This window comes from Tachypleus tridentatus, chromosome 13 (genome assembly GCF_004210375.1).
Source record: "Tachypleus tridentatus isolate NWPU-2018 chromosome 13, ASM421037v1, whole genome shotgun sequence".
NCBI classification, from domain to species: domain Eukaryota; kingdom Metazoa; phylum Arthropoda; class Merostomata; order Xiphosura; family Limulidae; genus Tachypleus; species Tachypleus tridentatus.
In genome coordinates this window covers 11,959,882-12,031,970 of record NC_134837.1, presented here as the reverse complement: position 1 = coordinate 12,031,970, position 72,089 = coordinate 11,959,882, and the positions used below count along the sequence as shown (strand labels likewise).

Genomic DNA, 72,089 nt, shown 5'->3' with positions numbered 1-72,089 from the left:
TTTTCACACTGACTGTAGCTGATCAATAATACTCTTACTGTCTCTCGACGCGTTGATTAATATAGTTTAGGACGAATTTCTAGGACGTTCAACAATGTCCAAACACGCTAGCGTTTTAGTAACAAAGTATTGTTCATTCTTACTCTCAAGAATCTTCACCAAATTTAAAGAACAGGCGGGAGGACATGCGCAGTACACATCCAATAATATACATCACATACATAAAAACAAACTATAGTGAAACAAACGTAAATATTAAAATGAACATATAGTGGTAAATCCGTTATAATAGTGACTATTATTTTACTAGTGAGAACGCACTAAAATCGATAAACATTCACAGACAAAAGCATTTAGTCAGTAAAAAAACAAAAAATATTTTTGTTTGTTTGAAATTAATCACAACGTGACACATTGGACTCTCTGCCCGTCACGAGTATCGAAACTGTTATTTTTAAAAGTATGCATTAAGGGAAGCATTATAAAACAGCCAATTATTAAATGGAAAATAATATATACAAAAATTAATTTCATAATTATTATGGCAATCCTTAATATTTCATATGAAACCCAATAATTATGATAATTGAAAAACCGGCATCTGACGACAGCTGTAGAAAATAAGTATCATAATGATCAAATGTTGAAACATCAACTGGAATTATGTCCTCCATGAAATCAATAAATATATTAAAACACGAGAGTATACAGAAACGATAGAAAATATCATTGTGAGAAATCTTATTGGCTAAGATTAGAGAACTAGAACCACTGTCGTAGCTCCAGATGTGGGAAACCAAATAAGGTTTCTCTAGAATATGGAGAAAGAATTTCTCCAGAAGCTCAGTAAAATTCACGTATTAATGAAAACTGGGATATGGTGCTAAGTAAATTCACGAGCAAATAATTGAACAATATCTTAATAAGATGGAAGTCCGTGGATGAAAAACAAGTTTCGAACCTTTCTGAAAATCAACTCACAAGCGGAAGCGACTGGATCTTTAAATTAAATACTTGGAATACTGATTTCGCTTCTTTCCACTAATAAAGTAATAATATGTTCAGCATACCAATATTCAATATAATGAAGATTCTGTGATGTGTTAACTTGTTTTTCTTCCACGGGCACAGTTTTTTATCATAAGCAGATCAATAAGTGTTGAAAGAAACGTGTGCGTGTCTGTTTTCTTATAGCAAAGCCACATTGAGCTATCTGCTGAGTCCACCGAAAGGAATCGAAACTCTGATTTTAGCGTTGTAAATCTGGGAAAAAATAAAAAGCAAAAAGGTTTCCACTCTCGTTTGTCATCTAGGGGGCGCACTAGACAGAAATATTATGTGAATTTTGTAAAGGAATTTCTATATGTAAATAAAAAGATAACATTTATGTATCGGCCATCTTTGTCATCGGAGGTGAAACCAGTGGAGATGTTTTGGATTAATTTGAAGGTAAACCAAAGTCGATTGTAAAACACAGTTCTATTAGGCAAACCTATCTCCAAAACAATGCCATGAACCATCTTGAAAATGAAAAAAAAAAAAAACAGACTATAGGAAATAAACAGTTCAAACACAAAGCACTAAAATAAGGCATAATTTTCTGAACGTTATCTTCCACTATGTGCGTGTTATGTAACTGTATCAACAGGTTAGAACTCTATACTAATGGGTATTTCTCGATAAAACTATTAAAGTGATAGAAATTATTATTTTGTGACTTTTTAAAAAAATTATCCAAGTACTTTTAAATATGCGTATAAATACCCTCGTCCTCGGTATCACAGCGGTACGTCTCTTGGCTCACACTGCAGAAACCTGTGTTCCGATATCCGTGGTACGCGTAGTACGTATAGCCAATCGTGTAGCTTTGTGTTTAACTACAAAAACATTCATGTGGAAGTAGCCTGGATTATATCGTTACCCTTATTTTCCTGAAAAATATATAAATTGAGGCGTATTTTTGGAGAGCTGTGATATTTCCAGTCGAGTGAATTTGTAGAATGTTGTGATATTTTTGGAGTGATGTTTTAGAGTGTATCTTTATACTGTTAGTGAAAGATGTTTTCCAATCTTATATTGGAGAAAGTATTCAAAAAGAAGTAAACACAGTACGTTTCAAAGTGCTGTACTGAGTATGTGTTCAGTGTTATATTAAGGTATATTGTTTTTAGAGCGATATAACAAAGCATTGGATACAGAGTGATATATAGAAATCTTATTTTCAGGGTGTTATACTGGAATACCTATCGTTCAGAATGATATACTGGAGTTATGTTTTGAGAGTGATATAATGGGGCTTATGGTCCATAGTTTTGTATTTGGGTATTGCGCTTAGCATGATATATTGGAGTACGGTGTTCAAAGTGTTATATTTAGGTAAGAGGTAGAGATGGTTATATGATATTTGGGCTTCAGAATATTATATTAGAAATATGAGGTACAGAGAGTCATATTGGACTACGGAATTCAAAATGTTATACTGTGGCATAGGATTCAGTGTTATATTGGAGGTGTAGGGATGAGAGTGTTATTTAAAGCTATCGGTTACAGATTGTTATATTGAACTGCGGAATTCAAAATGTTATATTGTGGCATAGGATTCAGTGTTATATTGGGGGTATAGGGATGAGAGTGTTATTTAGAGATACCGGGTACAGATTGTTATATTGAACTACGGAATTCAAAATGTTATATTGTGGCATAGGATTCAGTGTTATATTGGAGGTGTAGGGATGATAGTGTTATTTAGAGATACCGGGTACAGATTGTTATATTGAACTACGGAATTCAAAATGTTAAATTGTGGCATAGGATTCAGTGTTATATTGGAGGTGTAGGGATGAGAGTGTTATTTAGAGATACCGGGTACAGATTGTTATATTGAACTACGGAATTCAAAATGTTATATTGTGGCATAGGATTCAGTGTTATATTGGAGGTGTAGGGATGAGAGTGTTATTTAGAGATACCAGGTACAGATTGTTATATTGAACTACGGAGTTCAAAATGTTATACTGTGGCATAGGATTCAGTGTTATATTGGAGGTGTAGGGATGAGAGTGTTATTTAGAGATACCGGGTACAGATTGTTATATTGAACTACGGAGTTCAAAATGTTATATTGTGGCACAGGATTCAGTGTTATATTGGAGGTGTAGGGATGAGAGTGTTATTTAAAGATATCGGGTACAGATTGTTATACTAAAAGGCGATTTTTATATTGAGAAAATACAAAAGTTTAATGTCCTTAACTCGATCACTGGTGCAGTGTCGTAAGGTAAACTGAACAGTAAGTTTATTTCAAGTAACTGGGGTACATTTATTAACAAATCCTTGATATTAAACAGTCGCATCACATTATTAAACATCAATTAAACTATTGGCTGTTTAATTTTAGTCATGTTAGTGAATCTCTGTCAGTGCTCAGTCTGTGTTGTATTGAAATTAACATGTTAGTTTCATAGTCCAGAGTATGTAAGTTTCTGGCCTCAGCTGAGCACCTTGAGCTGAGCCACACTCCAGAGAAATATGTTCCAACAGATTGTTATTGGAACAGCACGTGTATTGTTAAATTTCGTAATCAGGAAGTTTTTGTAAGATACTATGGAAGTAATTATCTATCTTATGGTGGCAGTAAGATTACTAAAAGTCACTATATTTGGAAAAGTACAAAGGTTTTATGTGTGTGTGGGCGTGTTTTGTTTTGTTTTTCTCTCTATGACAGGAAAAATTAAACAATGTTTCAGTACATTAGGAGTAGCAATAATTTTTAATTTTGAAACCTGAATTATTTCACGAATTTGAATTGGAGCTAAAGTAACGTTTCTAAACAAGATAAATACAGTGTGATACAGCCATATCACACAAGTGATACAGCCATGTCACACAAGTGATACAGCCATATCACACAAGTGATACAGCCATGTCACACAAGTGATACAGCCATGTCGCACAAGTGATACAGCCATATCACACAAGTGATACAGCCATGTCACACAGTGTGATACAGCCATATCACACCATTGGAGGCCTTCAGTTTAACTTCGCCTTCAAAAAACACCCTCGTATTACAAATATTTCGGCACGATAGAACCTGAAGCTATAAACCTGCCACTGGTGAATTGTTCTCTTAAAAGCAACACCTGAAATGTCTGTTTAAGAACACTAACACCACGCTGGTAAAATAAGCGGAACAGCTTTAGTTTGTTTGTTCTTAAGCCTAAATCTGCACAACTGACAATTTAACCTGTACAAACTAATGGATTTGAATCCTTAATTTTAGCATTATTAGCCTTCAAGCTGACCTCTGACATATCTAAGAACCAACATTTTAAAAATGTACAGTATCATATAAGCAATAACTTATTAATATAGCACGTATATACGTATATACATACATACACATTCACATATAAATACATAAACATATATAACCTTACTGCCTTCAGTTTTAATGCAACATTTATTACCATTGGGGATGATATCAAAATTATTATAATATTAATTAATTACTAATTATTGTTAATTAATCACACTCAATTATAAAAATTAAAACGTTTAAATTAACATACAACTCTTAGCAATAACCATGTCTGATTATTAAACTAATTTAATGCTTTTAAAATCAAAGATTCTATTTAATGGGATTATAAAACACAATAATGTAGTGCTTATCATGTGAACAGTTATGGTAATAAATATTCACTTATTAATTAATAAAGTTAATTTTGATGAACCCCAAAATTTACTCTGATGTGTAATTAAAATAATCAATCTTTATGAGTGACAATGGTATCATATCAGTAAGGGCGCATTAATCAAAGATTTATGGAACCTCCGGACTAAGATAAAGATGATACATGCACTGAATTAACTTAAATGTGTTAAGTGAATAGGACTAAGGAGCTCCAAAAAACAGGATGAACACATAGTTGTGGATGCCTTTTCTAGAACCCAGATTCACATCACAGGTAGGACTTTCAGCCGGGTTAGTCTGGAATGATATGTCCTAGAGTTAGTTGTAGTTTCTACGGAAATTAGGCCCACGCCCTCTTAGACATGGCTTAACTCCCACCAGCTTCAAAACTTCCACATTCGTTAATCTTGTCTTTGTTTCTCTGGCGGTGCTCAACTCACCGGTATCTGACCTGGCCTGACCTAATCTATCAATTTGAAGAGATTTAGTTCATATTTGTAGATTAAAATCAAATCATGCTGTTTCTTTTATATGAACATATCCCGAGAAACACGTTGACTCTCCCATATCGTCATAAGATATCTTACGTCTCTCTCTCTCTCTTTTTAATGTCAACTTAATTAGACAACAGTAAATTAGGCAGAAATAGACTGCATATGAACTAAACTAGAAAGCTCTCACTTTGGCTAAACCAGTTTACGCCAACTTAATACAACTAAATAATTTGTTTAAACGCAGTGTATTCATGCTTACGAAACGAAATATTAAAAGATAACACCATGCATTTATACAAGTTGTTTTAGTAGCTAAATGTTTATTTGTCCTAAATTGGTAATAAAAGGGTGGAAGTTATGTTGTGGAAAACTGAAAATCAAATGTCATAAGTTTTGGGTTTCAAAAATTAATAACTAGGTGACGCTATTACCTAATAGTGTGTTTTATTTATTTATTTATTATTAGTTAAATTTTTTTAGTGTGTCTATAATGCCAAGAGTCTTTCTATTACTTTTGTTCCTCGGTATGTTGGTTGTAAGTTTACGTTAAAATTCTGGGTACCATTATCCGCAATGAACAGAGCATTTATAACTTTTGCGAAGTCTCACGCTAAATAGAAAAAAATATATATTTTTATAAGAAACACGACTTAACATAAATGGTTCCAGTAAATACAAGCGAAACACGACTTAACATAAATAGTTCCAGTAAATACAAGTAAAACATGACTTAACATAAATAGTTCCAGTAAATGCAAACCAAACACGACTTAACATTAATAGTTCCAGTAAATACAAGCGAAACACGACTTAACATAAATAGTTCCAGTAAATACAAGCGAAACACGACTTAACATAAAAAGTTCCAGTAAATACAAGCGAAACACGACTTAACATAAATAGTTCCAGTAAATACAAGCGAAACACGACTTAACAAATCACAAAGATATGACAAACTATAAAAATCCTTGTTTTCAAACTATTTTGAATGTCTTATAATGTTTCTAACATCTACAACAAGGAAGGGTATTTCATAATACTTTAAACATACACAAAAAGTTAAGGTATTTCATGATACTTTAAACATACACAACAAGTTAAGGTATTTCATAATACTTTAAACATACACAACAAGTTAAGGTATTTCATAATACTTTAAACATCCACAACAAGTCGAGGTATTGAATGATATTTTAAACATCCACAACAAGTTAAGGTATTTCATAATACTTTAAACATCCACAACAAGTCGAGGTATTGAATGATATTTTAAACATCCACAACAAGTTGAGGTATTTCGTGATACTTTAAACATCCACAACAAGTTGAGGTATTTAATGATACTTTAAACATACACAACAAGTTAAGGTATTTCATAATACTTTAAACATCCACAACAAGTCGAGGTATTTAATGATATTTTAAACATCCACAACAAGTTGAGGTATTTCGTGATACTTTAAACATCCACAACAAGTTGAGGTATTTAATGATACTTTAAACATTCACAACAAGTTGGGGTAATTAATGATACTTTAAACATTCACAAAAAGTTGAGGTATTTAATGATACTTTAAACATTCACAACAAGTTGAGGTATTTAATGATACTTTAAACATCCACAACAAGTTGAGGTATTTAATGATACTTTAAACATTCACAACAAGTTGAGGTATTTAATGATACTTTAAACATCCACAACAAGTTGAGGTATTTCTTGATACTTTAAACATCCACAACAAGTTGAGGTATTTAATGATACTTTAAACATTCACAACAAGTTGAGGTATTTAATGATACTTTAAACATTCACAACAAGTTGAGGTATTTAATGATACTTTAAACATCCACAACAAGTTGAGGTATTTAATGATACTTTAAACATTCACAACAAGTTGAGGTATTTAATGATACTTTAAACATCCACAACAAGTTGAGGTATTTCTTGATACTTTAAACATCCACAACAAGTTGAGGTATTTAATGATACTTTAAACATTCACAACAAGTTGAGGTATTTCATGATACTTTTAACATCCACAACAAGTTGAGGTATTTATTGATACTTTAAACATCCACCACAAGTTGAGGTATTTATTGATACTTTAAACATCCACAACAAGTTGAGGTATTTATTGATACTTTAAACATCCACAACAAGTTGAGGTATTTCATGATACTTTAAACATCCACAACAAGTTGAGGTATTTAATGATACTTTAAACATTCACAACAAGTCGAGGTATTTCATGATACTTTAAACATCCACAACAAGTTGAGGTATTTAATGATAATTTAAACATCCACAACAAGTTGAGGTATTTCTTGATACTTTAAACATTCACAACATGTCGAGGTATTTAATGATATTTTAAACATCCACAACAAGTCGAGGTATTTAATGATACTTTAAACATCCACAACATGTCGAGGTATTTAATGATATTTTAAACATCCACAACAAGCTGAGGTATTTCATGATACTTTAAACATCCACAACAAGTTGAGGTATTTAATGATACTTTAAACATCCACAACATGTCGAGGTATTTAATGATAATTTAAACATCCACAACAAGTTGAGGTATTTCATGATACTTTAAACATCCACAACAAGTTGAGGTATTTAATGATACTTTTAACATCCTCACTTCCCCGAACCTACGATTCTTCATATATTTCATTTAAATATATAATATTTTATGTTTCTTATGTTTTATTTACTCTTGATACATTGGCATTGTAGGCCTAATGAAATGCAAGACTTTGAGATTTGTTTTGTTTAGTAAATTCTATTATAAATTCAATAAATAGCAGGGAGCTAGTTTGTTCAGTAGGTGGAACTATAAAAATCTGCTAAGAAACTTGTTTGTTCAATAGATAGTGTCACAAAAATCTGCGAGAAAACAGGTGAAGGAGGATTGCTTTGTCGTTGACCACCCTCGGGGGTTAATTAACAATTGACCTTATACCAAAACAGCTACCATATTTAAAGGTTAAAATTTGTTTTGTAGATGGTGTCGTAAAAACTTTCAGAGGAAGGTATTTAGTTTGATAGATATCACTATAAAAACCTGCGAGGAAACTAGTTTGTTCAATAGATGATGTTATAAAAATTATGTTATATGGTATCATGATTTCTTTTTTCTATTGACTGGACTAATGTTTTAAACAACGGAATTAGCTTAATTTAAAAAATAATTATTAAGGACAAACCAATACTGAACTTCTAATATAGTTACTCTTCGTAAAATTTGAGTGAATTATTCAAGCCTACCAACGAGTTCTCAAATAACTCCTTCTAAAGTCATACATGACTCTCAAGTAACTCCTATCAATGTCATATGTGACTCTCATGTAACTCCTACCAAAGTCATAAGTGACTCTCACATTGGTTCAAACAAAGTCTATTTTTAACATAGAAAAACATGGTAAAAACTTTGAAAAGCCACACAATGAACAATGCTATGTGTGTCGCGTGGCTCAACCTGCTGGATTTAGTGTTATATGCACCTTCCCTAAGTTTATCGCTGAGCCACCAGGTACACATTTGTGGTAGAAGTAAAAATGTCGTTTCTTTATTCGTAACATCGATTTCACATTTTGAGAAACGTACAGACAGTTATTTACAGTTGTTGTTTTTTTTTCCAAGTACTTCCTTCCATTCAGGCATACGTTCCTTTTTACAAAACCCATATTGAAACAGCCTGACAAAAATGTCTTTTCGTAGGATTTTTAAGCAAGACATCACAGAGTTTGTGTAAATCCACTTTTATTATTGCAAAAGAAACATGAGTAACTATATTGGTTCACATCTGAGTATCAACTATAAGGACAGGTGGTTGGTTATCCGTGTGATGTGAACTCAATAAAAGATTCGTTTCGATCGTTGAAGCTAAATACATGAAAACCTGAAATATTCGTACATTAAAAAAAACATGCTCACAAACTAGGCGCATGCGAAATGAGCACTCATACGTAAAGGATTTCTTTGTTGGTTTCTTTAATTTCATCCAAAGTTATACATTATCCATCCCTAATCTTAAAGTGATGGACGACGGGGATGGCAACTAGTCATCAACAACCACCAGTGGCTCTCGGTCTACTCTAACCGAATAGTAAGTTTAACCTCTACTCCTATAACGCACTCATGGCCTCATATTATTACATATTTTGCTAGTTAAGGAGTGCAAATCTTGGAATCTCAGTTCCACCTTCCGGATCGTTATCCGTTATGTCACGCTCGGTCTTGTGTAAAGCCATAATCTTACATTCTACTGTCTAGTAAATTATGAACTGATGATTTGTCACAACCTTACATCTGATTGCCTAATAAATTGTGGGCTGGTGATTTGTCACAACCTTATATCTGATTGCCTAGTAGATTATGGACTGGTGAGTTGTCACCACGTTACATTTGACTGGCTAATACATTTGTAGACTGGTGATTTGTCACACACAGCACCAGTGTGTGAGAGAATCTGAAAAACGTCATCTATGAAATTCCGTGTTCCTGCAATGATACATACATTGGAGAAACGGGAAGAAAACTCATGACAAAAATAAAAGAACATAAAGATGGTACAAGACTTATGAAAACACAAAATTCAGCCATTGCAGAGCACGTGACGTCAACTGGACACAGAATGAACTGGGAGAAAACTAGAATCATCAACACAGACAAATTCTGGAAGACAAGAAAACTCAAAGAATCATTGTATATTAACACTGTTAAACCTCCACTAAAAAGAGATTACGGATTACAGGTAAGTAACCTGTGGCTGCCATGGGTTGAATCTACAGGAAATCTCTCCTTCAATCAGAAACAGTGATAATCTAGCCAGTTATAACACGCTCTGCACAGTTCACCAGGACACCATTAAAATATTGACAACACACTGGCCTGAAGACAAAAGGCGGAAGACTTTCGAAACGTCGCCCTCTACACTTGTGTCTCCACAACAGGAAGTTACCATCCATTCTACAATGTTTCATCATGAATACTCTGCCTAAATAATCTATCAAAGAAAACCTTATATTTGATTGACTAATAAATTATGGCTTAGTGATTTGTCACAACCTTACATTTGATTCGCTAATAAGTTAAGAAACGGTGATTTGTCATCACGTTACATGTGATTGGCAAATAGATTATTGATTGGTCAGTTAAGTGAAACAGAACTTGAGAAAAAACATTTCCGTGTTGCATCTATTTCCTCTCAACAATAGTTAGTTTTATTAAAGTTGTATTAAAAGAAAGTAAACATAACGTGCGAGGGAAACACAGGTAAACCGAGTGTTCGTTCAGGAGCAACCCATTAGAATTTGTTTTAATTTCTGAACGTGGGTATTTTGTGTAGGTGTTACTTTATGTGTTTTTCCAGGAAGGATAAAGGATAATTTGTAAACTATTTATGAGTTAATTGAGTTTTAACATCGAGAAATAAGGAGAACGACCTCACTGTTTGAGTCTCGAGTAATAAATATGTATTACTCTTCTGTCATTATTCTAAGGTATAAACTGTTGCCCAGTGATCTTATCGTTCAAGTTACCTTCACAATAAACTCATGTGAAGTTGTATTTGATAAATCTTATTTATTTCCGGGTTCTTTTAATCGAATATTCATGGAATCAAAATTCTGCATGGTGAAATGTTAAGACGAGTTTCTGTTTTAAGTCTCGAAAAACAAAACCAAAAAGACGAATGAGACTTTTAACTAAAGTAGATTAAAGTATTCCCCAATAAAGTGTTATGTTCGCTTCTTTGTCCTCGAATTAATCCACGCTTGAGTCGAGTTTCTTTCCGAACTGTAATAACAAGTCTCAAGCGTTCAGGGTGACTATAATTAATTCCATTCGATGAAACATCGAATGTCCAGTCTGAGTTCTTTTACCTCCACGAATCACTAGGTTTTTTGGTTTTTTGGCAATTTTAGAGACATAAGTAAACGAGACGACTCCACAGTCTGTAATAATTCAAGTTCGGAAACTACGTGATTAACGTGTATTTTGAAAATACAGTATATACATAATTTATTTTAAAATGTTTAAGTACAAGAATTTACAAAATAAATTGTTTTTGTGGCAAAATAACAAAAGATAAGAAACTAAAATCCTATCCTTTGTTGTGAGTGAACACCTGGTATACTCTAACTCTAGTAACCTCATTTTGTAAGCACATCGTTGTCAAGACAACTTTGTGTCGGAAATAAAAAACAAATATAATTTTATTAACTGCCAGAAAATCTATTCTTATTTTAATAGTGCACAAACTGAAGCTTGAAGTGATAAACATGTAACTTCTGTCGAATTACAGGTATCACTCTGCTTAAAACAGGCCCGGCTATGGCCAGGTGGGTTAAGGAGTTCCACTCGTAATATAAGGGTCACGGGTTCGAATCCCCGTCGCACCAAACATGCTCGCTCTTTCAGCTGTTGGGGCATTATAATGTTACGGTCAATCCCACTATTCGTTGGTAAAAGAGTAGCCCAAGAGTTGGCGGTGGGTGGTGATGACTAGCTGCCTTCCCTCTAGCCTTACACTGCTAAATTGGGGACGGCTAGCGCAGATAGCCCTTGAATAGCTTTGTACGAAATTAAAAAACAAACAAACTTAAAACAGCCAACGTTCCTTTGGGATACAAATAATATGATTTAGTGCGATAGGCATGCCATCTGAAGTTTGCTGTTTTTAGTTTACCTTTTATAATTACGAGATATCTACAAAATATATTCGAATAACATGCAGAAGATGTTCCAACAATGTGTTTAAGATAAGTCCATCTGTGAAACAAGATACGCGAACAATGCGCACGAGATATTTTCATCGGTTTGTTGGAATGATATGGTGTACCTTAAAATAAAACAATAGCTTATATCTCTCTCAGTTCTAATTTTACCCTCCGGTTCAGACCATTTTACTGTGACAGTAAACTTTGAGACGTGGGTTTTAATTAACTTTGCGAGCCGAACCATTGTCAGAGAAAGACGGTATATGTATGTATCATGAATAATAGCACTAGCATTTAGTAAAACAAAACTGTATGGTTGTTTGTCTATATATATATACACACACACACACACACGAAAGCTCCACCTGCGATACACGACAGGAAACTGCACGTGTTCCAATTAAATTTACAAGAAATACGTGAATATATAATGATACGAGAAACAATAATAATACAGTAAAACTGTTAGGAAAAAGACATAATACCGGGATGGTACGAAGCTTATCTCATAGTAAAAACAAAACTGTAGCTAGGTAACAGGAATGACGTTGAACATATATCGGAATTCTTTCAAATAGTGGAACTTCTGAGATGATTGTTCAGGATATTATTCGATAAAAGTAGAAACGATACAGAGTTCTTTACGCGGTGAAAATGATACCTAGATTCGTTTGATTTTCTGACTGTTTGTAACAAGTCTTACTTAATCTTTCAACATATGTAAAACCTCAAGTACAAAATATATTAAGTCTCTCCCAACAGATTCCCGAGAAGACATTTTTAGACTTTACAAAGGTCTCGTCATATATATAGAAATGTTCTGTTTAAATGGTATTTAAGACACCTGCTTGAAGTGTCTATTGTGGCCAGTATGTTGGCGTTTCTGAAGGCTTTCTGTAAGGGTTAGGTTAAAGCATGCGACAGCAAATTGTTGTGTCCATATGGATATTCAGATGCTACTAAACGCCAGTACACTTGGTACTTATCTATGTAGGGGCGTTATTATAGAATGATTAATCCCACTATGCGTTGGTAAAAGAGTAGCCAAAAGTTGACGGTGGGTTTCTTGACTAGCTGCCTTTCTTCTAGCCTATCAGCTGTAAATTAGGGATGGCTACCTCAGATTGTCGTCCAGTGTAAAAGTTCTCAAACATACAAATAAACAGGGATCCTCAACGGAAATATATTGACCAAAGTGTGTGAAACCTTGACATGTGTTTTAAAAAAATCAAAACAAAAGTGAATCCTGTTTCTACTTCTTGTAAAATCGTACGGGTAGTAATAAATACTCTGTTTCTATTATATATGTCCTTGTTTTTATTATACCTGTAAAGATAAATACTGTGTTTCTATCATTTATGTCGTTTTTATCACACTGGTTATAATAATTACTGTGTTTCTATCATATATGTTATAGTTTTTATCATATTGGTAATGATAATTACTGTGTTTCTATCATTTATGTTGTTGTTTCTATCATACTCGTAATAAGACTAAGGGTGTCTCTATCACATGTGTTATAGTTTTATCATACTGGTAAAATTAAATGTTGTGTTTCTATCATATATGTTGTTGTTTTTATCATGCTGATAATAATACTAAGGTTCATTTTTCATATATGTGTTGTTTTATCATATTCCTAACAATACTTACTGTGTTTCTATCATATATGTTGTTTTATCATGCTGGTAACAATAATTACTGTATTTCTATCATTAATGTTCTTGTTTTATCATATTAGTAATAACAATTACTGTGTTTCTAACATTTATTTTCTCATGTTAACACACTGGTAATGATAAATACTCTTTTTTTAACATATGTGTTGTTGTTTTATCATATTGGTAGTGATAAATACTGTGTTTCTAATATATATGTTGTTCTTTTATGATACCGGTAACAGTAAATACTGTATTTCTATGATATATGTTGTTGTTTTATCATACTGGTAATAACAATTGCTGTGTTTATGCTTTATATGTTGTTGTTTTTATCATACTGATAATAATACTAAGGGCGTTTCTATTATACACTTACGACAGAAAGTGTTCGTACCCCTGCGTAGTGAGTAGTATTTTCCTCGTAACTTAAGAAGTATCATGATCAGGATAATAAAAGTATAATATATTATAAATATTATACTAACACACATCTACAGACATTTTTATGTAAATGGAATAAAAATAAACTGTTTATAAACAAATAACCAAACATAGGAGAGGCAAAAAGTGTTCGTGCATCTAGTTTAATGTTCAGTTGTGTGGCCTTTCAGGTGAATTACTTGGTGCAATCTCTACTCATAACCCTCCATGATCGTTTGACAGTACTCAATTGGTATTTTCTTCCATTCTTCTTTACGGAAGTCCTTCAATTCTTGCAAGTTTTTCGGATGACGCTGATGAATCCTGGTCTTCAACCCATGCCAAACGTTTTCAATTGGGTTGAGATTGGGTGACTGCGATGGCCACTCCAGAACGCTCATATGGTTCCTCTGCAGTCAGGATTGCACTATTTCGATGTGTGCTTAGGGTTATTGTCGTGCTGGAAGATCCAACGACACCCAAGTTACAAGTTCCAAGCATCATTCTTGATATAAGTGTCTAATATATCGACGTACTCTTCTTTTTTCATGATTCCATTGATGCGGTGAAGGCTGCCTACACCAGAAGAGCTGAAGGAACCCCATAGCATGATTGAGCCTCCTCCGTGTTTAACAGTAGGGACGGTGTTCTTTGGAGTATTTTGTTCCCCCTTCTTACAGAAAATATTGCGAACATCATTGTGGCCAAAAAGCTCGATTTTAGTCTCGTCTGACCAGAGAATACTCTTCCAATATGTAAAGGGTTTATCTACATGCTTTCTTGCATACATCGATCGTGCTTCTAAATGAACAGGCTTTAAATATGGAGTTCTACGAGGACGGCATGCTTTGAACCCAGAAGAGCGTAACATGTTCTTAACTGTAGAGGTGCTTACTTCAACCCCACTTTCCCTTACCAGTTTCTGTATATCATTACGTGTTAAACGAGGATTTCTACTCACTTCTCTGAGAACCTTTCTCTTGGTTCTCTCTCGAATTTTGGTGGGGCTTCTGGAACGAGGGAGGTTAGCAGTTGATCCTGTAAGTTTAAACTTGGCAATTATGATTTGAACAGTAGATTTTGGCACATTAAGTTGTGTAGCAATACCGGAAAGAGACACACGAGACTTGTATTTTACAATAATTTGGTATTTTTAAATCACTGGACAGTTGTTTCCTGTTCGCCATGATGACCAACCAGATAATGACGGAGACAGCGCTAAATTGCCGGAAGTAAATTTTTTGCTGGCTAAATTCCAATAATTATGAACCCAGTGTCTAGTTCTGGAATGGTATAATGTAGTTTATTCACTAAACTAAACAAAATGTTTACGGGAATATCAGTTTTTTTTCATACGTTCTGAACTGTACGAACACTTTCTGCTCCTCCTATTTTTGGTTATTTGTTTATAAACAGTTTATTTGTTGTTTTATTTACATAAAACTTTATGTAGATGTGTGTTAATATAATATTTATAATACATTATATGTCTATTAGCCTAATCATGATACTTTTTAAGTTATGAGCAAAAAAACTACTCGGGACGCAGGAGTACGAACACTTTCTGTCATAAGTATTTATGTTATTGTTTTTATCATACTGGCAATAATACTAAAGGTGTTCTATCATACATGTTCTTGTTATATAATACTTGTAACAGTAAATACTGTATTTCTATCATATATCTTGTTGTTTTATCATACTTGTAATAACAATTACTGTGTTTTTATTTTACATGTTTTTTATCATACTGTTAATAACAATTACTGTTTTTCTATTACATATGTTATTGTTTCTATCATACTGGTACTAATACTGAGGGTGTTTCTATCATACATGTTGTTGTTTCTATCATACTGGTACTAATACTGAGGGTGTTTCTATCATACATGTTGTTGTTTCTATCATACTGGTACTAATACTGAGGGTGTTTCTATCATACATGTTGTTGTTTCTATCATACTGGTACTAATACTCAGGGTGTTTCTATCATACATGTTGTTGTTTTTATCATACTGGTCACAATATTTACTGTGTTTCTATCATACATGTTGTTGTTTTTATCATACTGGTCACAATATTTACTGTGTTTCTATCATACATGTTGTTGTTTTTATCATACTGGTCACAATATTTACTGTGTTTCTATCCTACATGTTGTTGTTTTTATCATACTGGTCACAATATTTACTGTGTTTCTATTATTTATGTTGTTGTTTTTATCATACTGGTCACAATATTTACTGTGTTTCTATTATTTATGTTATTGTTTTTATCATACTGGTCACAATATTTACTGTGTTTCTATTATTTATGTTATTACTTCCATCCTGGAAGTCAGGCTTGATTTTTTTATGCTGCTCTAAAGCTCAACTCGTCTTTAGGAACATGAGATTTAGTGGACAGTAAAGTAACATGAGATTTAGTGGATAGTAAAGTAACATGAGATTTAGTGGATAGTAAAGTAACATGAGATTTAGTGGATAGTAAAGTAACATGAGATTTAGTGGATAGTAAAGTAACATGAGATTTAGTGGATAGTAAAGTAACATGAGATTTAGTGGATAGTAAAGTAACATGAGATTTAGTGGATAGTAAAGTAACAATGCGAAAACAATTGTGAAAGTAGTAAATGTGTTTCGATCTGTGTATTTTGGGAGTGAGTGAAGAGACTGAAACAGTGTATCAGAGTAACATTTCATCTTTCATGTGAACTTCAAGCATGACATGTTCTTCTATCTTTTTGTTATTGTTTCATGTTGTTGATGTGTTATACGTATGACATGTACTTCTATCTTTTTGTTATTGTTTCATTGTTGATGTGTTATACGTGTGACATGTTCTTCTATCTTTTTGTTATTGTTTCATTGTTGATGTGTGAAACGTATGACATGGACTTCTATCTTTTTGTTATTGTTTCATGTTGTTGATGTGTTATACGTATGACATGTTCTTCTATCTTTTTGCTATTGTTTCATGTTGTTGATGTGTTATATGTATTATACAAGAAAATCACTCTGTTTTAAGCGTATATTTCCTTCCTATCTCAACGTCCAACATTAGATTTATTTTTCTTTGTTAATTAAGCAAACTATAAGCCTATCGGATTGAAATACCTGGGCCCTGATAAATATGCTGCAAAAACGTGCTCCCTACTTTGAACCATGGATGCAGGTGTATTATAAAAGCGACAGTTTGCTCCTACTGTTCTCTCAGATAAGAGTAGCTTTAAGGTTGGCGGTAGTCACTGTTAACCAACTTTTCTCTATTAGCTATGTAAATCTATACGCAGGTCTGTAACGAAAATTACGAGAATAATTTTTTTTTATGATTGGACGAAAGAACAATTGTCCGTTCTGCACTTAAGATCATAAAAGAACAAGAAATCAAACATTTCACGTTTCGTTAGCGCCATTTCGTGTTCGTATTACTTAGTCCACATTGAAACACCGAATTTACGTGTTCATTGATTGAGCGTAAAGATGTGCTTTTTTTCATTGTTGAGCTCAAAGTTAAATGCACACAAGTATCGAATTTCGCCTTTTTGCTGCATGAGATAACCGTTGAGTCTTCGACCGAGTGAGAAGCTAGCAAAGAACTATAAAAATAGCCATCGGGGCTACGTCTAGTGCATGGATTGTACCCTCAATTCTAGCGTTATAAATCCTAAGGTGTATTGTTCAGCCACTTGGAGACATATGAAGAATTGTCTAAGATCTTTTTTGTATTCTTTTCGTTTGCACGAGCCAGTTATTACCTTGCCGTTTTATTACAGTAAAAGTTTCTAAGAGCCACTTGGAAATTGCAACATGGGTAAGAATTACCTATTTTATAACATACGATCCGAAAGTTATCGCTGGCATAATTTGTTTTCATTATCTCTTAACGTTTAGAGTACAAGTGAAATATTTCCACTTCTACTAGAACCTGTGTTTTAAAACTTTGTTAGATCTTTATTACTTCGTTAAATAAATATATCCACTTCTACTAGAACATGTGTTTTAGAACTTTGTTAGGTCTTTATTAGTTCGTTACATAAATATTTCCACTTCTATTAGAACCTGTGTTTTAGAACTCTGTTAGATCTTTATTACTTCATTAAATAAATATTTCTACTTCTATTAGAACCTGTGTTTTAGAACTCTGTTAGAACTTTATTACTTCGTTAAATAAATATTTCCACTTCTATTAGAACCTGTGTTTTAGAACTCTATTAGATCTTTATTACTTCATTAAATAAATATTTCTACTTCTATTAGAACCTGTGTTTTAGAACTCTGTTAGATCTTTATTACTTCATTAAATAAATATTTCCACTTCTATTAGAACCTGTGTTTTAGAACTCTGTTAGATCTTTATTACTTCATTAAATAAATATTTCCACTTCTATTAGAACCTGTGTTTTAGAACTCTGTTAGATCTTTATTACTTCATTAAATAAATATTTCCACTTGTATTAGAACCTGTGTTTTAGAACTTTGTTAGATCTTTATTACTTCGTTGAATAAATATTTCCATCTTTCTTAACACACTTTCCAATTTTTGGAAAGTGTCTCACAGAATTATATAACAAAAAACATCTCTTGAATCAAAGTTTTGTCTGGGGTCGGAACCGGGCGTATCGTTGTTCACAGATTGAGAATACAAAGTTTCGTTGTTCGTAGCTTGTTGTCGCGAAAACGCCAACTGTGGTATTGGACTATCGCTAAACTGTAAGAGTGACGACCAAATCCTACTTTTCGGTCGTCTATAGCTAAACTGTAAGAGTGACAACTAAATTCCTCTCTTCGGTCGTCTATAGCTAAACTGTAAGAGTGACGACCAAATCCCACTCTTCGGTCGTCTATAGCTAAACTGTTAGAGTGACGATCAAATCCCACTCTTCGGTCGTCTACAGCTAAACTGTAAGAGTGACCACCAAATCCCACTCTTCGGTCGTCTGTAGCTAAACTGTAAGAGTGACGACCAAATCCCACTCTTCGGTCGTCTATAGCTAAACTGTAAGAGTGACGACCAAATCCCACTCTTCGGTCGTCTATAGCTAAACTGTAAGAGTGACGACCAAATCCCACTCTTCGGTCGTCTATAGCTAAACTGTAAGAGTGACGACCAAATCCCACTCTTCGGTCGTCTGTAGCTAAACTGTAAGAGTGACAACTAAATTCCTCTCTTCGGTCGTCTATAGCTAAACTGTAAGAGTGACCACCAAATCCCACTCTTCGGTCGTCTGTAGCTAAACTGTAAGAGTGACGACCAAATCCCACTCTTCGGTCATCTATAGCTAAACTGTAAGAGTGACGACCAAATCCCACTCTTCGGTCGTCTATAGCTAAACTGTAAGAGTGACGACCAAATCCCACTCTTCGGTCGTCTATAGCTAAACTGTAAGAGTGACGACCAAATCCCACTCTTCTGTCTCTATAGCTAAACTGTAAGAGTGACGACCTAATCCCACTCTTCGGTCGTCTATAGCTAAACTGTAAGAGTGACGACCAAATCCGACTCTTCGATCGTCTATAGCTAAACTGTAAGAGTGACGACCAAATCCCACTCTTCGGTCGTTTATAGCTAAACTGTAAGAGTGACGACCAAATCCCACTCTTCGGTCGTCTATAGCTAAGCTAAGTGTGACGACTAAATCCCACTCTTCGATCGTCTATAGCTAAACTGTTAGAGTGACGATCAAATCCCACTCTTCGGTCGTCTATAGCTAAACTGTAAGAGTGACGACCAAATCCCACTCTTCGGTCGTCTATAGCTAAACTGTAAGAGTGACGACCAAATCCCACTCTTCGGTCGTCTATAGCTAAACTGTAAGAGTGACGACCAAATCCCACTTTTCGGTCGCCTATAGCTAAACTGTAAGAGTGACGACCAAATCCCACTCTTCGGTCGTCTATAGCTAAACTGTAAGAGTGACGACCAAATCCCACTCTTCGGTCGTTTATACCTAAACTGTAAGAGTGACGACCAAATCCCACTCTTCGGTCGTCTATAGCTAAACTGTAAGAGTGACGACCAAATCCCACTCTTCGGTCGTCTATAGCTGAGCTGTAAGAGTGACAACCGAATCCAACTGTCCGATCTGATAACAGTAGTACGATTGGTTGGCTAATTGTTGTTTATTTTTCTTTTTACCACCAATTGAAAACGAGGACGGATGTGGGCGGAGAGTGTAACCATCGTAGCTTTGTGTGAATATCCTAACATCCAGTTACTGATTGTGTGAATATCCTAACATCGAGTTGCTGAGTGTGTGAATATCCTAACATCCAGTTACTGATTGTGTGAATATCCTAACATCGAGTTGCTGAGTGTGTGAATATCCTAACATCCAGTTACTGATTGTGTGAATATCCTAACATCGAGTTGCTGAGTGTGTGAATATCCTAACATCCAGTTGTTGAGCCAAGTTAGATAACATTTTATAGCATGCGACCTTATTCATTTCTCCACCCACCCGTCTCCAGAAAAGAAAGTCTGTCAGCTGTTTTAGTTTTTGTCATTACGTGAAATTGACAAGTACATAAGTAGACTTGCATGACGAATAAAACATCCAGACGTCATTCTGTGATGGGCAGAGCACGGATAGCCCATTGTGTAGCTTTGTGCTTAACTTCAATAAATCAATCAAGAAATTAATTCCGCGCTGGTAGCGAGTATATTAACTAATAATAAATACAGTTCACGGAAAATATTATTCTAATTAAACTCTGCGTTAACTTCTTACACCCGTTTTCCAGTTTATTAAGTTTAAACGGAAAGACTAAATAAAAACCAGTATTTTCGGCAATTAAATTTAACCTCGGTCAACTAACTGATCGTGTAGAAATTTTATTAGTAGCAAAAAACAACAACAAAATCAACTTGAAGTAGCAGTAGAGGTAATAAACGTGTGGTTGTATTACTGCTCATTATAATTTACTGGTAGTTTTGGAGCTATTAACAAATGGACGGTCTACTTTCTTGGCTTTCGTAGATTTTCTCGAAGCCAAATAGAAAAAAACGACATCTCTCTTTACGTTTCATGAATATTAAACGAATCCAAGCCCAACAACAAAAGATTAAATCAGCTTTTTTATGGTGGTTTTTCACTTATAATGTCTTAAACAAGAAAAATAAAGTTCCGATATGAATCATGCATGTGAGAGCGAAGTAATATTTATTATTCTTGAACATAAACGACATTCACGAGTTGTATAAGAACTTAAAAGTTCACATTTTCCTGGTGTTGAGCAGAGAATAAAATAAATTTTGCTTCAAACTTTGGGTGGTCATATGTTTTGCTAACAAAAAAAATAAATTAATGTTTCACTAGAGGAAAGTAACCATCTAATAATTAACTTCCTTCGTGTTTTCTAGCATTTCATTGAAAACACAGTAAACCTGTCTGTGCATTTTGTTGGTGAAGTTCCTTCAATAAAAAACTGTAACAGCCACAAAAAAACTATTAGACATTCAGGTTGATATCATATGATACAAATATTTTGCGTGTAATATTTTGAATGTCCCGCTGCGAAAATTCGCGAATGTTTTGCGTGTGGGTTGGGAGGAAGATTCACACGAGAAAAGAAAAGTTTCAGGCTTAAAACGAACTGTTGGTTTCTTTTTTAATATCGCGTAACTCCACACGAGGGCTATCTTCATTAGCTCTCCCTACTTTAGCAGTGTAAGACCAGAAGGAAGGCAGCTAGTCATAACCACTCACCATTAAATTTTGAGCTACTCTTTTACCAACGAATAGTTTGATTAATCGTCATATTATAATGCCCCAAGGGTAAAAGGGCGAGCATGTTTGGTGTGACTGGAATTCGAGCACGCGACCCTGAGATTACATACAAGTCAATCGAGCGCCCTAACCACCTGGCCATGCTGGGCCTAAAAGGAACGTGCTGGTAGTTCTATAGCGTGAACAAATAATCAAATATGAATGCGTACAATTTCGAGTCGAACGCTTTAACGCACCTGCCAGGTCTAATATTAGGTGACGTCTCTTCTAAAAAGTATTTACGTTTTATTCAACTAGTGTATTACAACAACGCTTGAGTCTAGACTAATCTAGTCATGCTGCTTCCCCGGTTAATCTATTTATCACGGTAAAAGTCTTCGATTAATTCCACTTGTATGTCTTTCTGGTGCCATAATGCTTCAGAGTATCTATCAAATTTGTACACCTAGGATTAGCTGGATTCCATCAGACGGTCGGTAGCCATTGAAACCTTACAAGAGAGCAGTAGCAAAATTTGTGAATCCGACTTCGACTTAACGAATGTTTTGCAACGGATACACCGTAAAGTTAACTAGACCTGCCACTAAGACGATCAACGCTCACACTCCCAATAATTGCAATATTTTGTTTCTATTTTTACCGACTGATTCTTCAGGACTAACGCAAAACTATATAAACACATTGGCGAAACATTGGTTAAAATAAGTGTTCTTACATTTCTATGAAATGTTTTCACTTTATTATGAAACAGTGCAAAATAATGAAAGACGGTTATACCTACCCACAAAACAAAATGTTGCCATGAACCATGTTTGTTGTATCATGATACTACTACTTATTATTAGTAAGAACTTGTGAGTAATAATATGTAAAACACACCATATCTAGTATATACAGTGCCGAAGAGGTCTCTCGGTTAATACTACTACACCGCCTGAGATACAACATAATCGTTCTGATTGGTTAGCTCATCTCATAATTGAATGCATAATTTGTTATAGATCACTGGTTTATGTTTACTCTAAGGCTCTAATAACAAAACCAATAATTAAATATGTATAGCAACCAATCCGAGGATTCTTCAAATCTCCTAGTTTATCTTTTACGTTGATTAATAGTTTAATTCGTCGTGTCTGTTACAATAAATATACTTATGGACATCAGCTTCTAAACGTCTGATGAACCTATTATTTTTTCATCTAAAAATAGCAAATAAATAAACACACCCCTGCTTGCTAATTGAAATCTGTACATTTGGGAGAGGTATATTGTTTGTTAAAATAACCACCGCCCCTAGTAGGTCCACAAAAATACAAATAACAATTCAAGTTTTGACTTCCACTGATAGACAGATAGTTCTGTAACTAGTACTCCAACAAACACTTTATTAATAACTATATGTATAATTTTACGTAGAAACCGTTTTTTATAAAAAAAATGTTGGTGATATAAAAATACTTCACTAAGCCATTAAAGGCAATGTTTATATAAAAAGGTACAACAGTGTTTTACTACCACTGTCTATTATTGCTACATATCATCGTGCTTTTACTAGCACTGTCTGTCATTGTTCTATAACAAACATATCACAGTGTTTTACTACCACTGTCCATTTTTGTTATATTTAAAACATATCAGCGTGTTTTTACTACCACTGCTATTCTTGTTGTATAACACACATATCAACGTGTTTTTACCGCCACTGTCTGTTATTGTTGTATAACAAACACATCACAGTGTTTTCATTACCAGTGTCTGTTATTGTTGTATAACAAACCTATCACCGTGTTTTTACTAACACTGTCAGTCATTGTTATACAACAAACACATCACTGTGTTTTTCTTCCACTGTCTGTTATTATTACTTAACAAATATATGACCGTGTTTCTACTGCAACTATCAGTTGTTTTCTGTATAACAAACATATCATCGTATTTTTAGTAAACCTGTCTGTTATTGTTATATAACAAACATATCACTGTGTTTTTGTTCCCAGTGTCTGTCATTGTTATATAACAAACATATCACTGTGTTTTTGTTCCCAGTGTCTGTCATTGTTATATAACAAACATATCACTGTGTTTTTGTTCCCAGTGTCTGTCATTGTTGTATTACAAATATATCACCGTGTTTTTACTACTAGTGTCTATTATTGTTCTATAACAAACATATCACACTGTTTTACTACCACTGTCTATTATCGTTGTATAACAAACATATCACACTGTTTTACTACCACTGTCTATTATCGTTGTATAACAAACATATCACACTGTTTTACTACCACTGTCTATTATTGTTGTATAACAAACATATCACACTGTTTTACTACCACTGTCTATTATTGTTGCATAACAAACATATCACACTGTTTTACTACCACTGTCTGTTATTGTTGTATAACAAACATATCATCGTATTTTTAGTAAACCTGTCTGTTATTGTTATATAACAAACATATCACTGTGTTTTTGTTCCCAGTGTCTGTCATTGTTATATAACAAACATATCACTGTGTTTTTGTTCCCAGTGTCTGTCATTGTTGTATTACAAATATATCACCGTGTTTTTACTACTACTGTCTATTATTGTTCTATAACAAACATATCACACTGTTTTCCACTACCACTGTCTATTATCGTTGTATATAACAAACATATCACACTGTTTTACTACCACTGTCTATTATCGTTGTATAACAAACATATCACACTGTTTTACTACCACTGTCTATTATTGTTGTATAACAAACATATCACACTGTTTTACTACCACTGTCTATTATTGTTGTATAACAAACATATCACACTGTTTTACTACCACTGTCTATTATTGTTGTTGTAACAAACATATCACACTGTTTTACTACCACTGTCTATTATTATTGTTGTATAACAAACATATCACACTGTTTTACTACCACTGTCTATTATTGTTGTATAACAAACATATCACACTGTTTTATTGTTACCACTGTCTGTTATTGTTTATTGTTGTAACAAACATATCACACTGTTTTACTACCACTGTCTGTTATTGTTGTATAACAAACATATCACACTGTTTTACTACCACTGTCTATTATTGTTGTATAACAAACATATCACACTGTTTTACTACCACTGTCTATTATTGTTGTATAACAAACATATCACACTGTTTTACTACCACTGTCTATTATTGTTTTACTACCACTGTATAACAAACATATCACACTGTTTTACTACCACTGTCTATTATTGTTGTATAACAAACATATCACACTGTTTTACTACCACTGTCTATTATTGTTGTATAACAAACATATCACACTGTTTTACTACCACTGTCTATTATTGTTGTATAACAAACAATCACATGTTTTATCACAAACATATCACACTGTTTTACTACCACTGTCTATTATTGTTGTTTTACTGTTTTACTACTGTCTATTATTGTTTACATATCACATATCCACTGTCTGTTTTGTTGTACTACCACTGTTTTACTACCACTCTATTATTGTTGTATAACAAACATATCACACTGTTTTACTACCACTGTCTATTATTGTTGTATAACAAACATATCACACTGTTTTACTGTTTTACTACCACTGTCTATTATTGTTGTATAACAAACATATCACACTGTTTTACTACCACTGTCTATTATTGTTGTATAACAAACATATCACACTGTTTTACTACCACTGTCTGTTATTGTTGTATAACAAACATATCACACTGTTTTACTACCACTGTCTATTATTGTTGTATAACAAACATATCACACTGTTTTACTACCACTGTCTATTATTGTTGTATAACAAACATATCACACTGTTTTACTACCACTGTCTATTATTGTTGTATAACAAACATATCACACTGTTTTACTACCACTGTCTATTATTGTTGTATAACAAACATATCACACTGTTTTACTACCACTGTTTGTTTTACTACCACTGTCTATTATTGTTGTATAACAAACATATCACACTGTTTTACTACCACTGTCTATTGTTGTATAACAAACATATCACACTGTTTTACTACCACTGTCTATTATTGTTGTATAACAAACATATCACACTGTTTTACTACCACTGTCTATTATTGTTGTATAACAAACATATCACACTGTTTTACTACCACTGTCTATTATTGTTGTATTACAAACATATCACACTGTTTTACTACCACTGTCTATTATTGTTGTATAACAAACATATCACACTGTTTTACTACCACTGTCTATTATTGTTGTATAACAAACATATCACACTGTTTTACTACCACTGTCTGTTATTGTTGTATAACAAACATATCACACTGTTTTACTACCACTGTCTATTATTGTTGTATAACAACAAACATATCACACTGTTTTACTACCACTGTCTATTATCGTTGTATAACAAACATATCACACTGTTTTACTACCACTGTCTATTATTGTTGCATAACAAACATATCACACTGTTTTACTACCACTGTCTATTATTGTTGTATAACAAACATATCACACTGTTTTACTACCACTGTCTATTATTGTTGTATAACAAACATATCACACTGTTTACTACCACTGTCTATTATTGTTGCATAACAAACATATCACACTGTCTATTATTGTTGCATAACAAACATATCACACTGTTTTACTACCACTGTCTATTATTGTTTTACTACCACTGTCTATTATTGTTGTATAACAAACATATCACACTGTTTTACTACCACTGTCTATTATTGTTGTATAACAAACATATCACACTGTTTTACTACCACTGTCTATTATTGTTGTATAACAAACATATCACACTGTTTTACTACCACTGTCTGTTATTGTTGTATAACAAACATATCACACTGTTTTACTACCACTGTCTATTATTGTTGTATAACAAACATATCACACTGTTTTACTACCACTGTCTATTATTGTTGTATAACAAACATATCACACTGTTTTACTACCACTGTCTATTATTGTTGTATAACAAACATATCACACTGTTTTACTACCACTGTCTATTATTGTTGTATAACAAACATATCACACTGTTTTACTACCACTGTGTCTATTATTGTTGTATAACAAACATATCACACTGTTTTACTACCACTGTCTATTATTGTTGTATAACAAACATATCACACTGTTTTACTACCACTGTCTATTATTGTTGCATAACAAACATATCACACTGTTTTACTACCACTGTCTATTATTGTTGTATAACAAACATATCACACTGTTTTACTACCACTGTCTATTATTGTTGTATAACTACTGTTTTTACTACCAGTGGTTTCACGACACTGGAAATCTGTGTTACAAATATATTAAAGAAATGTCTGTAGATGTAGTTGTATAAAATATCTTCAGATGGCTTGGTATATATATTGGTATATTGGTATATATATTGGTATATTGGTATATATATTGGTTCATATATTGGTTGTGAGTGTATAAGGTGTTTTTCTACAGAAACGGTTTTTGCATCTGTTTTAGGAAATACTGCTTTGTATAACAGAAGTATTTTCGTCAAGATTTTGTTCAGTAGGCAAAACATAAATTATCGTTTATTCAAAAGCATAACGTTGTAGAACGTATTGTGGTATTTTTAGCTACTCAAAAGTAGTATTCTGAAGATTCAAATACATTCGCTGTATCTTTCACAGTAATTTACGTTTTCCGAGAAATGAACGGATTATAATTAGTTCATATCAAAATTAACGTTTATTAGTTTCACACCATAAGAGTATTGGTGCAGACAATGAATTAAACCTCGTTTTTCTGACTCGTTTCAGTCCTTTCTCTGCTATAACTCCCTTTTCCAAACTGCCTGAGAAACATTGCTGCTGGTCGCCACCTACAGTGGCGTTAAGAAACTAAATCTAAAAAAAACAGTAAAATTACCGTTTATCATAAATTTATACTGATTATCATAAATATAGCCTTACTGTTCTTATCCCCCAAATAGTTGTTTCAAAACTTTATATTGTTCGTAAATTAAACTGTTACCTCCTAAAAACCCGCGGGTTCGATTCCCCGTCACCCCACACGTGCTCGCCCCTTCAGCCGTGGTGACGTTATAATGGTACGTTCAATCCCACTATTCATTGGTAAAAGATTAGCCTAAGTTGGCGGTGGAAGGTGATGACAGGATGCCTTCCCTCCAGTCTCACACTGAGAAATTATGAACGACTCGCGCAGATAGCTCTCGTGTAGCCTTATGCGAAATTCAAACAAACCAATAAACGAAACGCTGAAGTAACGACATTAAATTATCTGGTTTGTACACGAAGTGTTAAATAACAGTCATAGTATCATAATAACTACAAATAGAAGTTCCAACGAGGATCCTGTTAATAGATGGAATATCTTGCAGTTTTATTTAAGCCTGAAATATTTCCTACAAATCATGTTTTAAAAGCTTTTGTAATCTTCAAAACTTATTACAATAAGAAATATAACAAGAAAATGATGGATTTTTTTGTAAATATTTATTTTTTCCTTATATCTTATGACGTCTGAAAGAGGTTTAGTGTGTTCTTCGATGGAAGCATGTTTAAATATGACGTGTGATTGATGCCAAAATATGTCGAGTCTAGAATGTTTGTTTGTTTTTTGGGAATTTCGCACAAAGCTACTCGAGGGCTATCTGTGCTAGCCGTCCCTAATTTAGCAGTATAAGACTAGAGGGAAGGCAGCTAGTCATCACCACCCACCGCCAACTCTTGGGCTACTCTTTTACCAACGAATAGTGGGATTGACCGTCACATTATACACCCCCACGGCTGGGAGGGCGAGCATGTTTAGCGCGACGCGGGCGCGAACCCGCGACCCTCGGATTACGAGTCGCACGCCTTACGCGCTAGGCCATGCCAGGCCCCGAGTCTAGAATAACTCACCTCTTTAGTGTAAACTAATCAAGTCATCTAGCGTTTCGCTTCATAAGGTAACTTATTTTATTTTTGTGTATAACAGATAAGACCTGCTTGGGTTGAATCTAAAACCTTCTGCTTTGTTTAGTATTAAACTAATCGTATATCAGAATATGAGTTAACGGAAGTCTATGATTTCTGAAAGGGTTAGTATGAGACGAAATTTTAAGATTTTGTAGATTAATAATAATAAAACATCAATTCAATTATATAGGATTTATAGAGTAAAAAAACTAAAAATCATGAACAAAAACTAAAAAAATAACAAATCATGAACGAGAACAATACCAAATCTAACCAATCATAATCAAAGGCCATGAGAAACTAACCAATCATGAATGAAAGTTATAAAAAAAACCTAATTAGCCACAAACAGAAGCTATAAAAATTAACCAATTACGAAATAAAGCTACAAAAAACGTGCCTCCTGTTTAGACTACGTATAAGCAACATGGTTGATTTATTACAGAATAAAATTTATAAAACAATCAACTCTCGGGTCATGATACATTATTCACAACAATGTACTCCACTTTAAAACTGTTTTGTGTTTTAAAACTGAATTTCATCGCCCGTTTGTAAAACACTTTTACTTCAGTTCCTTTCTTTCCATCGTATGGAAAGCGGGATAAGAGAAGTAGTTTCGTTATATTACATTCATTAATCTTATCGGCAAATATTTCTGTCACTTTTAATGACGGTGCTGAGATTTTCCGTACATTCTAACTTTTCTCGGGTCCTCTCAAACTGGTTGAAGATTAGTTGAGTCCAAATCGTTATTCTTACGGCTACCTATAAAACAAAACTTTACATAAATAACGCGAGACAAACATCCTAGACTCGTTCTCTTTATTCAAGATATAACTAGAAGATAATGACTTTTGTTTTTTGTTCAGATCGTGACCAAGACGCATACATATAGGCCATGAATGTGTTCCATGAACCACATGTTTCAGATGTGGAAGAGTTAGAGGACATAATTATGTGGACAACATGCTTAAGGTCCAGGAGGATTTAGGATTTCATTCGATTGTTTCCAAAGTTAAACAAAAAGTTCGCCACCTGACGGATTAGAGAAAAAGACAGTAAACCCTTGACAGCTCTTGGGTAACTCTAACCGAACACTACACATGATTTGATTATCACTCCTATAACGCATTTACGGTGCCAAAGTACAGAACGTGATTTTGCGGTAAGAGAACTCGAGCCGCTGACCTTTAGATTCTCAAAAGCAACATTGCATCATACTGCTTTAATGGTGTACTATTATGCTAATAAACAAAACACTCACGTGTTTTCGCAGCGTATTTTAAAACTGTTCTTATTATGTGGATGTTAGCCGTATCCTCCGTTACTATCCTACTTCTCTCTTTATTTTAGTGCAAAAATTTCTCAGTGGGCTCTAGAACAATTACCCCTCTTGTCCTTCGCTTTTGTTACTTAGCTTGTACCTTTTGTTACTTAGCTTGTACCTTTTGTTACTTAGCTTGTACCTTTTGTTACTTAGCTTGTACCTTTTGCTACTTAGCTTGTACCTTTCGCTACGTAGCTTGTACATTTTGCTACTTAGCTTGTACCTTTTGCTACTTAGCTTGTACCTTTCGCTACTTAGCTTGTACCTTTCGCTACTTAGCTTGTACCTTTCGCTACGTAGTTTGTACATTTTTGCTACTTAGCTTGTACCTTTTGCTACTTAGCTTGTACCTTTCGCTACTTAGCTTGTACCTTTCGCTACTTAGCTTGTACCTTTTCTCAGTTCATTATTTCAATATTCTTTGCAGAAAACCATACGAATTTAAAATATTTAGGGTTCTGTTCCATAGACGCGGGAATTCTCGGCGTTTTATGTTAAACATGTTTTTTTTTTTTTAGTTAGATCGTTCGAGATACCGACTAGAAATACAGAGCAATGTCAGATAGAAGTGGACAGGTGTCCGGGGAGCTGGTGCCTAGCGTCGCCCCTACAAATAAACTATTATTGTTAGAAACGTGATATGTAAATAACGGCAATAAATTTATATCGTTTCAGAATCGGAAACAAAGGTAACAAAGGTTTACGTTACTTGGGATCTGAGAAACATTTAGGTAAATGTGGCATAAAAATAAAGTGTTTCAGTTGAAAGAAATACGGGATTATTTCGTATACGCGGACATACTTGCCTGTTAACTCCGTGCGCTAGAACCGCGAATTGATACCAGTAAAGTCCATGCTACGAGGTATGCTTGTTAACGAGCTCAAAGATGCACAGTAGGCTATATGTGCTATGCCCACCACGGGTATCGAAACCAGGATTCTAGCATTGTAAGTCCGCAGTCATATCGTTATGCCTTACGCTAAAAGGTAAACAGATAACAAATGAAATAAAGTACGTCAATATAAATAGAATATTAAAGTATAGATAACATTTGAAGGGGATTTTATAAGATGAGGTTTATAGTGATTTTTGTTGATTCAATAAACAAACCAGGTAGTTATCAAGCTATAAAATGACGTCAGAAGAATGCTGAACTGGATCAGACTTCAAAGATATGCTTTAGAGAAAAACCAGGCTCTGTCCAAGGGAGGTAATCCCATTCCAGAGTTTTGCGTTGTGAGTCTGGAAATGAGAACTATCACTTGTTGTATAAACGTGTCAGCTTGTTGGTCTTAGAAAGAGATAATCCATTTTAACCTATTTTAATTTTGCTCTACAAATCAACCTATGTTACAGACGTATTAAGAGATAATATAAACCTTAAGTAAGGCTATTAATATCTAAGTTACTTACAACCAGGACAACTGTGTTACTGACAAACGAAGTACTGCTAGTGAAACACACAACGACAAAAAATATATATTGTCCCTAATTTTGTAAGTAAAAAAACTTGAGGAAAGGCAGTTAGTTCGGGTTTCGATTACTCTTTTCAGACCATATAGTGGGATTTAACTGTTATTCTTATAACGTATCTACGGCCTTTTGTTTAAGACTTGTGTTGATGAAGCTTACAGTAAGCAATAACCATTTCCATCATATCAGTTTTATGCTAATTCAATTGACAATATTTGTGACATATTAGCTAAAGGTTTATGTCAGTAATATTTTTCCATGCCCACTATTGCCAAGGATAGTGAGTGACCAATTAACTATTGGAACAATAAACACGATTAGAATATACTATATGGAAATATGTCACCGTCTGCACATTTGTTTTACGCTCGTAATTGACATAACTCCCGTGTTCGTATCTATTTCTCGTAAGATAATTCCGTTCGATTTAAAATGGTTTCTGGAATTACGGCCGAAAAACTAGCTAACAGCGATGGTGCCTGCCCGACTGTTAAATCAGTTTATTTTAATCTATAAAAGTATTATATAGAATACTTCATTAACGTTTAATATTCATCCACTTAAATCTTATTTCTTCATCAAGTCAAATCAATAATGTGTAAAAGAACTCTGGAGAAGGAATTAGTGAACTTCTTGTCTTCCAAAACAACACCACGATCTGTTAAAACAAATCATTTACCGATGCGAGGATATTGAAAAGACCCTTACTAGTGTTGTTGTTTTCCTGATTACTGATGGCTGAAAGAACTGAAGTTGTCGTGTTCTTCCTCCGATTCCTCTTTAAGCACATGACTGACAGATAGAAATAGAATTAATTAAACTTGAAATATGATAAAAAACATTTGGTGTTTTTCTTTGACTTTAATATGTGGCACACGATGTGGTGTCATCTTTGAAATACTGATAACTTATCACTGACACCGATAGCAGAATTCCTGATCTCTTGCCTTGTGCTTAATTTGAATCTGTGATTAGTGTGTCAAAGCTGTCACATGGTATATTACTACAGTTAAATCTCCAGTCACACACGTCAGTCTTCGGATTTAATACCATATTGATGATATTTTCTAACACCTAGAAGTATAAACTACGGGACAGGAAGACATGAAAAATAGTTACACGTTTTATCTTTAATTTCGCTGATTTATACGAACGTGTATCTGATTTGTTTCCTAACGGACATGGGCCGAGTGTGGCCACTGGTTAGCGACATGAAGCTACACGTGTTACAGGTTTGACCTGACCAGTAGTAGGTTAAACAAAACAAAGCTCAAGTCCTTTGATACCATTAAGAAGGTAGGAAATGAACACTGAGAAATTACCTACGTAGTAACGACCTATTCAAAGTCGTAATTAGTAGTGGTGACTTAGTAGTAACGATCTGTTCAAAGTCATAATTAGTAGTGGTGACTTAGTAGTAACGACCTGTTCAAAGTCGTAATTAGTAGTGGTGACTTAGTAGTAACGACCTGTTCAAAGTCATAATTAGTAGTGGTGACTTAGTAGTAACGACCTGTTCAAAGTCGTAATTAGTAGTGGTGACTTAGTAGTAACGACCTGTTCAAAGTAGTAATTAGTAGTGGTGACTTAGTAGTAACGACCTGTTCAAAGTAGTAATTAGTAGTGGTGACTTAGTAGTAACGACCTGTTTAAAGTCGTAATTAGTAGTGGTGACTTAGTAGTAACGACCTGTTCAAAGTCGTAATTAGTAGTGGTGACTTAGTAGTAACGACCTGTTCAAAGTAGTAATTAGTAGTGGTGACTTAGTAGTAACCACATAGTCAAATTCGTAATTAGTAGTGGTGACTCAGTAGTAACCACCTATTCAAAGTCGTAATTAGTAGTGGCGACTCAGTAGTAACGACCTCTTTAAAGTCGTAATTAGTAGTGGTGACTCAGTATTAACAAAACGACTAACACCTCCATAAAAACAATAGTTCATACAATAAACGAAACGACTAACACCCCCATGAAAACAATAGTTTATACAATAAACAAAACGACTAACACCCTCATGAAAACAATAGTTCATACAATAAACAAAACGACTAACACCTCCATAAAAACAATAGTTCATACAATAAACGAAACGACTAACACCCCCATGAAAACAATAGTTTATACAATAAACAAAACGACTAACACCCCATGAAAACAATAGTTCATACAATAAACGAAACGACTAACACCCCATGAAAACAATAGTTTATACAATAAACAAAACGACTAACACCCTCATGAAAACAATAGTTTATACAATAAACAAAACGACTAACACCCCCATGAAAACAATAGTTCATACAATAAACAAAACGACTAACACCCCCATGAAAACAATAGTTTATACAATAAACAAAACGACTAACACCCTCATGAAAACAATAGTTCATACAATAAACAAAACGACTAACACCCTCATGAAAACAATAGTTCATACAATAAACAAAACGACTAACACCCCATGAAAACAATAGTTCATACAATAAACAAAACGACTAACACCCTCATGAAAACAATAGTTCATACAATAAACAAAATGATCTAACATCCCCATGAAAACAATAGTTTATACAATAAACAAAACGACTAACACCCTCATGAAAACAATAGTTCATACAATAAACAAAACGACTAACACCCCATGAAAACAATAGTTCATACAATAAACAAAACGTCTAACACCCCCATGAAAACAATAGTTCATACAATAAACAAAATGATCTAACACCCCCATGAAAACAATAGTTTATACAATAAACAAAACGACTAACACCCTCATGAAAACAATAGTTCATACAATAAACAAAACGACTAACACCCTCATGAAAACAATAGTTCATACAATAAACAAAACGACTAACACCCTCATGAAAACAATAGTTCATACAATAAACGAAACGACTAACACCCCCATGAAAACAATAGTTCATACAATAAACAAAACGACTAACACCCCCATGAAAACAATAGTTCATACAATAACCGAAACGACTAACACCCCCATGAAAACAATAGTTCATACAATAAACAAAACGACTAACACCCCCATGAAAACAATAGTTTATACAATAAACAAAACGACTAACACCCCCATGAAAACAATAGTTCATACAATAAACAAAACGACTAACACCCTCATGAAAACAATAGTTTATACAATAAACAAAATGATCTAACATAATTTAGAAGTGTTGTTGCTCCTGCCAGTTTTGTAATATCCAAGTATTTTATCTTATCAATATCTGATTAAGTAAGAGAGCAGTAGCACAACGACGTTCTGCGCAAATATCGGCGTCTGTGTGATTACACTATAGAAGGTCAGTATGTCTTTCATAATCCACATGTGACAGAGAAATGAAATCCTGTTACACATCACTTCAAATAGAAACGAGTCAAGAGTTGCACACACTGATAACAAGTTAACAGGGCATACAGTTACACATACACGCTTAACACATTGATCGGAACCACAGTTACGCACACACTATTAACTTATTGTTACAGCTCACTCACACAAACACTACATGTTAATTGTACCACTATCACACATAGTGTTAACTTGTTACTAGGGCCCACTATTACACAAACATTGTTCATATGTTGCTGAAACCCAGTGTTAACATGTCACAGGGACACTGTAAATTTAAGACATCTGTTTACATCAAGTTAATTCCGTAACAAATAAAAGTGATGTAGAAAAAAAATTCTTTAACAAAAAGAGAATTCTGAATAGAGAAGCCAACGAATTTGTCTCTTTAAGACATTGTCTGTATTTGTAAGAATAGAGCACAGATAATGTTTGATACCTTCCATTGAAAAAATCGTAATAATAAAACATATAATAACAATTTCTCATTCGGGTTTATCTCGTTCAAATATTATCTTTGTTATCTACGTAAATATAAATTTCTCGTGTTATGGAGGTTGAATTAACAATAAAAACTTATTATTTATATCACTCTGTCGAAAACCCTTTCACTCTCCTTTTTCTCGGTAATGATCATCAACATGCATCACCGCTTATCAATAAAACTGTCGTCTGCTTCTTCTCAAGCTAAATATGGTGTTTATGTTGTATGCTCAATATTCATTTTGATTTGTTAGAAACGTTTATTTTTTCCTTTGTTTTCTAATAAATTCGATAGCATAATAGCAAGATAGTTTAATTCAGAACTTTTATGACACTGAGTGGTTGCCAAAACAAAATATAATTAACTAAATAGTATGTCAGCTAAGCCTTTATGTATTACGTATTAGGCCTAAAGCTTTGTTTGTTTGTTTTTGGAATTTCGCACAAAGCTACTCGAGGGCTATCTGTGCTTGCCGTCCCTAATTTAGCAGTGTAAGACTAAAAGGAAGGAAGCTAGTCGTCACCACCCACCGCCAACTGTTGGGCTACTCTTTTACCAACAAATAGTGAGATTGACCGTCACATTATAAGGCCCCCACGACTGAAAAGGCGAGCATGTTTGAGATGAAATAAGTGAAGAGTAGAAATATTTTGAAAGTTCAGGCAGATTAGTTTTAATTTAATTCTATAGTTTTTATTAATCATTTAACAATTGCTTCATGTCATTTTCGAAACACATATATTATTTCTCTTTCTTGCATATCTAGGGTGTTGGTGATCATTTCTTCTACTGGCTCTGTGTCTTATCATTTCTTTAGCGGTAGTTCCTAGTGGCAACTATTCTTAGCAGAGTTTTCTTTGTCTTTCTGGACTTTTATTTTCTGGTTTTTTCCTGTCATATGATGTTTTTAATCTCTTCTTTTCTCACAACGTATTCTATAAAAGTCCGTTGTCCCTTCGTTAAATTTTTCCCACAACATTCGTTTTATCTTTGGAACGACTTCATTACTTGTCCATGTGTGTTTAAACATTCGTTTTAGGAACCAAATTTATATTGTAACGATGTGTTTCTTCACTGTTTGTAATATTGTCCAACATCCAGAGCCACGAAGAGTTTAAATGTAGATATTTCAGTCGAATTTCACTTGTTAACTTGTTATTGGTAAATGTGGTCTTCACCTTCAGAAACACTTGTTTCGTCATTCTTATCAAGAGTTAAACTTACTGACTTATTTCAGGCCTAGTGGTCAATCATCAATCTTCTTGTCTAAAGTCATCAAAATGGTATTTTAAATATCTCAACAAGATGTCATCATAACTTTACATAACTATAAAGTGTTTCTTGTATAACAATATCTGTGTAATGACAGAGTCACAAGTTCTGTAAATATAATAACAAAAAGTTTGAATTTGTTCTTGTTTTTAATTACATGCTAAATAAAAAACCTAACCAATGGTGTTAACTAATTTCATTGAGGTGACATAGTTTAATACGAACTATTCGTTTTTATAATTCCAGTGTAAACGGTGTATTGTTACCCTTTGGAGATAGCTTTCTTACAGACATCTGATGTTCCGTTAAAAGGCTTAAGTACAGGGTGAAACTTGAACTACCAGTCAGTAGCAGATAAACAATAAACATAAAAGTTGAAGCCTAATTGTACTTAGAACTTGGTTATAAATACAACCTTCTTGTGTCTATTGAAACATTGCACTTAGAGAACAAGCTAACAAGTAAAGAAAATACTTTACCTTAAAGGAAGTAAATAAATGACAATACATCCAATCACAGTTGAGTTTCATTTATCCTATTCTTGTCAGTTGACATTCAACCCTGCTATCATATTTCACTGTTTTTAAAGGAATGGTATTAGTTATCCTACTTTTACTTCCTATCGTTATCTTTAAATGTATCATAATAGAGCTAGGCCTTTCAAACACTAAATAATAGCTAATATATAAATTAATATAAAGGCTCAATTGAACCGTTTTAGCTTTTAATATCAATTAATTTTTGGCCTTTTTGTTTTTAATTTGACTATAATTTTTGTTTCCTGTTTTTGGTTCAAAAACTGCTGAAAACTCTTAAACAAGTGTTAGCAGTAACAAAGTAAGGTATACAAGAACCCGAGACTTTATGATTCATTATAAACGTTTTCTCACAACTAATATTAATTTAAACTACGTGGGTAATAAATAATTAACGTCTAACTCGTATTTTATATATTTGCATGCATTAGATAAAATAACAAACCGAAATGAAATTTTTTCACTTTTGTTACATAATTTATTTGTTTGTTTTAGAGTGTAATATTTCGAGTCCAAAAGCATCCAGATTATCCCGACTTTGAACAGTGTGTGAGCTTTGGGTTTTTTACTAACCTTAACCAAGATCGGGCTTACAACATCTTCTGTCTTCTTGCCCTCTACATGGTTCCACTGGCCATCATCATCTACTGCTACTCTCGAATACTGTGGGTGATTTCCAGGAGGTCACACGATAACGAAGGTAAATCTGAACTGTTGGTTCTCTTTAGGACAGAGAACTGTTAAACTTTAATCTGTTCAAACCACTTACTTAAAGAATAAGAAAAACAGTTAATCTGTTCAAAACCTCTTACTTAAAGAAAAAAAAACAGTTAATCTGTTCAAACCCTTTTACTTAAAGAAAAAAAAAACAGTTAATCTGTTCAAACCCTGTTACTTAAAGAACAAAAAAAGTTAATCTGTTCAAAACCTCTTACTTAAAGAACAAAAAAATAGTTAATCTGTTCAAAACCTCTTACTTAAAGAACAAAAAAAAGTTAATCTGTTCAAAACCTCTTACTTAAAGAAGAAAGAACAGTTAATCTGTTGAAAACCTCTTACTTAAATAAAGAACAAAAAAATAGTTAATCTGTTCAAAACCTCTTACTTAAAAAACAAAAAACAGTTAATCTGTTCAAAACCTCTTACCTGAAGAACAACAAAAACAGTTAATCTGTTCAAAACCTCTTACCTAAAGAACAACAAAAACAGTTAATCTGTTCAAAACCTCTTACCTGAAGAACAACAAAAACAGTTAATCTGTTCAAAACCTCTTACTTAAACAACAAAAAAGCAGTTAATCTGTTAAAACCTCTAACCTAAAGAACAACAAAAACAGTTAATCTGTTCAAAACCTCTTACTTAAAGAACAAAAAAATAGTTAATCTGTTTAAAACCTCTTACTTAAAGAACAAAAAATAGTTAATCTGTTCAAAACCTCTTACTTAAAGAACAAAAAAAAAGTTAATCTGTTCAAAACCTCTTACTTAAAGAACAAAAAACAGTTAATCTGTTCAAACCCTGTTACTTAAAGAACAAAAAAAGTTAATCTGTTCAAAACCTCTTACTTAAAGAACAAAAAACAGTTAATCTGTTTAAAACCTCTTACTTAAAGAACAAAAAATAGTTAATCTGTTCAAAACCTCTTACTTAAAGAACAAAAAAAAAGTTAATCTGTTCAAAACCTCTTACTTAAAGAACAAAAAACAGTTAATCTGTTTAAAACCTCTTACTTAAATAAAGAACAAAAAAATAGTTAATCTGTTCAAAACCTCTTACTTAAAGAACAAAAAACAGTTAATCTGTTCAAAACCTCTTACCTGAAGAACAACAAAAACAATTAATCTGTTCAAAACCTCTTACCTGAAGAATAACAAAAACAGTTAATCTGTTCAAACCTCTTACCTAAAGAAGAACAAAAACAGTTAATCTGTTCAAAACCTCTTACTTAAAGAACAAAAAACAGTTAATCTGTTCAAAACCTCTTACTTAAACAACAAAAAACAGTTAATCTGTTCAAAACCTCTTACCTGAAGAACAACAAAAACAGTTAATCTGTTCAAAACCTCTTACTTAAACAACAAAAAAACAGTTAATCTGTTCAAACCTCTTACCTGAAGAACAACAAAAACAGTTAGTCTTTTCAAACCCTCACCTGAAGAACAACAAAAACAGTTAATCTATTCAAACCTCTTACCTGAAGAACAACAAAAAAAGTTAATCTGTTCAAAACCTCTCACTTAAAGAACAAAAAAACAGTTAACCTGTTTAAACCACTTACTTAAAGAACAACAAAAATATTTAATCTGTTTGAAGACCTTACTTAAAGAACAACAAAAACAGTTAATCTGTTTAAAGAGCTTACTTAAAGAACAACAAAAACATTTAATCTGTTTGAAGAGCTTACTTAAAGAACAACAAAAACAGTTAATCTGTTTAAAGAGCTTACTTAAAGAACAACAAAAACAGTTAATCTGTTTAAAGAGCTTACTTAAAGAACAACAAAAACATTTAATCTGTTTGAAGAGCTTACTTAAAGAACAACAAAAACAGTTAATCTGTTTAAAGAGCTTACTTAAAGAACAACAAAAATAGTTAATCTGTTTAAAGAGCTTACTTAAAGAACAACAAAAACAGTTAATCTGTTTAAAGAGCTTACTTAAAGAACAACAAAAACAGTTAATCTGTTTAAACCACTTACTTAAAGAACAACAACTTGTACATTGTGAACTCATGCAACTTGTACATTGTGAACTTATGCAACTTGTGCATTGTGAACACATGCAACTTGCACATTGTGAACACATGCAACTTGCACATTGTGAACACATACAACTTGTGCATTGTGAACACATGCAACTTGTACATTGTGAACACATGCAACTCGTGCATTGTGAACTCATGCAACTTGTGCATTGTGAACTCATGCAACTTGTACATTGTGAACTCATGCAACTTGTACATTGTGAACTCATGCAACTTGCACATTGTGAACTCATGCAACTTGTACATTGTGAACTCATGCAACTTGTACATTGTGAACTCATGCAACTTGTACATTGTGAACTCATGCAACTTGTACATTGTGAACTCATGCAACTTGTACATTGTGAACTCATGCAACTTGCACATTGTGAACTCATGCAACTTGCACATTGTGAACTCATGCAACTTGTACATTGTGAACACATGCAACTTGTGCATTGTGAATTCATGCAACATGTACATTGTGAACACATGCAACTTGTGCATTGTGAATTCATGCAACATGTACATTGTTAACACATGCAACTTGTACATTGTGAACTCATGCAACTTGTACATTGTTAACTCATGTAACTTGTACATTGTTAACTGATGCAACTTGTACATTGTGAACACATGCAACTTGTACATTGTTAACTCATGCAACTTGTACATTGTGAACACATGCAACTTGTACATTGTGAACTCATGCAACATGTACATTGTTAACACATGCAACTTGTACATTGTGAACACATGCAACTTGTACATTGTTAACTCATGCATCTTGTACATTGTTAACTGATGCAACTTGTACATTGTGAACACATGCAACTTGTACATTGTGAACGAATGCAACATGTACATTGTTAACACATGCAACTTGTACATTGTGAACTGATGCAACTTGTACATTGTGAACACATGCAACTTGTACATTGTGAACTCATGCAACATGTACATTGTTAACACATGCAACTTGTACATTGTGAACTGATGCAACTTGTACATTGTGAACACATGCAACTTGTACATTGTGAACTCATGCAACTTGCACATTGTGAACTCATGCAACTTGTACATTGTGAATACATGCAACTTGTACATTGTGAACTCATGCAACATGTACATTGTTAACACATGCAACTTGTACATTGTGAACTGATGCAACTTGTACATTGTTAACTCATGCAACTTGTACATTGTGAACTCATGCAACTTGTACATTGTTAACTCATGCAACTTGTACATTGTTAACTGATGCAAATTGTACATTGTGAACGAATGCAACATGTACATTGTGAACACATGCAACTTGTACATTGTGAACACATGCAACTTGTACATTGTGAACACATGCAACTTGTACATTGTGAACTCATGCAACATGTACATTGTTAACACATGCAACTTGTACATTGTGAACTGATGCAACTTGTACATTGTTAACTCATGCAACTTGTACATTGTTAACTCATGCAACTTGTACATTGTGAACTCATGCAACTTGTATTTAAATATATTTATGTCGTCTCACCCATCCATTCCACAAATGGTTCCTCCATTCATGAAGAAATGTTATGGTTGTTTGTTTGTTCAAGTGTCATTTTAAACAGCTATAAAAAACCACAATCCCATATGTATATTGAATATTTAAGTTTTACAGAACTGAGAAGAAAAACACAAACTGTGTGTGCCTCAAGTACTTCATATATTAACGATCATGGTTTCGTCCTCAAAGAAAACGTATTTATGAAACGTAGAATTATCTTTGTTTGTCTCTTAATTCTGTAATTGTACAGTTTATCCTTGACACAAAGTTTTCGACTGTCAATTTTGTTTAATTTCTTAATCAGCTCCGTATATTTGTTTGTTGAAACACAAACGTCAGTTTAAATATGACACAAATGGTTGATACGAAACAGATACGGTCTTCGTGACTGATAAAATAAAATGCATATCCATTTAATTAATGATCGTTTGAAAGGAGTACTAATAAAAAATTAATTATTTTATACCAAGAAACAAAAAGTAAATCCCTGTTTAATGATAAGAGACATTAAATATAATAATAATAAAGATAAAAATGTTGTGATGATAGGGAAGTTAAGCCTAACAATATAAACAAGGTCAGTTTGATGGTAGGAAGGTAACGCGTAATAATTGTTTTGTTTGTTTTTTTGGAATTTCGCACAAAGCTACTCGAGGGCTAGCTGTGCTAGCCGTCCCTAATTTAGCAGTGTAAGACTAGAGGGAAAGCAGCAAGTCATCACCACCCACCGCCAACTCTTGGGTTACTCTTTTACCAACGAATGGCCTAGCGCGTGGGATTGACCGTCACATTATAACGCCCCCACGGCTGGGAGGGCGAGCATGTTTGGAACGACTCGGGCGCGAACCCGCGACCCTCAGATTACGAAGCGCACGCCTTAACGCGCTAGGCCATGCCAGGCCCGCGCGTAATAATGGAAACAAAAACGTAATGATGTTAAGGAAGTTAAGCCTAACAATAAGGGCAAAGACACTGATTAGGATAAATAAACATTTTATATGCTTACATGAAGTTAACGACTCAACATATATATCTTTCTGTCTGAAAGGAACTATCTATATATACATATAATATATAGATAATTTATCGTACATGAGACAACATCATAACGATATTTGAAAAGAGTAAGTTTAGAAACAATACTGAACGCTTCAATATGTATGTGCGTGGTGTAGAAACGTGAAATCAGACAATACAAACAATATATAAATTTTGTTATGATTTGAGGAGAAGTAGTTGGTTCTTTGGCTTTTCACGGCGCAAAGCAACTAGGCTATCTGCGAGGAGAAGTTAAGCAAGTACATATTTATGAGAGAAACACTATAATTAAATTAAACATCAAATTATGGACTCAGTCGTGGCTTAGTCGTAAGTATGCTGGACTTTGAATCTGACTTTCCATCGCTTTCCGCCCTTGGATACCGTTGGCATAATAAGGGTGACAGTAAAACCCAAAAAAAACTCGATTGGGGTAACCCAAAAATTAGTGGTGAATACTATTTACTAGCTGTTTTCTGTTGAAAGTTTAGAGGTGGCTAATGTGAATTATCTGACAAAAGCATCAACATATAAACTGATATTTCTAAGCCTAATAGCAACTATTATAATATTAGAACTGGGTCTTATCATTACAAGCCTTAATAAATATTGATGAACACCTACCGATTTAAGCAGAGGCCTCCTTTCCTTCTGATTGAAAGAGATTCTGTGGGACTCATTAAAAACCCGAATAAATACTGATAAACACCCTACCGATTTAAACAGATGCCTCGTTCCCTTCTAATTGTAAGAGATTCTGTAGACCTGTTAGTCCATTCTATACTGATAAACACCCTACCGATTTAAACAGATGCCTCCTTCCCTTCTAATTGTAAGAGATTCTGTAGACCTGTTAGTCCATTCTATACTGATAAACACCCTACCGATTTAAACAGATGCCTCCTTCCCTTCTAATTGTAAGAGATTCTGTAGACCTGTTAGTCCATTCTATACTGATAAACACCCTACCGATTTAAACAGATGCCTCCTTCCCTTCTAATTGTAAGAGATTCTGTAGACCTGTTAGTCCATTCTATACTGATAAACACCCTACCGATTTAAACAGATACCTCCTTCCTTTCTAATTGTAAGAGATTCTCTAGTTCTGTTAGTCCATTCAAAACTGATAAAAACCATACCGATTTAAACAGATGCCTCCTTCCCTTCTAATTGTAAGAGATTCTGTAGTTCTGTTAGTCCATTCTATACTGATAAACACCCTACCGGTTTAAACAGATGCCTCCTTCCTTTCTAATTGTAAGAGATTCTGTAGACCTGTTAGTCCATTCTATACTGATAAACACCCTACCGGTTTAAACAGATGCCTCCTTCCCTTCTAATTGTAAGAGATTCTGTAGACCTGTTAGTCCATTCTAGACTGATAAAAACCCTACCGATTTAAACAGATGCCTCCTTCCCTTCTAATTGTAAGAGATTCTGTAGACCTGTTAGTCCATTCTATACTGATAAACACCCTACCGATTTAAACAGATGCCTCCTTCCCTTCTAATTGTAAGAGATTCTGTAGACCTGTTAGTCCATTCTATACTGATAAACACCCTACCGATTTAAACAGATGCCTCCTTCCCTTCTAATTGTAAGAGATTCTGTAGACCTGTTAGTCCATTCTATACTGATAAACACCCTACCGATTTAAACAGATACCTCCTTCCTTTCTAATTGTAAGAGATTCTCTAGTTCTGTTAGTCCATTCAAAACTGATAAAACCCTACCGATTTAAACAGATGCCTCCTTTCTTTCTAATTGTAAGAGATTCTCTAGTTCTGTTAGTCCATTCTATACTGATAAACACCCTACCGGTTTAAACAGATACCTCCTTCCTTTCTAATTGTAAGAGATTCTGTAGACCTGTTAGTCCATTCTATACTGATAAACACCCTACCGGTTTAAACAGATGCCTCCTTCCCTTCTAATTGTAAGAGATTCTGTAGACCTGTTAGTCCATTCTAGACTGATAAAAACCCTACCGATTTAAACAGATGCCTCCTTCCCTTCTAATTGTAAGAGATTCTGTAGACCTGTTAGTCCATTCTATACTGATAAACACCCTACCGATTTAAACAGATGCCTCCTTCCCTTCTAATTGTAAGAGATTCTGTAGACCTGTTAGTCCATTCTATACTGATAAACACCCTACCGATTTAAACAGATGCCTCCTTCCCTTCTAATTGTAAGAGATTCTGTAGACCTGTTAGTCCATTCTATACTGATAAACACCCTACCGATTTAAACAGATACCTCCTTCCTTTCTAATTGTAAGAGATTCTCTAGTTCTGTTAGTCCATTCAAAACTGATAAAAACCCTACCGATTTAAACAGATGCCTCCTTTCTTTCTAATTGTAAGAGATTCTCTAGTTCTGTTAGTCCATTCTATACTGATAAACACCCTACCGGTTTAAACAGATACCTCCTTCCTTTCTAATTGTAAGAGATTCTGTAGACCTGTTAGTCCATTCTATACTGATAAACACCCTACCGGTTTAAACAGATGCCTCCTTCCCTTCTAATTGTAAGAGATTCTGTAGACCTGTTAGTCCATTCTAGACTGATAAAAACCCTACCGATTTAAACAGATGCCTCCTTCCCTTCTAATTGTAAGAGATTCTGTAGACCTGTTAGTCCATTCTATACTGATAAACACCCTACCGGTTTAAACAGATGCCTCCTTCCCTTCTAATTGTAAGAGATTCTCTAGTTCTGTTAGTTCATTCTATACTGATAAAAACCCTACCGATTTAAACAGATGCCTCCTTCCCTTCTAATTGTAAGAGATTCTGTAGACCTGTTAGTCCATTCTATACTGATAAAAACCCTACCGATTTAAACAGATGCCTCCTTCCCTTCTAATTGTAAGAGATTCTGTAGACCTGTTAGTCCATTCTATACTGATAAACACCCTACCGGTTTAAACAGATGCCTCCTTCCCTTCTAATTGTAAGAGATTTTCTAGTTCTGTTAGTCCATTCTAACATACTTTCCCCATCTCCCAATGGCTAATCGTTATATAACATATTAATCTTAGTTTCAAAAACTTTCCGTGTTGGTAATAAAATATTTGTAGTTACACACAGAAATCATAATTACTTCAGCTCTAAAATCACCGACTTGTTTTTAAACTAGATACTAAGTGTGGAGTACACAAAGTACATAATATTGAATAAATGTATATTTCAAACACGCAGTGTGAAGTAATTACCAAAGCGTTTGGATAAAAATTATTCCGTTTCAATGTTAAAAACGTATGGAACCACAGCAGTGATTATTAGGATAACTGAGTTATAGGTGGCGCATTTGTTGAAATATTTTGCGTGATTCTATAGTTACAAAATTAAATAAGAGAAAATTAATTTCTTGTTTAAGTAATTTAAAAGGAAAACAATGTGTATTACAAAACCGATGACATCAATGTGGTAATTCTAGAATTGAATGATTTATTTATTTTGATTTGACTTTCAGAAACTTCTGTTAAAAGAAAAAGAACTTTCCCTGTTTTAAAAGCTAGAATATAAATAGTTATTTACAACTTTGATGTGGCCCGGCATGGCCTAGCGCGTTAAGGCGTGCGCTTCGTAATCTGAGGGTCGCAGGTTCGCGCCCGAGTCGCGCCAAACATGCTCGCCCTCCCAGCCGTGGGGGCGTTATAACGTGACGGTCAATCCCACTATTTGTTGGTAAAAGAGTAGCCCAAGAGTTGGCGGTGGGTGGTGATGACTTGCTGCCTTCCCTCTAGTCTTACACTGCTAAATTAGAGACGGCTAGCACAGATAGCCCTCGAGTAGCTTTGTGCGAAATTCCAAAACAAACAACTTTGATGTGATGTATTAGTGCAACATTCACTTTTCTTCCAGAGGACGTCATGAACGACCAGCAGCCTTTCAGGGGTCGACTTCGCCTAAGGCGTTCAAACATGACCCACATCGAAAGGGCTCGAGCTCGGACACTCCGAATGACCATTACAATCGTCTTGGCTTTTTTCTGGTGCTGGACTCCGTATGTGGTCATCGTGCTATGGTACCAGATTGACCTGGAGTCTGCTAAGGAGTTGGCCACCGAGATCCAATCAGCTTTATTCATGTTTGCTGTTTCCAACTCGTGCGTCAACCCCCTGGTGTACGGAAGTTACGCCTTCAACTTCAAGGACGTCTTCAGAGTTTGCTACTCTTCTGCTTCTACTTGTCCAACGTTCTTCTCTCGTAGTTCATCCAGAAGAACCTTCTCTTCCAACATCACGAGAGCCACCCACTTGGAAGCCAAGCAATGTGCAATGACCCTGAGGGAAAACAGTCATCCCATTGTCTCGCCCCAACTGCTTCCTTCCTGTCAGTGTCGTGGACACCCGTGTCCACGTTCAACAGTGAATGTGAACGCCGAGTCTCCAGGGTGTGTGACTGAGAGAAGTTACGTCTAGTGAATCAAACAGTCGTAGGTAAAATAACTGGTGACTGGTTGATACTTTAAACTTAACTAGTGGTTAACCCAAGTCCTTTAAAAGTGTCAAAAAGAGAAACATGCTTTATTTCTTTTATACACACGTGGAACAATGCCTGAACTTGGTGTTTGTGACATCCCAGTATGTCTGAATGTACAGTATTTCAACTTTATCCTTCTGTGGGAAAGCAGTAACTCTTTCACTTACAACACTAAAATTCGGAGTTCGATTCCCTGCGATAAAAGACAAAGAGCAGATAATCCACTTCAGCTTCCCAGCAGAAAACAAAAAAATACGTTCTTCAATATATTTTTTCTTAAATATTTCAAATGTTGTGATTTTACAAACGAGGTTTTGTTTGTGTTTATTTGTGGAGAAACAGTATATTGCGTTATGTATAAGGTAAAGAACCAATCTAGAATATTTTATTAAAGTTAGTAATGTGGTATGAGAAATCTGTGGGTTTTGTTTGTATGCATATTTGTATATATGTCTGTGTGTACACACGCATAAGAGTTGAGTCAGCATAGCGTGTATCAATTTTATAAGACGAGCCAGTTGAGATTTACCGAGAGATATGTATAACTGAAATGTTATTTATTTGGATTACAGAAATCATGTAATTTACAGAGTGAATTAGCTTGTGAATACATAGTTGTCAATAATGTGAAGTACATGGTTGTTATCTGTAAATAATGGAACAGTTGTGTTTGTGTTATATTCGGAATAACTGTCTTAATAACCGCATAAATGTTGTACAAAAGGTTCGCTATTACTAATGAAACAAATATATTTATACATATATTTCAGAATATCGTTTTGAACTCTGAAAAAAAACTGTATTTTGTTTACTCATTCACAATATACCTTTTTAAATATCTTCTGAACAGTATTTCCATTACACAGTTCCTAAGTTATACTTTAAATAGGCTTAACAAGTTTGTAACTCTTGTTAATAATAGCCGAATAGCATATATAGCAATGAACCGTTGTTAAACAAAAACAGATAATAACAAAGTTCAAGCGCGACAACTTTCCATCTTCCAAATATTAGTTTAAAGAGAATGTACAACAACCATAGCTTCAACTGAGCCACGTATAACGCATTTATAACACATTCCATAAAACATAGGTTATCTAGCAGATAACAAGTACGTGTGATTTCAGCTAAAAAAAATTTCACGCACACGTTTAAGTTTTATAGCTTATACTTTATAGCTTGGTGTGTTAGCTGTTCTTCTTCTATAACTGTGTTATTTATGAAATTATTATACGCTTTTCGGTGACCGAGTGGAAAAAAGATATGCCCACTCATAGTGTTAAAAATCGTGTTTCCATATACACTTTTGGCAGAGCACAAATCCTATTGTTGAGCTTTAACCTTAACAATGAACACACTTCATAATAAATTCCAAAACAGTACGATTCTGTTATAAGATAACTGAAGACCTTTTCCACTGTATGTGTAGAAACTGAGGTATAACAAAATTCACTGTTTATGATCTTCTAAAATCAACACTGAACTAATTCAGCACGTTATGTTGGTGTTATAACAATTTGTGTAGTAGATATCTTGAATTTGTGTTCCAGAAGAGTCGATAACAATATCTATCGTAAAAAAAACATTCGACAAATTAGAAATATTGAGAGTTTTGAAAGAAGCGACAATATGAAGAGAGATCTGTCGAGTTTCGAGCCAGTATATTAGAGACAAGTTAATAACAATAAAGATGGATTATGTTGGAACGTACCATTTATCGTACAGTAAGAATGTTATAACCGTATATTTACAGATTCGTGTTAACACCGTGTATTTACAGATTCCTACTAACACCGTGTTTTTACAGATTCGTGTTAACACCGTGTATTTACAGATTCCTATTAACACTGTGTATTTACAGATTCGTGTTAACACCGTGTATTTACGGATTCCTACTAACACCGTGTATTTACAGATTCCTACTAACACTGTGTATTTACAGATTCGTGTTAACATCGTGTATTTACAGATTCCTACTAACACCGTGTATTTACAGATTCCTACTAACACCGTGTATTTACAGATTCCTACTAACACTGTGTATTTACAGATTCGTGTTAGCACCGTGTATTTACAGATTCCTACTAACACTGTATTTACAGATTCGTGTTAACACCGTGTATTTACAGATTCCTACTAACACTGTGTTTTTCGCAATTAATTTCTATCGTTTTCAAACTTTACAAAATGTTTAGTTTTTACGACAATAAATAGTTTATATGTGTTTAATATTTGATATCTATGTTTATAAAGAAATTTTATAATTTATGAATATTTTTAATGGGTGACCAGTGACAGTTGTTTGTTCACATGAAATCTATTTACGTGTTAGTCTCAAGTTATTGTTTATAAAATTATCTTATCGAAAGTGTTGACATCTTATTAAAATTACTTGCGTTGTTGATAAGGGTTAAACTTGTTTAGACCATACTAGGAGGTTTGAAATATATTCAGTAGGTATTTTCACCAGTCGACAGTAGGTGTTAAAATAGGCAGTTAATTTAGGATATAGAATCAAAGCATAATTCAGTTTATTTATTACTTAGTTCGATGTATTCAATATAACAGTGCCTCGATTACGTGACTGCTCATGAAACAAGAGATTTATCAGATAAAATTTAAAGTTTTCAGTTCTATCAAGAAGAGGGTTAGAGAATAAGTGTTTGCTACTGTAATATTTAAGACGTCAGGAAAACATTCGTTTCTTGTCAATTTACGTAAATTTCGCTGCGTGATAAAACAAAACACTAGATGTCACCAAAAACATACAAAACGTATTTCAATATAATATTATCTTTTTAAAGAATCCAGTTAAGTCCCACGGCAACAACACAGATTTAGAACGATATTTCAATTTCATTTAAGATAAAACGTTATAACACATATATATATACACATTACAGATAATATATAATATCATGCTGTGCTTCTTAATTTATATATTTTAACCTTTCTGCTGAATACCAGAAATAATTCTATCTCCTTTAAAAATCTTTCGCTCCCTTGGTAACGTTGGGAATAATACTACATGTTTCGTTGTTGTTGTTTTATTTTAATAACAAGGTGGTGATGTCTTATCGTCTGTTGGGATCAGATTTTTAATTTAAATTAAACCTTTAGGGGATATTCTGTCATTTCACTTAAACTCCCTAATTTATTATTTTCAGAGAAATAACAGAGTGGGTAAATTAAATTTTGGTCAAAAACTGATCCAATAAAAATGGCCATTGTCCTAACATTCTAGACCTTGTATTTATTATAGGTCAGAGATTCTGTCCTGTAAATTCGAGTTTCCTACGATTCCCCTTTTAATAAATATGGCTTCATGACCCCTTCTTTAAATGAGGAAATGAATGAGATACACAATAAAATGATATATGTGTTGTAGAAATTACTTGTTATTTTCATCAATTTGGTGCTGAATTAGTTGATCCTCAAGCCCACCAGGTGGCAGCACAAATGCGTATATATACATATATATATATATATATATATATACACACTTTCTTTAATCAACAGTGTATGTAACATGTACGACGTTTCTGTAATTATTTAGTATATATATAATTCACTTGTCAGTGTGTAAAACCTGGTAAATATGTAGGTAAATAGTATCAAAGTTTAAACGTTAGACTTAAGATCTTGATTTATTCCAGAAATATTCTTATAATATAAAATAAACCGGTAATTCCTGTGTACAAGTAAATACTATAAAAAGGTTTATAACATGTCACGTCAGTTTGAAAATGTCAATAAACACGAAACATAAATTAGAAAGAATTATAAGGTCATTTTAGTCAAGCTAGAATGTAACTGTCAATATAGTTGTTAGTTGGCGATTTATTGTTTAAACTGTGCTGTAGACGGTCGGATGGTTAGCTTGTTAACATGATTTTGTTTCTTTCAAACTTGAGAAACACGACTGTAACCTGTTTTTGAAATTTCAATAAAATATTGTGTCATTTAAGAGTATCACGTGAATATATAAAAAATCACTTATGTCTTTCAAGCCTTGTTCTCAAATGTCTTTTTCTTCCTAGGCTGCTGGTAAGATCACTCCATTCGCAACCTATAGCATCGAAATTCGTCACGAACTAGCTGGTGAGCTAGTGGAAAAGGAGGCAACTCGTGACGGCCACTCATCATTATTCGTTGTTAAAAGGTAGCCGAAGTGTTGGTGGTGGGTACTGTTGACGAGCTGCCTTCAACATTAGCTCTCACGTCTAAGTTTGGGTGTTCTCGTCTAAGAAAGAAAAAAAATGATCAATGTTGATTAATATTATTTAATTACAATTTTAAACCTTCCGAAAAGTGACTTAACTAACACTAAATGTTTCATAAACGTGTGATAAAAGTGAGTTACCTAACACTAAATGTTTTATAAACGTAATAAAAGTGACTTAACTAACACTAAATGTTTCATAAACATGTGATAAAAGTGAGTTACCTAACACTAAATGTTTTATAAACGTGATAAAAGTGATTTAACTAACACCAAATGTTTCATAAACATGTGATAAAAGTGAGTTACCTAACACTAAATGTTTTATAAACGTGATAAAAGTGACTTAACTAACACTAAATGTTTCATAAACATGTGATAAAAGTGAGTTACCTAACACTAAATGTTTTAGAAACGTGATAAAAGTGACTTAACTAACACCAAATGTTTCATAAACATGTGATAAAAGTGAGTTACCTAACACTAAATGTTTTATAAACATGTGATAGAAGTGACTTAACTAACACCATATGTTTCATAAACATGTGACAAACGTTGGTTAAACGTCGTTCATAGAATGCGGATGCACAAATAAAAACTTTACGTTTTATAGCCTTATAAGTAATTTACCTATGGACCGAAGAACGTTGTTTTCAGGATTAAGTTTACGAATCGGGGAACAATCTTTTACACCATTGGCTCTAGTCAGGATACAACGACCACGTCACAATTTCCAAGGGCCAATGATAACATATAATTGATTTAGTGAGATATGTGGAATAAGGGTTCTTTAAACTGTATTGTTAATTTCATTTGTTGACTGGAAGGCCAAGTAACATATAGATACGTTCGTAACATCTAAAAAATATTGAAGACGACAATTAGGCTTAGTAACACACATTACTTGTATTTGTGGGTATACACTAAAATGACGTATCTTAAAAACTAAGAGATATTCACCCACGATATGTAACAAACTAACGACAGAGTACTTAAGATACTTAACTTGAAATAATATTAAACAAATTTCTCTTATTTACGTTTTCGTGAAGTATTTTCTCAGTCATTTTAATAGGAAAACCATTTTTACACGTAGTATCCTGACGTTAATAAATTATGTGTACATACTTTCACACACATCATGTATTTTAAACACATTATAAATCAGTATTCTAACCAAGTTGTAACATATTATAAATCAGTATCCTAACCAAGTTTTAACATATTATAAATCAGTATTCTAACCAAGTTTTAATGTACTATAAATCAGTATTCTAATCAAGTTTTAACATACTATAAATCAGTATTCTAACCAAGTTTTAACATATTATAAATCAATATTCTAATCAAGTTTAATGTACTATATATCAGTATTGTAACCATGTTTTAACATACTATAAATCAGTATTTTAACCAAGTTTTAATGTACTATAAATCAGTATTCTAACCAAGTTTTAACATATTATAAATCAGTATTCTAATCAAGTTTTAATGTACTATAAATCAGTATTGTAACCATGTTTTAACATACTATAAATCAGTATTCTAACCAAGTTTTAATGTACTATAAATCAGTATTCTAATCAAGTTTTAACATACTATAAATCAGTATTCTAACCAAGTTTTAACATATTCTAAATCAGTATTCTAATCAAGTTTTAATGTACTATAAATCAGTATTGTAACCATGTTTTAACATACTATAAATCAGTATTCTAACCAAGTTTTAACATACTATAAATCAGTATTCTAACCAAGTTTTAACATACTGTAAATCAGTATTCTAACCAAGTTTTAATGTACTATAAATCAGTATTCTAACCAAGTTTTAACATATTATAAATCAGTATTCTAACCAAGTTTTAACATATTATAAATCAGTATTCTACCCAAGTTTTAACATATTATAAATCAGTATTCTAACCAAGTTTTAACATACTATAAATCAGTATTCTAACCAAGTTTTAACATATTATAAATCAGTATTCTAACCAAGTTTTAACATATTATAAATCAGTATTCTACCCAAGTTTTAACATATTATAAATCAGTATTCTAACCAAGTTTTAACATACTATAAATCAGTATTCTAACCAAGTTTTAACATACCATAAATCAGTATTCTAACCAAGTTTTAACATACTATAAATCAGTATTCTAACCAAGTTTTAACATATTATAAATCAGTATTCTAATCAAGTTTTAACATACTATAAATCAGTATTCTAACCAAGTTTTAATGTACTATAAATCGGTATTCTAACCAAGTTTTAACATATTATAAATCAGTATTCTAACCAAGTTTTAATGTACTATAAATCAGTATTCTAACCAAGTTTTAACACACTATAAATCAGTATTCTAATCAAGTTTTAACATACTATGCTCGGTACAAAACTTTCAAAACTAAAGTGTAGACCAGCAGAAGTTTTCTTGTGATATATTTAATAAAAGACGTGCTATATTATGATTGGCGTGTTAAGAGGAAACTGGCGGCCAATAAGGAACATTGTTATTTTCATATAATTGTCTCTGTGCTGACGACGTTTAAAAACCATTACTAAAGGCGTGAATTTCTTGTTATTAGAGAAGGCTAATTATTAATACAAAAGATATTCAAATGTGTACCGAAGTAGCTTAGCGGCCGTTACGAGAAACAGTACTGTTCTGTGCAATTATGAAAGACTAGCGGTCATTCTAGAAAAGAATTTCAACTTTGACAGCATGTTAAAAAAGAATTCTATCTTACAGGTGTGTGAGGATAATTGAAGTTCAAGTGAGGAATTAAAACGTATAAATAACATTGAAGGTATTTTTATTTAATAAACATAATTTGTGAAAATTATTATTATTAAGTCAATGATTTTCATAAAACGGATGTGAATCAAAACCCCTGATGTTTAGGTTGGTATTAAACGTCGAAAGCTTCTCACATGAGGTGTTTCGATATGTTGGGTGCTATTTGTTACCTGACTGATATAATGGTTCAAAGATCAAATCAATAGTACAGCTGTTGTACTGACAAATAATTATAGTCTCAAATATCGCAATACTAATTCACTGACTTCAGAAGTGATAATTTGATGGTTTCGTAAACTTACTTCCTTCATAATTTTAAAACAAATACCTTCTATTCATAAATATCGAAAGACTAAGGGGTAAAGCAAAATTGAAATACATTAAAAACGAGGGGACCAGGTAAGTTGAGGATACGTCCTCGTCCAGGAAAACCTTTTATAGTTAGACAAGAAATTAAGTACAATGAATAAATCAATTATAAAAATCATACTTTTACTTAAGCGACCTTTAAGTCTCACCTTAAACTAATTCACCTTTTCAACCCCTTACTTACGCACTTGGTTGCTGTTGGAAACAAAGTAATGGTGTACCAATGTGTGTTCTACAGAGTATGGAAGCCAATTGATAGAAACACATAACACGAAAACCAACGTTTTAACCCTCCCTGCCCAGCAATTAAGTGTTTATTAAGGCGAAGTAATAATCACCACGGCTTGAAATAGTCCTAAATAGGATGCCTTTACTCGGCCTCGCAAAGCCAGGTGGTTAAGGTACTCGACTCGTAATCTGAGAGATGCGGGTTTGAATCCCCCTCACACCAAACATACTCGATCTTTCAGCCGTATGATGATCAATTCCACTACTCCCCAAGCGTTGGTAGTTGATGGTGATGACTAGCTGTCTTCCCTCTAGTCTTACACTGCAAAATTAAGGACGATTAGGGTGGATAGCCCTCGTGTAGCTTTGCGCGAAATTCAAACTAAACCGATGTCTTTACTTCATCCTAGCTGGGTCTTAATGACCGAGCCGGATCTTATTAAGAGGAGATGGGCCTACCCTAACAAAAAACATGTTCATACACCGGCACTTTCTTTTGTCACTGGAACTTTCAAAAAGAAACATTAACAATAAAATAAAATGTTTCTGAATTAGTAAAAAGTTGTTTTATAGTTTCACACCATATACTGAATTAGTACAAAGTTGTTTTATAGTTTCACACCATATACTGAATTAGTACAAAGTTGTTTTATAGTTTCACACCATATACTGAATTAGTACAAAGTTGTTTTATAGTTTCACACCATATACTGAATTAGTACAAAGTTGTTTTATAGTTTCACACCATATACTGAATTAATACAAAGTCGTTTTATAGTTTCACATCATATACTGAATTAGTACAAAGTTGTTTTTTAGTTTCACACCATATACTGAATTAGTACAAAGTTGTTTTATAGTTTCACACCATATACTGAATTAGTACAAACTTGTTTTATAGTTTCACACCATATACTGAATTAGTACAAAGTTGTTTTATAGTTTCACACCATATACTGAATTAGTACAAAGTTGTTTTATAGTTTTACACTGAATTAATACAAAGTTGTTTTATAGTTTCACACCATATACCCAAAATAAATCAGAAGAAGACGTTAGAAAATAATTTTATAGGAACAAATATATGTCTATAATATTTGAAATAAACTATATTAAAATATGTAGTTCTTCTTTCCTTAAATAAATGTCTATAATATTTGAAATAAACTATATTAAAATATGTAGTTCTTCTTTCCTTAAATAAATGTCTATAATATTTGAAATAAACTATATTAAAATATGTAGTTCTTCTTTTCTTAGATAAATCTCTATAATATTTGAAATAAACTATATTAAAATATGTAGTTCTTCTTTCCTTAGATAAATCTCTATAATATTTGAAATAAACTATATTAAAATATGTAGTTCTTCTTTCCTTAGATAAATGTCTATAATATTGAAATAAACTATATTAAAATATGTAGTTCTTCTTTCCTTAGATAAATGTCTATAATATTTGAAATAAACTATAATAAAATATGTAGTTCTTCTTTCCTTAGATAAATGTCTATAATATTTGAAATAAACTATATTAAAATATGTAGTTCTTTTTTCCTTAGATAAATGTCTATAATATTTGAAATAAACTATATTAAAATATGTAGTTCTTCTTTCCTTAGATAAATGTCTATAATATTTGAAATAAACTATATTAAAATATGTAGTTCTTCTTTCCTTAGATAAATGTCTATAATATTTGAAATAAACTATATTAAAATATGTAGTTCTTCTTTCCTTAGATAAATGTCTATAATATTTGAAATAAACTATATTAAAATATGTAGTTCTTCTTTCCTTAGATAAATGTCTATAATATTTGAAATAAACTATATTAAAATATGTAGTTCTTCTTTCCTTAGATAAATGTCTATAATATTTGAAATAAACTATATTAAAATATGTAGTTCTTCTTTCCTTAGATAAATGTCTATAATATTTGAAATAAACTATATTAAAATATGTAGTTCTTCTTTCCTTAGATAAATGTCTATAATATTTGAAATAAACTATATTAAAATATATAGTTCTTCTTTCCTTAGATAAATGTCTATAATATTTGAAATAAACTATATTAAAATATGTAGTTCTTCTTTCCTTAGATAAATGTCTATAATATTTGAAATAAACTATATTAAAATATGTAGTTCTTCTTTCCTTAGATAAATGTCTATAATATTTGAAATAAACTATATTAAAATATGTAGTTCTTCTTTCCTTAGATAAATGTCTATAATATTTGAAATAAACTATATTAAAATATGTAGTTCTTCTTTCCTTAGATAAATGTCTATAATATTTGAAATAAACTATATTAAAATATGTAGTTCTTCTTTCCTTAGATAAATGTCTATAATATTTGAAATAAACTATATTAAAATATGTAGTTCTTCTTTCCTTAGATAAATGTCTATAATATTTGAAATAAACTATATTAAAATATGTAGTTCTTTTTTCCTTAGATAAATGTCTATAATATTTTAAATAAACTATATTAAAATATGTAGTTCTTCTTTCCTTAGATAAATGTCTATAATATTTGAAATAAACTATATTAAAATATGTAGTTCTTCTTTCCTTAGATAAATGTCTATAATATTTGAAATAAACTATATTAAAATATGTAGTTCTTCTTTCCTTAGATAAATGTCTATAATATTTGAAATAAACTATATTAAAATATGTAGTTCTTTTTCCTTAGATAAATGTCTATAATATTTGAAATAAACTATATTAAAATATGTAGTTCTTCTTTCCTTAGATAAATGTCTATAATATTTGAAATAAACTATATTAAAATATGTAGTTCTTTTTTCCTTAGATAAATGTCTATAATATTTAAAATAAACTATATTAAAATATATAGTTCTTCTTTCCTTAGATAAATGTCTATATTTGAAATAAACTATATTAAAATATGTAGTTCTTCTTTCCTTAGATGAATCTCTATAATATTTGAAATAAACTATATTAAAATATGTAGTTCTTCTTTCCTTAAATAAATGTCTATAATATTTGAAATAAACTATATTAAAATATATAGTTCTTCTTTCCTTAGATAAATGTCTATAATATTTGAAATAAACTATATTAAAATATGTAGTTCTTTTTTCCTTAGATAAATGTCTATAATATTTGAAATAAACTATATTAAAATATGTAGTTCTTTTTTCCTTAGATAAATTTCTATAATATTTGAAATAAACTATATTAAAATATGTAGTTCTTCTTTCCTTAGATAAGTGTCTATAATATTTGAAATAAACTATATTAAAATATGTAGTTCTTGTTTCCTTAGATAAATGTCTATAATATTTGAAATAAACTATATTAAAATATGTAGTTCTTCTATCCTTAGATAAATGTCTTTCCTTTAGAAACATTTCATATTTCTTTCTTTAATCAAGGAGCAACAAAAAGGTCTACACTGTATGCTTTACCACGTTGTTATAGTAACGACTCTACACCGGAACCTATGAAAAATCTTGTTAAATCTTTCCGGTAACCAGAGAAAAGGATCTGGAGACTGTTAAAAAAAAAGTTTTGAAATTGACGTCTCACATAGTTTATCCACTTTCAAACAGATAGACTCACGCTCTGTCACTTTCGTTTGTGTTTAGAAGTAACACAACGGTTGTGATATGTTAATATACATAATGGCTAAAACGCCAATGAGACAGATATCATTTTGTTGTAAAAGCGATGACGTCAAAATAACGTAATGAAAATCTTTTCACTAAATTTTGATCATTTTTTTTGCGATGATTAATACGTTAAAATTATAATCACAATTCCTTTCTTCGAGTTGTTTCGACTTTTCGATTTTTAAAGTTGGTTCTCAAACATTTATTATCTGTTTTTGTTTTATAAATGTAAAATTAGCCTTTGACATAAAGTGTCAATGACCTATGGACGCTTTTTTTGGTTACAGTAAGTTATGTGTGGACAGTCCACACTATCTGAAAGCAACTAACCTATTGATTCATTTAAATTAATATTATTAACAATTTTTATTTCACTATTAAGCCAGTGCTAAACAATGGACTGTCTGCGCTCTGCTCACCACGTGAATTGAACCCTGTTTGTTAGCATTATAAACCTTCAAATAAAGGGAAGGGATAGTTAGATGTGACATTTTAGATAGGTTTACCAATAATCTACACGAAAAGTATCTCAAATCCTGGAAACACTAATAAACACAGTGAGGGAAACAAAAGTTGAATTTATATATGCAAAAACGGCTCGTTTGGGTTGAGAAAATATTTTACATAAAAGAGCGAACAACGTTTCGACCTTCTTTGATCATCGTCATCGTTAATATTTGTTTTAAATATACATAAATACAATAACAAGCATCTAAGACGAGAACAGATTATATTTTTATCTCTAAAACAATCGTTTAAAAACTTGCATATTATATATCTCTACGTATGCACTTCTCTGTTTGACATAACTTTTATGGGACCACAAACGAACCGCTCGAACTAAGTAATAAGAGACAAAGTGTAGAGATAATGTTTTTAAAATAACAGGCCCATATATCTGAAAATAAAGAATAAGATAGTTCAACAGAGAACCGAAACTTGTTACGCTGCTCTATTTTTCCATAAAGTTAAAAATGCAGTACGTTAGAAAACAGCGACATCTGTTGTTTTCAATTTATATGTATATTGAATTTTCCGATTTATCAAGTGTTTGTAATACAGTATTTCTAGAGACTATATTGTTTTCTGTATTTATATTTTAAAATTTGTTTGAAGGTTTCTTTTCTTATCCATCTTCAATCCGACTCAAACTTTTTAACACAAAAAATAGTCCATATTACAGTTCGCACTGGTTTACAAAATGGCTACTTAAACTAGCAGTTGCTAATGGAAAACAGATATTGAAAACCTACACTTCGGGTCTCACGTCTTCTGCACCTACGACTCCTCAATACAAAGCTAAGTTTTCAACAATGTCACGCGAACAACAGATGCACGGGACGCTCGCTAACCAAACCTAAACAACACAGCAGAACCCTTCTTTAAGTAGAACAACAGATGCATGGGACGCTCGCTAACCAAACCTAAACAACACAGCCTTCTTTAAGTAGATTTTTTTGTTCCTTACAGTTCTAGTATTTTTCTGTTACCCAAATTATCCATACTGTTAACGGCTGGTAACAATGTCCTGCCCTTTATTCAAACCTCCAAAAAGGTTAGTTTATTCTCCCACTATAGTGTTGATTTGTTTATATGCTAATAAACACAAAGCGACACAATGGGCTCTCTGTGCCGTGCCCATCACGGGTCCCTAATTCCTACTTTTAACATCATAAGGCATAGCGAAGATGAGCCAATGGGAAAAGGAGAAAGGTACTATGATATACAACACCCAATTATGTGCAAATAAGCCAAAGTTTTAGATACTGAAGCGTCTCCTTGCGGAATGTGTTGACTATACATTTATCAAACATTGAAATAATTTTCACGTGGGGTATATTTTTGAAGGATTTAAAGACCGTTGTAACTATTGACGAGCTAAAGCTGTGAATATTAATTGTTCTGGTACCAAGAGTTGAAATGTTAAGTATCATTATAATTCACTGACTGGTCAACCCTGGTTCAAATGTATTAAAATCAAAACATGCACTCGAAAGTTTGTTTTCGTTTTATCTTAACGTTCAGAAAAACCTACGAAACCTTTACTTAGGTTGTAAAAAGTAAAAGTTGAAATTAGAATGATCTAGATTTCTTTCCAACTAAATCGTCATTCCAAACTTTAATCTTTACTTAACGACACAAGCAAACCCTTATTTCTAATTCACTCAACGGCTGGCCCAGTCACAGCATGATCATTACATTACAGTATTTATCTGACCATTTTATAGGCCCAGTCACAACATGATTATTGTATTATAATATTTATTCCAAACGTTCTCACTGATTATTAACGACAATTAACAACAATGAAGCATCCTTTGATAAAATAGTTATTCATTGTTTTGTTGTTATACCTTAAGTTTCTCAATAGGCTACCTCGCATATGTCCGTCCCATTGATCAAACCCTCACTTCTAGAATTATAAGCCCTCAAGCCTCTGTAGGATATAATAATTCTTGGTATGCTATTAAATATATGCACAAAATAAGTAAAGAGAATTCAAAGAGCTTAGAATGAACAGACGATGACAAAATACGAAGTGAAATGAACCTTTCATCACATGTTTGGTTGTTTGTTTTTAGATGAAAACCATGAAGGGCCGTCTACTGTATCCATTGCGGGGAATTAATCGTCAAATTTTAGCGTTTTGTATACGTAAACTTACCACTGTCCCACCGGAGACTTTATAATAAGGACACATTAACAAAACCTTGCTTCGAATTTTCTTACTATCTTTGTAACACCTAAATTAAATAAATTCCAATCATTGGGGCACAAATTTATGTTCTTTATACTCATTGGTAACCAATCCTTATACAATGAATGTTCTTTAAACTCATTGGTAGCTGATCATTATACAATGAATGTTCTTTATACTCATTGGTAGCCGATCATTATACAATGAATGTTCTTTATACTCATTGGTAGCCGATCATTATACAATGAATGTTCTTTATACTCATTGGTAACCAATCCTTATACAATGAATGTTCTTTATACTCATTGGTAGCCAATCATTATACAATGAATGTTCTTTATACTCATTGGTAACCAATCCTTATACAATGAATGTTCTTTATACTCATTGGTAACCAATCCTTATACAATGAATGTTCTTTATACTCATTGGTAGCCGATCATTATACAATGAATGTTCTTTATACTCATTGGTAGCCGATCATTATACAATGAATGTTCTTTATACTCATTGGTAGCCGATCATTATACAATGAATGTTCTTTATACTCATTGGTAGCCGATCATTATACAATGAATGTTCTTTATACTCATTAGTAGCCGATCATTATACAATGAATGTTCTTTATACTCATTGGTAGCTGATCATTATACAATGAATGTTCTTTATACTCATTGGTAACCAATCATTATACAATTAATGTTATTGACTCAATGTTGTCCAATCCTTATACAATGAATGTTACTGACTCAATGTTGAGCAATAATTATACAATGAATGTTATTGACTCATTGGTGGTCAATCCTTATACAATGAATACTATTGACTCATTGTTGTCCAATCCTTTTACAATAATGTTCTTTAACGTTGACCAATCATTATACAATGAATGTTATTTATACTCATTGTTAGCCAATCATATACAATTAATGTTATTGATTTAATGTTGACCAGCCTTTATACAGTGAATGTTATTAATTCAATATTGACCAACTCTTATACAATGAATATTATTGACTCATTGTTGACCAAATCTTATAGAATGAATGTCATTGACCCATTGATCACTTATCCTTATACAATGAATGTTACTGACTCAATATTGTCCAATCCATATACAATTAATGTTATTGACTCAGTGTTGACCAACTCTTATACAATAAATGTTCTTTATTCATTGGTAGCCAATCATTATACAATGAATGTTCTTTATACTCATTGTTGTCCAATCATTATACAATGAATGTTATTGATACTCATTGTTGACCAACCCTTATACAATGAATGTTCTTTATACGCATTGTTGATCAAGTCTTATACAATGAATGTTATTGACTCATTGGTAGCCAATTCTTATACAATAAATATTATTGACTGATTGGTCACCAATCCTTATACAATGAATGTTATCGACTCAATGTTGTCCAGTTCGTATACAATTAATGTTATTGACATAATGTTGACCAGCCCTTATTGTCTCAATGTTGTCCAATCCTTATACAATGAATGTTATTGACGCAATGTTGACCAAGTCTTATACAATGAATGTTATTGACTCGTTGGTGGCCAATCCTTATACATTGAATGTTATTGACTCATTGGTAGCCAATTCTTATACAATAAATATTATTGACTCATTGGTCACCAATCCTTATACAATGAATGTTATTGACTCAATGTTGTCCAGTTCGTATACAATTAATGTTATTGACACAATATTGACCAACCCTTAAAGGGCGAATATTATTGACGTAGTGTTGACCAAGTCTTATACAATGAATGTTATTGTCTTATTGGTGACCAATCCTCATACAATGAATGTTATTGACTCATTGGTGGCCAATCCTTATTCAATAAATGTTATTGACACAATGTTGACCAACCCTTAAAGGGCGAATGTTATTGACGCAGTGTTGATCAAGTCTTATACAATGAATGTTATTGACTCATTGGTAGTCAATCCTTATACATTGAATGTTATTGACTCATTGGTAGCCAATTCTTATACAATAAATATTATTGACTCATTGGTCACCAATCCTTATACAATGAATGTTATTGACTCAATGTTGTCCAGTTCATTATACAATTAATGTTATTGACATAATGTTGACCAACCCTTATACAATGAATGTTATTGACGCAGTGTTGACCAAGTCTTATACAATGAATGTTATTGACGCAGTGTTGACCAAGTCTTATACAATGAATGTTATTGACGCAGTGTTGACCAAGTCTTATACAATGAATGTTATTGACTCGTTGGTGGCCAATCCTTATACATTGAATGTTATTGACTCATTGGTAGCCAATCCTTATACATTGAATGTTATTGACTCATTGGTAGCCAATTCTTATACAATGAATTTTCTTTTGACTGATTGGTCACCAATCCTTATACAATGAATGTTATTGACTCAATGTTGTCCAGTTCGTATACAATTAATGTTATTGACATAATGTTGACCAACCCTTAAAGGGCGAATGTTATTGACGTAGTGTTGACCAAGTCTTATACAATGAATGTTATTGTCTTATTGGTGACCAATCCTCATACAATGAATGTTATTGACTCATTGGTGGCCAATCCTTATACAATAAATGTTATTGACTCAATGTTGACCAACCCTTAAAGGGCGAATGTTATTGACGCAGTGTTGATCAAGTCTTATACAATGAATGTTATTGACTCATTGGTAGTCAATCCTATACATTGAATGTTATTGACTCATTGGTAGCCAATTCTTATACAATAAATATTATTGACTCATTGGTCACCAATCCTTATACAATGAATGTTATTGACTCAATGTTGTCCAGTTCGTATACAATTAATGTTATTGACATAATGTTGACCAACCCTTAAAGGGTGAATGTTATTGACGCAGTGTTGACCAAGTCTTATACAATGAATGTTATTGACTCGTTGGTGGCCAATCCTTATACATTGAATGTTATTGACTCATTGGTAGCCAATCCTTATACATTGAATGTTATTGACTCATTGGTAGCCAATTCTTATATAATAAATATTATTGACTCATTGGTAGTCAATCCTTATACATTGAATGTTATTGACTCATTGGTAGCCAATTCTTATACAATAAATATTATTGACTGATTGGTCACCAATCCTTATACAATGAATGTTATTGACTCAATGTTGTCCAGTTCGTATACAATTAATGTTATTGACACAATGTTGACCAACCCTTAAAGGGCGAATGTTATTGACGTAGTGTTGACCAAGTCTTATACAATGAATGTTATTGTCTTATTGGTACCAATCCTCCTACAATGAACGTTATTGACTCATTGGTGGCCAATCCTTATACAATAAATGTTATTGACTCATTGGTGGCCAATCCTTATACAATGAATGTTATTGTTGATACATTTCCAATATATTGAGCAAAGCTAGAACCAAAATATTCAATTCAAAACAACTCTTGAAAGGCATTGTATCAACATCTGAGAAAGATAATTTTGAAGTTAATTTTATACCAGATTTAAAAAATTTCTTGAAAGTACAATATTAAACATAAATAGTGAAACATGTATAATTTAAACAGCACTAAATTAGCCTTGTCATTAACTTGAATAAGTTACTCTGAAACAGGTTTCATACAGGTCTGGAAAAAACATAATAAAAACAAATGGAAAAAGCGGTGCAATATAATCTATTAGTGCTAACATAATTATAAAGAATTGTGTTATCTCTTGACCAAAAAAAATTTTCCAGGTGAGGTAAAAATACCATTAGACAGATTAAATTTGTTTCTTCTCAACGTTCTAAAGATTTTGTATAGGAAACCTTATAAGAAAAAAAAAAAAGATAAAACTTATTATTTGTAGAACATTACATGATGTCTGGTTAATGTGTTAGAAAATACAGATCCCAGTGTTGTCTTAAGGTTTTGTTTCATAAGTGTAGAATTCCTCATGACTTGGAAAGGAAGCTTCAATAAGAAACTGAAACATAACACTTATGGTCTCGTTGATTGGAATGAGATCAAGTACAAAACGTATAAAGGTTCAGAATAAAGTAACACTTGGCTATCAACTGTGTCCGCCAGGGTGAATCAGTACCCGGATTTTAAATTTGTAAATCTGTAATCTTGCCTCTATCTTACTGGGAAACAAGGAGAGAACAACGACGTTTATTTTTGACATAAAAAAAATTACTCGATTTGTTCAATGAAATGGTAAAAATGTAGCACAAACTCAGTAAATGTAGAAACCAAGCCTAAAAAATAAAATGAAATAACATATAAACGTGAAATGCGAGTCAGTAAAATACAAAACGACACTAAAGTAATTGTAAAAAAGTAGAGTATTTATTTCACGAATTAAAGCTTTGCTAACAGAGAAAACACAAAAATTGACTGAAAACAAAAAAAGTAACACACGTCAATCTTTCTAACTGTCACTTGTTCACTTTAATTATAATACTTTTCTTCTTAAACTGTGGTTATGCTTACTATTTGTAACAGATTTACTGTTATACAGTTGTTATAATATCTGCATTTGTTTCAGTTTGATGATGTGATGTATATTATTGATTGCGTATTGCGCAAGTTCAATCTGATCTCTAAATTTGTAGAAGGTATTCGAGATAAAAATAAGCAATATATGTTTCACGAAAACACTAGCATATCTTCTAATATTGTTGAATTTTCAAAAACCTCGCCTAATGAGTATGTAAAAGTAAGCCATCATAAGACACCAAGAAATTGTCAGAGAATCCGTGATGACGAGAAAGCCTACTTGTAGAGAAAAATATATGTGCAGAAATGATGGATATGAGTAGAGAAATCTCTATGTAGAATTTGAAACGTTGTTCGCTCCTTTACATAGAGCTTTCTCTACCCATACCAGCCGTTTTTACATATATATTGTTATATAATATTGTTTGGTCGCTACACTCAGTGTACTACAAGCCTCGGAAGCTATAATTGTGATAAACGCTTATTAGTCTGATAACTACAGCATTTCACCGGGTACGTTTATGTATTTCAAACATTACAAATTGTTTAACTTCTATGAAATAACTTCGGACGATAGCATTTCTCCGAAGACATTAAATATCTTCGTCAGTAAAAAGTCAGTTTGTAAGCGGTGTGAAGTCAGCCAAGAAAAGACAGCTAGTTAGCTTAAATGAAGTGCAACACTATCAACTCAGAATTAACCTGCTTGTTTTGGTCCTGGACCGATAAAATATTCAGTTATAGACCAGATATAAGACTCAGTATACTATGTAAGTGTATCTGTCTTCTCTCCAAGTTTTTAATATTGATATATCCGTCTCAATTCCAAACCTCAATTGTCATTATATCTGTCGTTTCCACAAACCACTTTAATACATTGAATCATCTTTCTCTGGTCAAAACTCTAAACCAAGATATCTTTAAACTCAAAACAATTTTGTACATATATATAAAAGCAATATATTAATGAACAGTTTTTGGTTTTACATAACGTTCTAACAATGTGTTTTGTTCGTAGATAATAACTTCCAACAAGGTAAAATATGTTTACGATGTACAAAAACCTGTCCCTTTAAGATCAAATAGCACCATCTAGCGGACGTCATGTCATTTATCTCTCTCTTTCTGAATTGCAGTCATTTTGTTCGGTCATCGGTGATCGAAACGTTGTTCGCTCCTCGATATAGTGCTGTCTCTATTCATACCAGCCGTTTTTTACATATATAATAGATAGACTTCACTCAAAAGTTTTTGTTGGAGCCTTTTATTGTTGTTTCGTAGTAAATATGCTGTATTGTTAAAATGTTATCGAAAAACCGTAATGGACAAACAAAAAGTTAGTGCTAAAAATTATTAGGCCTAACGGACCTGTCTTATAATAAATCTAAATTAAATTATAGTTTGAACAATCGTCAATTTTCTTATATTTTGATTTAGAAAATATTTTTTTAGCTAGAGCTCTTCGTTAGATCGTATAATTTACAAGAAAGATTAAATTAAATAAAAATATAAAATAACTTGGCAGTTGTTAAACTTACTTTTTAATTTCGATATCTTTGTCGCCTGTGCAGATTTATTTTTAAAATATATTTTAAGATAAACATAGCCAATCAAGGAATTACACTATAACATTTTTAAAGTGTTTAAACTTTCAGTATTTCAAAATAATTTATATATTTTTAAGATAATATATGAAGAGGTAGGATTAATAAAATACTTCATAATTGATTTCTGAACGAAATCTGTAGTCAACGGATTTACAACGCTAAAATCAGGGGTTCGATTCCCCTCGCTGGAATTCAGCAGATAGCCCGATGTGGCTTTGCTATAAGAAAATACACACACGAAATTTGTAATAATAAAACAATCATTTTGTTCTAGGTAAGAAGTTAAATATAATACTTTTATAATTGGTCATCTTTTGGTTGTAGGGGTTATTGGTAGTGGTATTTGGTAGTGGGCTTATTGGAAACATTTATTTATTGGTAAGCACAAAAATAACCAATGGATTACTTGTGCTATGTTCACCATAGGCATCTAAACCAGATTTTCAGTGTTGAAAGCCATCGCTGAGGCAATGGAGAGGAGGAGGCTATAGAAAAATATTTTATTTGTTTCAGTACACAAACTGTTAATTGTGTACAACTCGTTACATTCCACAAACAATACCATAACAAACAATTGGTTCATGAGTCCATGAACAATAATAGACAATAATCTATAATGCTATCCCATCACTATTCAATTCTCCGAACCTTCTACCCCTGGTATACAACATGTTACATCCGTCTGAAACACCTCAGCTGTATTAATAGAAGTGAAGTGCAAACATTTGAATCTCATGAAGACACGTGACACTCACCAACTTTGCAGCACCTCGAGGTCATGGATATTCACGAGCCTCTGTCTGGACCAGCTTTATGTAAACTAGTAAAACAGTTCGACAGTGGTGTATTTCCGTTCTTATTTTAGTACGACTCAAAATTTTGTAGATTCCATGTGGTGCTTTATCATCCAATTAAAACTTCATTGTCACGAGGGATACAAGGATATTAAAACATCTCAAACTATTGATCATTGTTACATCCTTATATTTAATTCAGTGGTTCTTGGGGTAGATCAGATCAACACAGTCAACAAAATAACTGTTGACTTCACGATAATGGGATACATACAATATTAATATTACTATCAGACTCTTATTCATGGAACGTGTAAACAAGGTCTGGTGTAAATATAAACATAAAAAGTATCGAGAAACTAAATAAAATAACGTATCGAACAAAACCTATGATGATGTATCAGAGTTACATGCAGGAAGACGTTGCGACAGATAAACAAGATGTGTGAATTTTTTTCTTTTGGTTTTAGTATTCACAAGAAAGAAAAACATATTAGTATTTCCTGATACAACTCACGTTATACGTAACGTGATATTCATACCCAGTGTAATCAATCTGTTGGAGCTGCCAGCTAGAAGGAAACATGCATCGGTTTTTATTTGTTCACATGCCGAACACTGGGTACACTTTGAAACTCCATAGGGACCGTGTCAATGTACAGACGTTCTAAAACCGGTGTTTATTATAATTAGTATCACTGTGTGTTGTTTATTATCAGTACTACCACTGTATAATGTTTATTATAATTAGTATCACTGTGTGTTGTTTATTATCAGTACTACCACTGTATAATGTTTATTATAATTAGTATCACTGTGTGTTGTTTATTATCAGTACTACCACTGTATATATGTTTATTATAATTAGTATCACTGTGTGTTGTTTATTATCAGTACTATTACTGTATATTATGTACTATTATAATTATAATTATATCACTGTGTGTTGTTTATTATCAGTACTACTGTATGTTTATATAATGTTTATTATAATTAGTACTACCACTGTATAATGTTTATTTAATTATCACTGTACTTTATTACTGTATGTTGTTTATTATAAGTACTATCACTGTGTGTTGTTTATTATCAGTACTACCACTGTATGATTGTTTATTATCAGTACTACCACTGTATAATGTTTATTATAATTAGTATCACTGTGTGTTGTTTATTATCAGTACTACCACTGTATAATGTTTATTATAATTAGTATCACTGTGTGTTGTTTATTATCAGTACTACCACTGTATATTATGTTTATTATAATTAGTATCACTGTGTGTTGTTTATTATCAGTACTACCACTGTATAATGTTTATTATATTATATCATGTAGTATCATAATGTGTGTTGTTTATTATCAGTACTACCACTGTATAATGTTTATTATAATTATTATAATTAGTATCACTGTATGTTGTTTATTATCAGTACTACCACTGTATAATGTTTATTATAATTAGTATCACTGTGTGTTGTTTATTATCATCCACTGTATGTTGTTTATTATCAGTACTGTTTATTATAATTAGTATCACTGTGTGTTGTTTATTATCAGTACTACCACTGTATAATGTTTATTATAATTAGTATCACTGTGTGTTGTTTATTATCAGTTAGTACCACTGTGTGTTGTTTATTATCAGTACTGTTATATTATTATAATTAGTATCACTGTGTGTTGTTTATTATCAGTACTACCACTTGTGTATAATGTTTATTATAATTAGTATCACTGTGTGTTGTTTTGTTTATTATCAGTACTACCACTGTATAATGTTTATTATAATTAGTATCACTGTGTGTTGTTTATTATCAGTACTACCACTGTATAATGTTTATTATAATTAGTATCACTGTGTGTTGTTTATTATCAGTACTACCACTGTATGTTGTTTATTATAATTAGTAATTAGTATCACTGTGTGTTGTTTTGTTTATTATCAGTACTACCACTGTATAATGTTTATTATATATCACTGTGTGTTGTTTATTATCAGTACTACACTGTATAATGTTTATTATAATTAGTATCACTGTGTGTTGTTTATTATCAGTACTACCACTGTATAATGTTTATTATAATTAGTATCACTGTGTGTTGTTTATTATCAGTACTACCACTGTATAATGTTTATTATAATTAGTATCACTGTGTGTTGTTTATCAGTACTACCACCACTGTATAATGTTTATTATAATTAGTATCATTATCAGTGTATGTTGTTTTATTATCAGTACTACCACTGTATAATGTTTATTATAATTAGTATCACTGTGTGTTGTTTATTATCAGTACTACCACTGTATAATGTTTATTATAATTAGTATCACTGTGTGTTGTTTATTATCAGTACTACCACTGTATAATGTTTATTATAATTAGTATCACTGTGTGTTGTTTATTATCAGTACTACCACTGTATACTGTTTATTATAATTAGTATCACTGTGTGTTGTTTATTATCAGTACTACCACTGTATAATGTTTATTATAATTAGTATCACTGTGTGTTGTTTATTATCAGTACTACCACTGTATGTTGTTTATTATAATTAGTATCACTGTGTGTTGTTTATTATCAGTACTACCACTGTATAATGTTTATTATAATTGTATTATCAGTACTACCACTGTATGTTTATTATCAATTAGTATCACTGTATGTTGTTTTTATTATCAGTACTACCACTGTATAATGTTTATTATAATTAGTATCACTGTGTGTTGTTTATTATCAGTACTACCACTGTATAATGTTTATTATAATTAGTATCACTGTGTGTTGTTTATTATCAGTACTACCACTGTATAATGTTTATTATAATTAGTATCACTGTGTGTTGTTTATTATCAGTACTACCATTGTATGTTATTATAATTAGTATCACTGTGTGTTGTTTATTATCAGTACTACCACTGTATAATGTTTATTATAATTAGTATCACTGTGTGTTGTTTATTATCAGTACTACCACTGTATAATGTTTATTATAATTAGTATCACTGTGTGTTGTTTATTATCAGTACTACCACTGTATAATGTTTATTATAATTAGTATCACTGTGTGTTGTTTTTATTATCAGTACTACCACTGTATAATGTTTATTATAATTAGTATCACTGTGTGTTGTTTATTATCAGTACTACCACTGTATAATGTTTATTATAATTAGTATCACTGTGTTGTTTATTATCAGTACTACCACTGTATAATGTTTATTATAATTAGTATCACTGTGTGTTGTTTATTATCAGTACTACCACTGTATGTTGTTTATTATAATTAGTATCACTGTGTGTTGTTTATTATCAGTACTACCACTGTATAATGTTTATTATAATTAGTATCACTGTGTGTTGTTTATTATCAGTACTACCACTGTATGTTGTTTATTATAATTAGTATCACTGTGTGTTGTTTATTATCAGTACTACCACTATCAATGTATCACTACCACTGTGTTTTTATTATCAGTACTACCACTCACTGTATGTTGTTTATTATCAGTACTACCACTGTATAATGTTTATTATAATTAGTATCACTGTGTGTTGTTTATTATCAGTACTACCACTGTATAATGTTTATTATAATTAGTATCACTGTGTGTTGTTTATTATCAGTACTACCACTGTATAATGTTTATTATAATTAGTATCACTGTGTGTTGTTTATTATTATCAGTACTACCACTGTATGTTGTTTATTATAATTATTATTATAATTAGTATCACTGTGTGTTTTATTATAGTATCAGTATTATCACCACTGTATAATGTTTATTATAATTAGTATCACTGTGTGTTGTTTATTATCAGTACTACCACTGTATAATGTTTATTATTATAAGTATCACTGTGTGTTGTTTATTATCAGTACTACCACTGTATAATGTTTATTATAATTAGTATCACTGTTGTTGTTTATTATCAGTATCAGTACTACCACTGTATAATGTTTATTATAATTAGTATCACTGTGTGTTGTTTATTATCAGTACTACCACTGTATAATGTTTATTATAATTAGTATCACTGTGTGTTGTTTATTATCAGTACTACCATTAGTATCACTGTTGTTTATTATCAGTACTACCAGTATACTTATAATGTGTGTGTTGTTTATTATCAGTACTACCACTGTATGTTGTTTATTATAATTAGTATCACTGTGTGTTGTTTTTATTATCAGTACTACCACTGTATAATGTTTATTATAATTAGTATCACTGTGTGTTGTTTATTATCAGTA

At 32.5% G+C, this 72,089-nt stretch overlaps 1 protein-coding gene across 1 annotated transcript; it reads left to right on the top strand.

Moving 5' to 3' along the window:
- Positions 1-37,474: 37,474 nt before the first annotated feature.
- Positions 37,475-50,957, top strand: LOC143239495 (adipokinetic hormone/corazonin-related peptide receptor variant I-like). Its single transcript, XM_076480612.1, has 2 exons — positions 37,475-37,861; positions 46,364-50,957. Exons 1-2 carry the CDS (start codon positions 37,783-37,785, stop codon positions 46,921-46,923), a joined length of 639 nt encoding a protein of 212 aa, XP_076336727.1. The 5' UTR covers positions 37,475-37,782; the 3' UTR covers positions 46,924-50,957.
- Positions 50,958-72,089: the final 21,132 nt, after the last annotated feature.

Bases quoted from the DNA above. Each gene is read 5' to 3' on its own strand.
- LOC143239495 (XM_076480612.1), top strand. From the start codon at position 37,783: ATGGTTCCACTGGCCATCATCATCTACTGCTACTCTCGAATACTGTGG. The intron at 37,862-46,363 runs GTAAATCTGAAC...CTTTTCTTCCAG, and splicing joins GAGGTCACACGATAACGAAG to AGGACGTCATGAACGACCAG.